The sequence below is a fragment of the Mercenaria mercenaria genome, chromosome 16 (assembly GCF_021730395.1).
Source record: "Mercenaria mercenaria strain notata chromosome 16, MADL_Memer_1, whole genome shotgun sequence".
Taxonomy (NCBI): domain Eukaryota; kingdom Metazoa; phylum Mollusca; class Bivalvia; order Venerida; family Veneridae; genus Mercenaria; species Mercenaria mercenaria.
The window spans coordinates 63,869,994-63,942,082 of NC_069376.1; the positions used below are offsets into that span (position 1 = coordinate 63,869,994).

Here is a 72,089-nt window from a genome sequence, read left to right on the forward strand (position 1 = left end):
TTCAAGGTCACTATTTAAGGTCGGGTAAAAATTGTTTCTGCTTCATAACTTTAATATTTACCGATGGACCATCTTCGTGCTACACACAAATGTTTCCCATGATGAAACCATATCAATTCATTATCTATGTTTATCGGTTAAAAGTCAAGTTCAATGTTCAAGGTCAAGTCAGATTTGTTTCTGCACCATTACTTTTTATTGCATTGAAGGTTGTTCTAGCTCACCTGAGCCAACGGCTCATGGTGAGCTTTTGTGACCGGTCAATGTCCGTCGTGCATCGTGCGTCGCCATACGTCCGTCGTCCGTCGTGTGTCCGTCAACATTTTCTAAAAAAAAATCTTCTTTTTGAAAACCACTGGGCAGAATAACAGCAAACTTCACAGCAATGATCCTTGGGTGGTCCCCTTTAAAAATTGTTTAAAGCATTTCATTCCATGAAGAACTCTGGTTACTATGGCAACCGAAAGGAAAAACTTTAAAAATCTTCTTGTCCAAAACTGCAAGGCCTAGAGCCTTGATATTTGGCTTGTGACACCATCTACAGGTCCTCTATGAAGATTGTTCAAATTGTACCCCTGGGATGAAAAGAGGCCCCGCCCCGGGGGTCCCAAGTTTTGCATATACTTATATAGGAAAATTTTTAAAAATCTTCTTGTCTGAAACTACAAGACCTAGGCCTTTGATATTTTGTATATAGCATTGCCTTGTGGTCCTCTATGAAGATTGTTCAAATTGTGCCCCTAGGGTGAAAAGAGGCCCCGCCCCGGGGGTCCCAAGTTTTACAAAGACTTAATAGGAGAAAACTTTAAAAATCTTCTTGTCTGAAACTGCAAGGCCTATGCTTTTGATATTTGGTATGTAGCATTGCCTAGTGGACCTCTAACAGGATTATTCAAATTATGTCTCTGGGGTGAAAAAATACTTTAAATCATATTTATATATTTATTTATATATATTTGGATCATATTTCCTTGACTGTTTAATTATATTTACCTGATGTACCCAAGTGATTACAGGTCACCTTACTGTGACCCTGACCTACTGACCTACCTCTTGTTTTTAGCTCCACTATTCGGAGAATTGGGGGGCTATAGAACCCTTCTTGGTTTAAGTTTTTCGGCCACCTTTGTTTTTCTGTCATATCTTTGTTACGATTGCTTATATCTTACTGTAACTTCACATAAACATTGTCCAGTATACAAACAATGTATGTGTAGGGGCTGAGCCCATTATACCCAAGGTCAAGGTCACCAGGCTGTTATACTTAGGTTATTTTTAAAGTTAAAGTTTTTCGGCAACCTTTGTTTTTCTGTCATATCTTTGTTACTATTGCTTATATCTTACTGTAACTTTACATAAACATTGTCCAGTATACAAACAAAGTATGTGTAGGGGCTGAGCCCATTATACCCAAGGTCAAGGTCACCAAGGTGTTATACTTCGGTTATTTTTAAGGTTAAAGTTTTTCGGCAACCTTTGTTTTTCTGTCATATCTTTGTTACTATTGCTTATATCTTACTGTAACTTTACATAAACATTGTCCAGCATACAAATAAAGTATGTTTAGGGACTGGGCCCATTATACCCAAGGTCAAGGTCACCAAGGTGTTATACTTGGGTTATTTTTAAGGTTTACGTTTTTCGGCAACCGTTGTTTTTTTGTCATATCTTTGTTACTTTTGCTTATATCATACTGTAAGTTCACATAAACATTGTCCAGCATACAAGCAAAGTATGTGCAGGGGCTGGGCCCATTATACCCAAGGTCAAGGTCACCAAGAAGTTATACTTTGAATTATTTTCATGTTAATTTTTTTCGAGAGCTTCGTTTATAGACATATCTTTGGTACTTTAAAAGATAATGACTTGAAATTAAAAGTATTTGTTTATAATCATCTGCATGTGTGGCTACATACCCCATAACACTTATTGTGTTTTGACAGAATTATGCCTCTTTTGTACTTAATATTTTTTGCAATTTCGCTTTCTGGATATAACTTTAATGCAATATATGTTAAAGACTTGAAGACACCAAGGTGTTATACTTAGGTTATTTTTAAGGTTGAAGTTTTTCGGCAACCTTTGTTTTTCTGTCATATCTTTGTTACTTTTGCTTATATCATACTGTAAGTTCACATAAACATTGTCCAGCATACAAGCAAAGTATGTGCAGGGGCTGGGCCCATTATACCCAAGGTCAAGGTCACCAAGAAGTTATACTTTGAATTATTTTCATGTTAATTTTTTTCGAGAGCTTCGTTTATAGACATATCTTTGGTACTTTAAAAGATGACTTGAAATTAAAAGTATTTGTTTATAATCATCTGCATGTGTGGCTACATACCCCATAACTCTAATTGTGTTTTGACAGAATTATGCCTCTTTTGTACTTAATCCTTTTTGCAATCTTCGCTTTCTGGGTATAACTTTAATGCAATATATGATAAAGACTTGAAACTTAAAAAGTATCTTTGTCATCATCATCTGCATGTGTGGAAACAATCCCCATAACTCTGATTTGTATTTTTGACCGAATTATGCCCCTTTTATACTTAAATTTTTTACAGTTACAAATTTCGTTTTCTGGACATGACTTTGGTACTGTATAAGATAATGACTTGAAACTCAAAATATCTTTATCATCATCATCTGCATGTGTTGTAACAATCCTAATAAGTCAAATTTGTGTATTTGATGGAATTATGCCTCTTGGTGTATCTTCCTTTTGAAGTAGAGGTCTCTTATTCAGACATATATTCATTTTACTGTCAAATCCCCGAATAGTGAAGCGCGCTGCCTTACGGACAGCTCTTGTTTTAAGATACAGTCTTGAAATTTGGATGATATGTACAGTTTTGTATACTGATCTTAAAACTGACTTTCAGTGACCATGAATGTGACCTACTTTCTAATATTTTAGCATCAGTTTGCCTTTTGAAACATGTGGCTCATATTACTCAGGTGAGCTATTCAGGGTCATCATGACCCTCTTGTTTTGTTTTATTTTTTAACCGGGTTTCTCAGGAACTATGCGAATTAATGCTCGTCGCAAGTCTGGATCCTACAATATCGCAAAAATAGCTAGGGTCATAAAACTTGGTATTTGAATAGAGGGCAATGTGTAGATTTTGCGCGTACATGATTTATGCTTTATGCCACTATTGAACATCAAGTAAAAATTGTTTCTGCTTCATAACATTCATATTCATTGATGGATTATCTAAGTGCTACACACAAATGCTTCCCATGATGAAACTTTGTGTCGGAACATGATCCATACATGTCGGTTAAAGGTCAAGGTCACTGTTCAAGGTCAAGTCAAATTTGTTTCTGTTCCATTACTTCTAATTGCATTGAAGGGCATTGAAGTTTTGTTTTGTAACCGGGTTTCTCAGGAACTTTGCGACTGAATGCTTAAAAGCTCGTCACAAAAGATAATAGGTAAGGGTAGATTTCTCGAAAGCACAGAGCACCAAAAACAAAGCCCTAGAGCCACACTTTTACATAGTAGGCCCACAACAAAAAGAAGCTGTAATAGAAAAATATTTCAAACCGTTTCAGACGGGTTGCTTCAAACATCCAACAAGTACATATCACATATCAGTTTATGCTAAATATTGATGGAGGGGAAAGAAATGGTAAGGGACGAAATGTCGGTGGGGGGGGGGGGGGGGGGGGGGGGGGAAGGGGAAAGTTGAACAAGGACGGATATACAAGGGAATGCCATGTTCTTTAAAAACAGTCGCACTACAACGTAAACCACAATAGCGTAGACACTCATGTAATAAAGATAAACACACAACTACGATCAACTGACCGCCTCGGTAGCCTAGTGGTAGAGCGTCCGCTTCGAGTGCGGGAGGTCGTGGGTTCGATCCCCGGCCGCGTCATACCAAAGACGTAAAAAATGGTACTAGTAGCTTCCTCGCTTGGCGCTCAGCATTAAGAGGGTAGTGCTAGGACTGGTCAGCCCGGTGTCAGTATAATGTGACTGGGTGGGGTATCATATCACGTGTCTACGGCGTGATATTCCAGTGAGGCAGCACTATAAAGTTGGGCATTGTGCTCACTGCTACAAGTAGACACCGTCGTTTATATCACTGAAAAACTGTTGAAAAAGACGTTAAACCCGAACACACACAAACACACACACACGATCAACTGAATAACATAAAAAACGAACAAGCAACACATAAGAAAACAGTAGGGCACCGTTATAGACTCACAAACGCACCCACACAAGTAGGAAAAACAATCAAGTACCGTCTTTTCGGCTGCCAAAACAAAGCGGAGCCACGAAAACTTACTAAAAGTAAAGGGGGAGGGGATGCAAAAAGTAGCGTTAATGCAGAGGAAAGGAGAGGGCAATAGGGGGAGTGGGGCGGAGGCAAAACGCTTACAACAAACAAGAAAACATACGCAACAGACAATACAAGACAGACAAAACAGCCAGTTGAAAATAGGGGCACCGCTTTGGAACGGTCAGTAACCTAAATAAAGGGAACTGGTGGTTTAAACGCGTTTAGGGCATGCCAACAAGTCTTTTCCTTGATGAAATAACCACTCTAAGCTAGGTTCCATATATGTTGACTTACATTTTACAAAATAATACCTCTTTTCCAACTTAGAATGTTTTGCTTATAAACTAATATTTGGACAGGTCTTCAGTCTGAAGTAGTCGAGCACGTTGTCATTAAACAGTTCTTGTTGAGAGACGTTTATCAGTTCTATGAGGGTGATATCATATTTTAATAAATAAAAATATTTTACCTGATTCGATTTTATTGACATTGCGATAAATTATTTATAACCTGTTAAGAAATTTGTTTTCAAAACATTGTTAATGAAAGTTTTGAGAGTTTATTTACATAGTTTATTCTCACTTCAATTTGAAGCCTTATAAAGTGAGATAAATTTGAATATTTATGTTTACACTCTAATCCGTACATTCATTTGATAAAATATCAATACGTGCCTAAATCAATTCAAAATGATTATTCTTTTTTATCGATATCAACGGTTGGATCAGAAATACATCCATACCGTTTTGAAAAATGAAACTTTTTATCACTTGTATATTAGAAAATGGTTTTTATAGTGCGGACATTTTGCAACAATAATTCTCGTTTTTTAAACGAACAAAATTTGAATATGTTCATGTGTTGTCACTAAGGAAATTATTTGATAGGATTAAAATATTCATAGCCTTCAAAATTTTGACCATGTGGATTTTATTTTATATAAGTATAGATTTGTTTTTAGGTACGTATGCTTTTAGTTTTATTTGATTGCTTGTTTTGTAATGCCAATTATAAGTTGAAGGTACTTGATATGACATTATTCGAGATTTGGGACTACATATATATAGTTTATCAAAATGCATTGACAACTTCCCCATACGAATCAGTAGAGTAGGACATTAGACAGTGCTCCATTAATCAAGTCCTTACAAAGAATAACTTACCTACGTACATCAATCAAGTTCTCAGGAAGAACATCTTTCTCTGTAACCTTGTATGGAACTCTTTAAATTTGTTCAAATTGAACCGCATGCGGAGCAGCTAGAGTAAAATAAAATTAATTTCTCAAGAGGCATTTGATGGTCTTCACCAAACGTGTGTAGCATACATGTATGGTTCATATATTTGTTCGAATGTAATCTGCTTTGTCCCATTAAAGCGCAATCACAGACAGTAAAGAAACTTGATACGACTCCTCTTGAAACACATGATGGACCTTCAGCAAATTTGGTCAGTGGTTCCATTCGACCCCTTACAGTGCCTCTCTGAGTTAAATCAACAACTTTTCATAAGCATCTCCATCGATCTTCACTGAACCGTTTCTTTATCACAATTGTATAGATCTCATTTATTTTTGTTCAGTTAGTACCGCTTTGTCCTTTTTATGATCCAGCAACCGTAAAATTTGAAAATACATGGCTTTTCCTCATAAACTACTTTTTGAATCTTTATAAATTTTGGTCTTTAACAACACTATTTTGTTCAAATGGTACCGCTTAATTACTTCCATGAGCCACCAGCGCTAATATAGACACTAAACTTTGAACGACTTCTTGAAAACCACTACGTGGTTATTCATGGAACAAAGTCTGTTTTAAGTGGTTCTGCTTGATTGCTCTTAGGCAATTTTTAGCTTCTAAAGGAAAACCTTTTGAAAAACTTCCTACAACCGCTTCGTGCATGAAGTTTGTACCTATGGTTTTCCTTAACTTCCTCATTTTTGCAAGTGTCAATTTATCATATTTCGTGATTAGAATTCTTCACGCTTTACAAAATTATTGTATTTAATGGTGCAGTGTGTCACGGTATATATTTTAAGGGCAAGGGATGTCTGTCAATTAGTTAATTCTATATGAATGCAATCCTTTCATTTGCTGAAGTTTTAAAATCGGACTGCTATTGAAAAAGATTAGGCAGTGTGGAATTTATGAAAATGTCTAATGGAAGCAGCCATTTTAGTGTGTTTACAACGTCATTTACACATTGCCGGGTTCTTTAACTTATATAAGCAAAGTAATAAATAAATTTCATATGTTTCTTCAGTGTAAGATGTTAGACAGGGTAATTTCTTTCATGGCTAAACTGCTGGTTTTGAAATTTCATATTGATCATAAAACCATGTGCGATATAAATTACAAAGAAAAAGTTGATAAAATAAGGAACGTAATTTCGTACTGGAACAAGATTACACCGATTTGCCGGATAACTGTTGTAAAATCTCTTCTTTTACTATTGCTGAAACATTTTTTTATGTCTCTACCAAAACCCGAAACACAGACCTTACAGGAAATAAATAAACTGTTTTTGGACTTTGTTTGGCAAGGGCCGGCAAAAATTAAAAAATCAGAAGTAGTAAGGAATATGCAGAAGGCAGATTGAAAATGGTTGACGTGTACACATCCATGAAAAGTTTAAAACTTACCTGGCTTTAAAGGATGTTAAAGGGTACAAATAACAAATGTTACAGTCTTACTGTTAATTTATTGAAACTGGAAAAAACTATACAATTGTGGAATACATAGACATAATGGTAAACAATGTTACAAAATGCTTTTGGAGAGATGTATTGCGTGCATAGTCTGAACTGATTGAAAAATCTGAGATAGCTACGATGGACAATTTTCTTGAAGTGCCATTATTCTGTAATCACTTTATTCACATTGATAGAAAACCTGTATTTCTGAAGTTACGGTATGATAATGGTATTAGATATGTGGAAGATATTATGAACAAAATTGGGATTTTTATTGACCAACAAGACCTAGAGAGAACTTCGGATTTGAAAATAAATTTTCTTTTCATATGCAGGAAAAAAGCAATCTTACAAGCTTTTAAATCTGTTTGTTTAATGGATAAAACGCGGATTTGAACTGTTTTCCCAGTTATACCTTTTTATGAAGCCTATTTTAAGTACAGATAAAGGAATAAAACAAATGTACAGAATTTTTATAAAAAAAACTCCGACAATCCAACGTCTCAAGAAAAATGGTGTAACATCTTTGATATTGATAACGCTGAATGGAAATGTATATATATATATAGCTGGGTTGATGTGACGTGTAATGATACATATTTACAGTGGTTACAAACTAGAATTGCTCATAGAATATTAGGTACCAATGTTTTGTTATTTTAAATGAACAAGACTATAACCGAATATTGTACATTTTGTAAACGTGAAAAAGAAACTATAGTTCATTTATTTTATGAATGAGCTCATGTAAAACATTAAATTTGGTCACTTCCCAAGACTTCTGATGAAAAGTTTTTTACTCATTGTAAATCCTTTATCTTGGGATACCCAGGAAAAACTGTATGTAATTATAACGTGTTGTGTTTAGAAATTAAAAGATACATATTTCTCTGTAAAAGGAGAGATATTATACAATCTTACATGGACTTAGAGCAAGCTTTAAACCTGCTACCGCAATGATTAATAAAACATGTAGAGTAGATAAACAAAATGGATGGAGTCTTGTAGAACTTCTAAGTCATTAAAAGAAGTATACTGATGCTTTACTAGTATTCGATATTTAACTTGCATTCCTGCGTAAGCATAGAATTATTAGTGCGGAGAAGAAACCTTTTATATGAATAATTATATATCTTGTTGATAAGTTTGTCATGTTGTTCTCGCGTAGTAAATGTGTTTTTGAAAGATATTTTAAATAATGTTGGTGTTCATATTGTAACTGTTTATATTATATGTAACATTCAGAATTATATAGACTTAGAACTGAAATGTAGTTTTTAAAAGAATGTAGTTTTAAAAGCAGATGGGGTAGAATAACAATTTTTTATAATTGATGTATCACAGTTATATTGTTAACTCTGCTTTAAATATTTCTAGGCTATGGAGAAGAATTCTATAAGACTATGAGTCTTTCATTCTTATCCTTTCCTACTTATCTTGTGCAAACTATGATTTATATATTTAATTTGTACATGTATTACTTGGAATAAAATATGTTTGAATTAAATATTTCTGTTTTGTCAAAATGATTTATTTTGTTTAAACTTTATATTACGTAGTGACACCAATGTTAGTATAGTTTTGAAAAAGCCATAGAGCTTGTATGTAATATTTGAATTGAATTTAAAAATAAATTCTTTCATGGCATCTGGAAAAGGTAGAGAAATTAGTTACAGAGAAATATGTAAATACAGTCCAGATATGTAACTAGAAATTCAAAAAGTCTGCCATTTTTTATGTTGCCATGGAAATGAAACAAAACGGCCACCATTTTACCAAAAATTGAAATGCTTGCTCATTCCTATGTCAGTCGCTTCTGTAAAAGATTTAAGAAATCTTAACAGACACAATCAACATATAAGGACAGCATTGTTTGTCCCTTTAAGGTCAAAATGTCATGATTGAATGAGCATCATTGGTGAGGGGTATGGACCCTCTTGTTTGTATATTCAAAATATTCGGAACCAGTTTGTTTTATTTCCTAAAAATTGACGGACTATGTTTATCGATTGACTTGCCCATAATATGCTTTGATTTCTATTCAGTTGATCGTGTAGCGGGACGAGGCTTCAGAAGTTACCGTGGAAATGGGGGATCTGGCACCTCTTCGTAAGTTAACACGCTGGATATGATGTAAATTTGCAGATATAACACTGCGGATTAGTATATCTTTGTTTGAGTAAATAGATATTGTTACTATCATCTGGTAAATAATCTCTTATTAGAACTTAACTTTCTCATGATTAGGGCTAAAACATATATGTCGTATCTCATAATAAGAATTTATATCTCATATTCTGAATCAACACTTTGCTCTAAGTATTGGCCAGTCACAAATGTTGTTCAACAGTCGGAGCGAAGGTTGACATTGCTTTAAGTTGTAAGCTCGCGTAGTGCTCATACGTGAACTGTTGTGATCCTCTGCTGTTTTGTGTCTGATCCTATAAATGAAGTATTATTGATTCGACAACGACAGCTTCATCAGTGGCAGTACCTAAGAAACCAGGTGGTATAAAATGGAAGAACAATAGACCATCTCGATTGCTATACAGCTATATAGTAGCACGGACCCTGATGACAGCGGCTATACCAGCGACAACAAGTAGAAACCCATAGATCTGCACATATCCGTGACGATTTGATAGAAGACACTGTGTCTGAAATCATTCGTCATCCACCTCTGATAATTCATGTAGGGAAGTTGGCAGTTATTTGCGGAGAACAGGTTTGTACTGGTACAGAATCCAGGAACACTGGGTAGGTTAACTGCCCGTCGTTAATTGAATGAAATACTGTTGAAAAACGGCGTTAAATCCAAAACAAACTGCCCATATGCATATCGGGATTATTATCCGGAGATCAAACTCTGGGTAACCCCTCCACCATCAATTACTGAATTGTCCCCGCATGATATAACACGTGCCATCTTAGTTCGACTTTTACTTCCAGCAAACACAGCCATATATTAGAACACACTCGGTATTTACTTCCATTTTTGTATTTCAGTCTTGGTGGTATGATTGCAGGCTTCGTGTTTCTAGGTCTCATGTTTCTGATCGTAATAGCTGTGCTTATATACAGATGCTATTCTATGAAGCAGCAAGGAAGAACGTTTTTCCAGTGTAAGTTTTTATTACTATTAGATATGCCAGTAATTCTTACTAAACTGTCACATTGCGTTATGACCGATTTTACTTTATGTAGTGCCGTAAAATAGATCACCTTCTAAAGTAAATAGACGTATTTCTTTCTGGTAATACACGTATTTTCCCGGGCAAAAAAAGGAGACTGGTCAAACAATAGTACATGAACATGGAATGGAAAGGGGGTAGTTAGTGTGCTCCAAGATAACTTTAAAAAGCTGCGGAAAAATAAGTTTATCAAATTATCTTTTGAGAACAAAAGCTATATATTTTATGGTCATTTCAGCAAACACAAATAGAACACAACCTACAATGCCTTCTTCAGTGGTTGCAAGTGGAAATACAACTTCTCCTCCAAAGGATGCACCACCGCCGTATAGGAACGATTATGTGCCAGAGTATTCTACCTTTCCTCCACCACCAGCGTACACGTGGTCTCAGCAGTCTCAAGACCCAGTTTATCCTCCCCCGCCTCCAGCATCTAATTATTGAGTGATTCGGTATCTGGACATAATGTCTTTCAGTCAGAGTTCTTTCCCCTGCTTAAGTGTGCAAAGATTGTTTTTAGAGCAATTCCAAACAAATGAGAAATAGCTCAGTAGCAGTTTATATAAACATTGCATTCCTGAGAGTGTGACATGAAAAATGATCACCTTCAGATATGTGAATATACGCCTCGGTCTAAATTAATATTTCGAATGGTGAACATTTTTTATTTCACCCTCTCAGGAGTACAATAATCATTTTATTATACCGAAAACATATAAAGGTCAAAACATTTACTAGAAAATCATAATTATGAGTAAAATGATTTATTGAAATAATCATTTAACGTAGATAGTTAACACCCAATAAAATAAAGATAGTAGGAGTCTTTGCTTGAGAGAACACCGAATTGACGGGAAATTTCTGTAAGCAATATAATAGGTTTACTAATAGCCAAGACATTCACATATATTTTATGCGCATATTGCCGACAGCAGTAACATTCGAAAAACGGCGAACTTCCTTTTTTTCTGAACGAAACATATAAGTGTGAGAACTAAGTTTCTGAATCATTTTCTATCCGATGATCATAGTTCTGATTTAAAATTTGATAAAATGTTGTTTCCGAAATCATTTAAAAAAAGGGCAGGATCCACACATGCATGAACACTAGAAAAATCCTATGATATATATAAGCACCTAACTAAAATTGATCGTTAAAGCCCATTCATCAGTGTGAAAGAATCGTATCAACCAACGGGAGATATGAAAAATATTATCACAAGCGCAAAAAACCAAAACATCTGATATTTGATTACGGTTTATATCATATGCACAGAAAAGAAAATAACGGTTTTGAGCAGGAGATATAAATCACCGGGAAATATAATATATCATTCAGTTAAACTAATGGGAAAAACAATAATACACCAAAAGAATATGGATACATACAATAAAAAAACACGAGATAAACAATAACTGTGGTGAGACTTACAATATGAATGACACGATATTGAATAACAACATCAAAGATACAATAACAATAATGAAATATAGAATAACAATAATGACTTTTACCATAACAATGTCGAATATACAATAAGACTAACGACATATACAATAACAATGGTAAGACTTAGAATATGAATGGCACGATATTGAATAGCAATATTAAAGATACATGCAATAACAATAACGAAATACAGAATAACAGTAATGGCATCATCCTTTAGCATTTAGGTTTAAAACCACCAAATGACGTGGACTTGAAAAACAGCCAACAGTGGTTTCTCCTTGAAGTTTTAACTTTGAAATTTGAATTGTTTAGAGATTTGCAACCAAGAATATTTTTTTTGTATTTGCTGTCTGATAGAATGTTTTACCAGACCAACTTTATAAAGAAAGTTAGCAAAATTATGATTCAGTCTAGGTGACTTGGTTTCAAAACCATGGCAAAAAAATCACATTTATTGATATTATCTAGTGTAGGGATGCACTGGGACAATTTTTGATGTTTAATCACTAAAAATTTGTTAATGATAGGCAATTATCATGCATTGTGCAGGTCATGTTGCGGTTATATTACTTTCTGCATGTTACATAACTTGATTTATCCGAAACAGAATCATTAAAGCTGATTATTTCTAACAATATAGCTCGTTTTCTAAGTGCTGAAAAGCAACAAAATATGGTTTAATTGTTGATGGTGTAGAAATAGTTAGGGACAAAACCATTTTGCAAAAGCAAGAATATTAATATCGAACATACAATACAAATAACGACATATACAATAACAACAGCAAAATTTAGAATTGGAATGACACGACAATGAATAATAAAAACAGACATATAGAGGATATTACAGGAGTGTCTTTTCATATTGAATATTCCTGCCGAAACATCAAAAATTCTACTTTTACTGTAGGGATAACCCATGTTTTTTTTTTCGTGTTATAACATCTGCAGAATCTCGACGTCGACGCCAAAGCTTTATTACACTAGTGTATTATCATTTTTAAGCTTAATATTACACTTCCGCGACGTCAAACATGTGATAAACAGGAATAATAATATAACAGATTATATAATTTAGCAACGTTTGGCATGATATAGAAGGTCATTCCGAATTTATGCATGTATTCCTACTGTTGAATGTAAAGTGTTAATGATAAAGTTATTTTATGGATTTGTGTTTACATTTCGAGTTTGTTTAATAAATATTTTAATGAACATGACTATTTGTTTTTTTTTTATAAGAGTAAATTATGGCTTTTAAAGTACTGCTTGTCAAATCAAATAAATCTGTCACAACAGACCTTATTTCAATACATTTCAGTAAGTCTTCGTCTGTCTGGCTTTTCCCTTTCCTGTTAATTATGCGTCAGAAATGTGGTTTCAAATGTGGTGCAAGTAGTTGTATAATGTGTTTAATCCGCGGAAGAGTTTTGAGCCGGTTCTTCTAATAACTTGCATTCTTCACTATACCTCATATTAGCCAAGTTGTCGATTAAAAATATCTTGCAACGTCAAGAAATAAAACGAAAAAAGGAAACTTATGACTAAAGGCTATGTATTCGTCCATTTTGTCACATTCTTTCAAAGACCGTATAACAATGTGTACTCTGAAAACCTCGTCTTTCCATGAAATTAGACTCTGTTTGTGAAGAGTAATGTATTATAGTGAATTGATAGCTGCCCCGTTTCATATCCATGTCCAAAGTCAGTGACCGTGACATTTACCGTTACCTTAATCGACTTAGGTACATGAAGGTCACCTTCATTCTAAATATAGAACGTCCGTGACAGATCACGCAACGACCTAGTGCTTATATAACGTCCTTGATACGTTTTCTGGGTTCCCGAGGTGCCCCCCTTAACACGTGATACATGTCACGATTGAAAACTGTTAGATTGTATTCATGTATTCATATTGACGTAAGTTATTGAGCTTAAACATTTAACGCTAAACCGAGCATAAAGAAGTATATGTAAAGTCTTGATATAAACATGTTAAACTTTAAAAAAAACTTATTTACATCATACTATATTTTGTTCATTATGTTCACTTTGCTAATGGATTTATCTCTACACATGGATATTCGATCTTTCATATGTAGTATGTTTGCTACGTATCGATTATTGACAAGCTTTAAATGCAGAAGTATATCGTGGGAATCCTTCTGAAAGTGTCACAGACCATTTAAAGGAACTGAAGATGAAACCAGAATGTTAAAACGCAGGCTTTTCCATCGTTACCACCGAATCTTTGTATGTGTTATGTCGTTTCAGGGGACTGATGGTTGACCTCCTGCGCCACCATGAGTACCTTCTCGGGGGCGGTGAGGAGGACCTCTGCGAACCCCAGATAAAACGTACAAGGAGCCGATGCTCAGAATCAGCCACGCGTGACATAATCGATTATGCTATACATCTTGTTGATAAAGCGACCTCCCTTTAACTCCTCTTCAAGAGGAGCTACACAATTTGGCAAATGTGGCGTTCCTCAGACACCAGAAACGTTAGAATTACCGGGAGAAAAGCTTAGCATCGAAAAGAAAACATTGTTTGCATTTTATACATAAGTTTATTTCTTTAGACATAGCATGACATAAAACCATAAGCAATAGTGTGATTGTTTAAAGTTCAACGTCGATTTTGATCCCCATTCCATCTCTTTCTCTTGCATTTACGCTTCCTTGCTTCTACTGCCTCTCTCCTTTTACCATGAGTAATATCGTGCCCACCATAATTTTGTCCACCGGCTGTCCTTAGGCGGTGCCTGACTGTTGTTTTTACTGCTTGTGCGTGTGCGTCTGCGTCTGCGCGCGCGCGCGTGTGTATGTTCGTGTGTATCGGTGCGTATTTGTCATGGGCGGTGCCCCACAGTGTTGTTTTTTTCTTACTTATCTGTTTATCTGTGTATGTTAATTGTGTGTGTGTTTGTTTGTCTTTTGTACGTGCGTGTCTGCGATGTTGTAGGGATACTGCGTTTAAGGAACGTTGAATATTCATCCTTGCTCCACCTTCCCCCTACATCCGACCCTTTTAATTACTCCTTACCACCAACCCACCCATTCCATTTTTCTGTATTTTCCATATATTTATAATGTAATTGTTGTTTTACAATATTTTTCCGTTACAGCTTCTTTTTGTTGTGGGCCTACTTTGTGATGCATGGCTCTATGGTTGTGTTTAGGGTGGCCTGTGCTTCCGAGAAATCTACCCCTACCTTACTTAAGTCGGTTAAGGTCACGGTAAATGTCACTGTCACTGACTTTGGACATGGACATGAAACTTCCCAAGTTTGAAGGCTCCGTGTACACCGCCGTACAAATACATCTGTGAGTGTCTCGAAATGATAGTTTGGTACTGGTAGCATGTTGAGCAGGGCTGTGGTAATGCTAATGCTAATGCTAATGCATTTCTAATGCATTATTTTGTTCAAATAATGCCAAGTAATGATTAATGCCACACTTTTAGCATTAAAAATAATGCTAATTTAATGCCAAAGTTAGTAATGCTAATGCTAATGCTTAACATTACTTAGGCATTATTTTCTGTATCACTGGAAATCCCTGGTCCAAATTAACTTTGTGTAAACCGGATCAGATCCAGAGATTTCCACAAACCTCAAACAGAAGGACATAAAACACAGTCCAAATGTTCAGGTATGCACAACATTATACCTTAATACTGATAAAATTTAAATCTTATATGGGCCATCTGGTTATGAAACATTTTTGAACATACAATTTTACTTAAAAACTAGCACTATTTGTCTGCAACCAGTGAAATACATGTATTCAAAAACATTCACAGTGTATCTAATGCAAATTAATACAGAACAGAACAGATACTTTATTATAGACTTGTACGGAGTACATCGTCTCAACACATAAAACTATACATTTAAAACTTGGGGACAGCTCCAAAGTATAAATTCATAATAACCATTAAAGTGTGACATAATTAGTTTTGACAACCAAAATATCAAACAGAATCATTGTTATCTTTTGACACCTTTTTATCAATTAACAGTATGTCATTGATAGCCGTGTTAAAGACCTTAAGGCAGCTAGCTTTTACATGTCATGTCAAAAAGTCTGTTAGGGAGTCATTAAACAGGTACTTGACTTTCAACGTAAATGTTTTTTTTATAAAGTAATGGTAAAAGAAAAATTCAGATATAATACAAGAAAGTCATACACGTATTTAACTATAGATTACCTAGGTAAACCCTGTAATGCAGACTAAACGCTCAAATCTTTGAGCAGCTCATGTTCATAAAATGCAACAGTGATAAACTATAATGCATTAACAATATCAAGCACTGGAGACATAGACAGATACAAAATACTGTAGAGTTTAAATGCTGTGTTTCTTATGGTGCTGTTGGATCATTTCAAGTATTTCATACAAATTATATATAATCCCTACTTGGTAGATTTGATTCATTACGAATGATAAATGTAATAAAGTCATGTGTTGCTGCTACGAAATAAACAACTAAAATGATTAAATGAAAAACAAACAAATAGTGTACGTGATTAGAACATGCAATGATTCACAAAAAGTAATGCTAATGCTAATGCTAATGCACCCTATGTAATGCTAAATTAATGCATTATTTTGAAAAAAAATGAGTAATGCTAATGCTAATCTAATGCTGATTTTTTTCTAGGTAATGCTAATTTAATGCATTACTTTTGCAAGATATTATTAAAAACCCTGATGTTGAGTTCTGGTCAACCCGGGCTAGAGGGCGATAACGGTAGTTTGCATTTCCACTACCGTCCACGAACAGGCTCAGTCAAACCGAACCTGCATCATTTTCATTTATATTGTAAAGGGCGACCTGTGGTTTCATCATCCAGATTTCACAATTTGCCTAAATCAAACCAGTCATCAACCTTTTTGAAGGGTTTTGCTATTGGGAATTGGTTCCTTTTGTAAGTGGGTTCCTTTTTGAAACATGTATTTTCATATTTTCAGAATCAATAGTTATTATTCTGCCTAGTTCTCTTTATAAAAAATATTACAGTTTAGTATTTAATATCTATTAGTAGGATAAGCCTTTCTGCAAGATATTGAGAGTTAAACACTGTAGTGACATACAAATGCCAAATTGAAAAATACCTTTAACTGTTTTTGAGATAATTCATGTAATATCAACAATGGTCAACATCAGACAACGTAATAATACACTTACAACTGGTATACATAGCAAACATTTTTGCATACTATGGCACTATTGTGACTGTGAATTACGATTTAAAGCTTATTACATAAACTACAACGAAGTAAATGTTATAAATATTAATGTAAAACATTATTTATCTACAGAGCCAAAGACCTTAGTGTTTTGTACTTTTAAAAGGAAATGATACTGTTCATTTTTATGATTTATTCTATAAAACTCAGTGGTAATGTTAACGTTAAACAATACAGTACAATGTGATACAGGCGAATAGACAGTACATATGTATTCAGTACACACTACACCGTCAGCGTTCATTTCTATTTCTATTTCTCCGTCATTTAAACATTTGCAGAGCTGAAATTTTGCACACTTTTTCTTTGTATGTAACTAAATAAATCGTACGATTTAGAAATTTCATCACAAGACAACAGGTGATGATACTGGGAGAAATGTGTCCACGGCAGGCATTTATCATATGATAAAGTTGTTATTTTATAATAAATTTTAGCATTTCTACTTCAGATTGGCTTATTTTACGCTTGTCAGAGCACGATACTATGGTGGCTGATTTCTGCCATTTCGTGTGTTCGTGTCGGCGAGGCGAAATGTCGAAGTAACGAAAACACGAAAGGTCGAAATTTGGCTTATTTGTCGTGTGTTCGCCTTTCGGCTTTCGAGGCGAATACACGAAGTAACGAAACATTGAAGGCGTAATAACGAAATTTCAGAGGCGAACAAACGAACTTTTGTATTAATCACTTTTCGTGTTGGCGGGTATTAAAACTTCATGATGTCGCCCTTCTTTTGTTGTGTCTTCGTGTATTCGCCTTGAAAGGCGAAAGGCGAACACACGACAATTGAGCGGTTTTCGACCTTTCGTTATTTCGACACGCCGACACGAACACACGACAGATGTTTTTTTTAGGGTCTGCCTCAATACAGTAATGGAGCAAAATGATGCGCAATGGAAGAGTGACATGTTTTATTGCATATGAAATATTTTCTATCATAAATTGAGAAGATTTTTTCATAAAGGGTAAAAAACATTATCTAGATAGCATTCAAAGCTCAGGTCGGCGTAATGATATGCCCGGTAAGACTGATAGAAGCTTAATGTATGTACAAATTTAATACCAGTGATAAGATGTATTACAATGACATCTTTTATGGAATATAAATCATTATCTTTCATAAATTTAGGACAAATATTATTTTATAAATTGTAAAACACATTTAGATAGCATTCAAAGCTCAGGGCGGCGTAATGATTCCCAGTTAGACTGGTAGAAGCGTAATGTTTGTATAAATTTAATACCAGCTAAAGCAGTATAATTATGTGTAATTGCTATGCGCATGCCTACCGGAAGGCGAATACACGAAAAGACGAAATTGCACATTTGTCGTGTGTTCGTGTCGGCGGGCCGAAGACACGAAAGGTCGAAAACTCCTTATTTGTCGTGTGTTCGCCTTTCGGCTTTCAAAGCGAACACACGAAGACACGACAAAAGAAGGGCGACACCACGAAATTTTAATACCCGCCGACACGAAAAGTGAAATATACAAAAGTTCGTGCGTTCGCCCTTGAATTTTCGTTATTTCGCCTTCAATGTTTCGTGTCGTCGTGTGTTCGCCTCGAAAGTCGAAAGGCGAACACACGACAAATAAGCAGTTTTCGACCTTTCGTGTTTTCGTGTCTTCGACATTTCGACCCGCAGACACGAACAAATAAGCATTATTTCGACCTTTCGTGTTTTCGTTACTTCGACATTTCGCCTCGCCGGCACGAACACACGAAATGGCAGAAATCAGCCACCATATGATACACAGTAGCTGGTCACTAAAAATAAAATCCTTTTTGTCTGTAGTAGTAAAATAGAGTAATAAATTAGATTTTTAATGACCTTGTTGACAATACTAAACCTTATCACAAAATGGCAATATCCGGTATACGCATCCTCACCGTGACTATAAAGTGGATAGATATTTATGTAAAAAGTTAAATTGAATTTTTCTCAATAGAGCATAAATTTTCATACGCCCCAATTAACACTGAAATAGGATGTTAAGATATTTAATGTAAAGAATATTTGCGTGATATCTGATGGTTATTCATAACCGTTAAAAGATGGAATTCAGTGATATTAATAAGAAACATAGTGGTGATATTGAGACGAACAGCTATGAGAATACAAAAACAACCAATGCAACTTTGGAAAGTGCTGAGAGTTCAAAACCTCAACAAACTGGGCAAGGAGAAGGACTGTATGAGCAATTAAGATTAGAAGGAAAAGTAAACGACAGAAAGTCTTTGAGATGCGAAGAAATACCAAAAAGGATCAAGTATATCATCTATATCACTTTTGCGTTGCTTATTGTGTTATATATGATCGTCATTGCCTTGATTGTCTTCGTTGCTGTTCCAAAAGAAAAAGAACAAGGTCAGTTGTTTTGATACAAATTATTTCTGAATTAATGTAGATGATTTTACGAGGGGTGTTCAATAAATACCCGGAAAAGTATTCTCATTTCTTAAAATATCACCATAAAAAGTTGAAGATGTTATAGAATATAGATAAAGGAATCCTTAAATGATATTTAAAATAATATTTTCTTCGGACAAGTAATAAGTAAGTTCTGGTTCCAATGGCAACGTCGTGTGACGTCATCCGTTCCAATTTTGTCCCTTGTTCCTGTTTTGCATTCGCTTAAATATATCTTTCCGCTTAGTTTTCTACCTACGTTTTCTTAAATAGGGTATTTTTCCGTAAAATATGTATTATATGGCATCATTTAAATGCTTAGCGTGCATATTGTGTTGAAACCAGCGTTATAAAAGGAGATAAGCGATTATATTTTGTGTTTCGAGAAAAAAAATCAAGGAAAGAGACAACTGTTTTACTGCAAAAGGTTTAAGGGATATATCCTTAGGGAAAACATTTTATCAGTGGTATTTAAGGTTTAAAAGTGCCCATGATGGTATCGCTGTTCAGATGTCAGCAAAGAATAATGTTTAGTCAGGTTTTAGTAATTAAAGAGTAAAAGACCTTCTTACGGACCGATGCATCACAGTTCAGTGTCCCAATTTAAAAGTACCATAAGAATATTATATGAGCTGGGCTTTTTCGTTCATAGGCTTTTAATGGCACGAAATATTAAAACGAAGGTAATCATTGTCATGGGTTGTATTGATTAACTTTGTTTGTTATGAAAGCGTCATATTGACGTTGGACTGCTTTAGTTGCAGTAAATTTGCCTTATAAATATGGTGGCTGATTTCTGCCATTTCGTGTGTTCGTGTCGGCGAGGCGAAATGTCGAAGTAACGAAAACACGAAAGGTCGAAATAATGCTTATTTGTCGTGTGCGCATTTCGACATTCGAGGCGAATACACGAAGTAACGAAACATTGAAAGCGAAATAACGAAATTTCAGAGGCGAACACACGAACTTTTGTATTAATCTATGAAACTTTTACCAAACTGATCATAAGCAGATAGCTTATTATGCTTAGCAGTAAATAAATGTGGAAAAAGATAAATAATTCGGAATTCTTTGCTGGATTTTCAAATTCACCATGCTGATTCCGATCTCACATATATTTAAGGAGAATAACATATAATTTTCCTCTGTTGTTAAATATTCTAGATTCAAGTCAAAATCACGTAAAGTATAATGATGCTATAAAAGAAGAAATGAACTTGTGCCAAAATAAACCGTTACAGAGAAATGAAAAGCAAAATCCGTTGGTAAACATTGTCTACTAGATAATATACGATATTAAACTAGAATTATTTCGCTGCTAAACAAGCTCGCGATAATCGGGGATAAAATTTAAAAGAACAGGGTCAATGCTCAGATCTGTTATGTAAACTTTTAGAAACTGTCATTTTTACGAATCAAAAGCAAAACTGCTGTGGCTGCGTAATAATTTACAGAGACATATTACGACACTTTACTGCTCTACGCTTTCAGCAAAATAATAACCCTTTGAATATATGTATGTATGAGGTTTTCATACTGATTAAAGACCCACCACAACCTAGTGACCTACTTTTTCCTCCCACAATAACTTCGTGCAAATCATTCTGATATTACTGGTATAATACAGCTATTCTACAAGATGACAGGTGGACAATTTAGGCCCTGTCTGAATAAATGTGTAATAAATACAACTCCATCTGTAAACTTATTCAGTCATTTTCTTTTCAGTATAGTTTTAAAAACATATGGTAAAACGGTTATCAATCATTTTTGATACATTCGGCGTAACTTTCATAATTCACATTTAACGAGCGTTATGTTTTTAAGTGTAACAATATCGGGTAGGAAAAATTAGACTATTATTAACAGTTTTGAATTTAATATGTCATCTTTCTTATTTTTTTATGCACTTATACTATATATTTTCCGTTTGCATAACAATTTGGTTTTTAAAACATCTAAAAACTATTAGAGTAGCCCAATATACATGTAGACGAATTTTCATGATGTTTCGTTTTTGGACGAAGATCCGCATTTTTTGAGTTAGAATTTATAAAATAATAGCTTAAAGCTTACTTGTAATATGAAATATTTACCAACATCAATCGAAATGGGTTGTTTACATTTCATGTAAAACATAAACATTTGATTTTATTGGAACTTAAACACTTTAAATCGCAGATCTGTACAACAAGTATATTCAACCATTCTAACCGGAGATTTGTACGTGGTACTTACCCAACAGCGATCCCTTATTGATGCCCGCTTTCAGAGATAATGATTCAAACTTTGAATTTCTCCGCCTGCAAAACTTAATGTCTTTCTTAGAAAGCAAATGGCAACTTATAACAAAGGGGAAACAACCGTTATCGGAAAAACTTCGGGTATACTGGTTGGGAACCTTTTTTCGAACACATTTTCATATTTTGGCTCCATTATTCCCTAAAAAAATATTTGACATAAATGAAGCCCACACTGCACAAACTTCAGCTCCTTCCGCATCCGATGTTGTAATCAACATCGCGCTGTGACGTAAAACATGGGTTCTATGGGGCCTCAAATGGGGTCACTAAAAGAAGTTATTTTCCCCGTAAGGTAAACCAGTATCCGGACAAATATTTTGACGGTATTTTGCTGTTAATTTGATATCGAAATAAGTAATTAAACTATTTTTACACATTTCTTTATCATTCATCTCTTCAAAAATGCACATGAAACATAAACTTACGTTCAATAGCAGCTACGAAAGCAAACCGAAGTTGACAATAAAAATCTCGAATTTCGTCTAACGCGAATTATTGATAATTCCAATAAACATAGAATAAAATTAGTGCAAAAATTGACAGCCCTGCATTTTATGTAACTATTACCGTGAAATTATAAGTAGCACATGTTATCAGCAGAAATCAATATGAAGTTTTATTATTTCTTCCCCACTTGATACCTCGCCAAGTGTGAACTACTGCGCATGCCCAACGCTATCTTCATGCCCCGTTAAGACAGAAAGTTGTTTTGTAAACACAGGTGAGTTATTATCATAAAAACTAACATAAAACAGTTTTGTAATATAGTGGTTTGTTGTAGACATGAAAAACAAACACCTAAATGATCTAGATGAAACAATATCAGGAATAACGACGAAATAAAGCGGATATTACATGTGTCCGGAAACTGGTCCTGTCCGGAAAATATCTCCCAACCAGTAAGCGGTAAGTGGCTCAGTTACCCGAATTTACCCTAGACGTTAAACACATTGTCTTGACCTTATATATGTAACGAGATACTTGTTATTTCTCTCTTTTTTCATGCAAACCATGTATAATTACCATCATGGAAATAGAAAAGAATACAGTTTTTTTTTTGTGACAGGTCTTTAAGTACCACCTTAATATGTAATTATTATCGTTATTTACACGTGCGTTCTACATCAATATATGATTCAACAACTGCTTAAAGATTGGCAACATATTGCAAAAGAAGATTTACGTAGCTAAATGTATCAAACCATTGCAGTTACTTTCAGGCTTTGTAAAACTGCATGAAAACATTTTATCTTTAATGGGGTTTAACCTATGGAAAGCCATAGAGTATAATCTCTGATAAAGGCACCTATGGGTAGCAAATACCTCGCTATAAAGACAATATTTTCTTTCTTATTTGAAGTAATTCATAGTGAATTAGTTTATACTAATTCTACAACTTATACATATTACTTTCGGCAACTCATTCCTGGTGTAGTCCATCGCCACGAGAGTATGAGAGAAGAGAAGCCAGTTTCCCTTTTAATTCTGAGCGTCAAGCAAGGGTGTTACTGGTACTATTCTTCACGTGTTTGGTATGACGCGGCCGTGGATCAAGCACATGACTTCGCACACGCGAAACGGACGCTCTACCACAAGGCTAAATTAACTTCTCAAGAGCAACAAACTCTGTAAAAAATACATTTCCGTCTCGCTCTGGAAGTTTCTTAGAGCATGCGGTGCAATAAAAGTTATTTTGATAATCATATTTTTCGACTGCATTTTATACATACACGGTGTTAAGTTAACATGAACAGTGCTGCCTGATTCATTACCCGAATACTAACAGTATTAACATATATGTATAGCTGCTACATGACATGATTATAATTGTTATATTCTCTGCATGTAACTGGAAGAAGTTTTCCACATAAATCAGAGTAGCAACGAGTGAGCTTAGACGTGATAGATAAATCACCATGTAGAGAAAATATGTATTGACCAGGATGTCAACCTACAATTTTCCGATTTTAAGTATTTTGTTTTTTCCTGTCCAGCTAAGTAGATGGCAGAAATGTATTGTAAATAAGGAAACATATTTTCCATTCATCATTGTAACAATGAAACATCTTTTTCAGTTCATTTAAACCGAATATGGCATTCTTTTTTTTTTGGGGGGGGTGGGGGGGGGGGGGGGGGGAAAGGTGGTTACATGGTCTCTTACATAAGTGTGAAAGAAAAGAGGAAGAAATGAATATAATGTACGCTGACGTGTTGCAAATGAACGTTCACGATATTGGATATATAAAATAGATATAGAATAAATTACCTTATTGGACGCACGTGCGTACAAAACACCTGCATTTTTTCCGTATGTGGACGGTTCAAAAAGTCCCATGTTAAACATACGATAAAGCCCGAAGCGCATGAAAATGTTCCGAATGCACACACACACAAGCACGCACGCACGCACATAGATATATAAAAATAAACTTTAATGTAATTAGTTTGTTGTTTAGGTGTTACTAAATTATTATTTGAAACCGATCTAAGGCTTTTTGCGTTATTACTGCAAAAGTTGAGCAAATTTTATAATTGGGTGATAGGTTTTCTCAAATTTATACACCAAGACCACCGGGTGATAATGACACCTGTTTCTAAATGACAACCATTTCAGTTCATTAAATAATGCAGAGTTCGGTTGTTGATTTTGCCATTCTTATCTGAAGCTTGTATGTGGAGTTAATGCACTTATTTCCTGACCCATAAATCAACAATAATCTAGCGTCGATAATATAAGATAGGTCTCTGTTTTTGGAATTACAGAATCACATGACCGATTTCAATACATAGTCGCTTAACGTTACAAAAGTCGTATTGAACTTAATAAAATCTACTTTATTATGTGTATGTAAAATCAGGGTATTTTGAACAACCGGTTCTTTTTTTATGACAGTCATTACAATCGGCTTTTTAATGTAACAAAACAGGTGATTCATGTAGATAAACATGTTATAAACGCCCAAAAGAACTTAGAACGTAAGGATGAATAACCAGTAAAAGCCATTTTCCAAGACCGCATTTACCTATGACAGTGTATATTGCACATGCTTGCTTGAAATATCTTTAAACGAACCCACGTTTCCAAACGGAAAACATATGATAACTTCCTGTATATGATATTGTGTTATTGGACAACTTGCAAACAACAAGAATTTACCTATTATTACAAAATGTAAGGGAACAAGAAGCGAGCTCTGTGTAATCAAGCATTACTTGCAATAAGTAAGGTTAGCAAACATGTTTTATTGCTGACCTTGAATGTTATTAGCTAACCAACAAAAGTCAGTACTTTGCACGATTATGCCTCGGGTAACACTATAGATGCGTTAAACACATTTGAGACAAAACGCCCTCTGAGTAAAAATATTTTGATCTGCATTTGATTTTTGTATTTTGCTAGATGTCGGTTGGTCACTGTGGGAAAACTGGGGATCATGCACTAATAGCTGTGGTAGCGGAGTACGTACACGGTCAAGATCATGTACAAATCCCAGTCCTTCTTTGACTGGTCGATCATGTACAGGGGATTATACTGATGTTAGCACATGTAACAGAAAAGCATGTCCTGGTTAGTATATGTGTAGTAATTTTGAAATTAGAATTTACATTATACAGAAAAAGAAATGATATTAAAACAACGACAAAACCTTATCTTTTAGCTAATACTTTCATCAAGGATGATGGTAGTTTTGTAAAATAAATAACAGTTAGAGACAGATAAAACTAACAAAAACAAGTAACAAGGATTTGGATCTATAAGGAATAGACATGTTCCTAGAAAGAACGCTCCCAAAACAAAACCCGACGTATGTATGTTTAACAAATAGACAAATGACATTAAGGAACACAGTGGTGCACCTCCTTGGAAGAGTCAGTGGCATAACACCACTAAGGAGATTATATAAAATCTGTATAAAGATTCTTTGGAAGCATAGAATGCAACCAAGCAGAATAAAAACAGTCTTGGTATTATCGAGTCTGTTTACGTGAGGTAATGAAACGTGCAACACTTCTAAACCCATTAAATGTATTTATTGGGTTTAACGTCACTCCGACACAATTATAGGTTTTTCCAGCTTTGATGGTGGAGGAGGACCCAGGTGCCCCCCCCACCCCCACCCCCTCGCATTTTTTCATCACGAGCTGGCTCCTGGGTAGAACCACCGACCTTCCGTAAGCCGGCTGGATGGCTTCATCACACGAAGAATTCAACGCCCCGACTGAGGCTCGAACCCACATCGATGAAGGGCAAGTGATTTGAAGTCAGAGAACTTAACCATTCGGCCTGGAGGCCCCTCCCATTAAATACGCATACATCATCATACAAGGCATTCATCTTAATCACATATTTTTTGAAAAAAATGTGCTCGCGGTGACGATAGAAGTCCGACACTTAAATTATTAAATCTCTCTGAAATACAGATTTAATCTAATTTTATTTATTTACATTTTTGTTCAACAGAACACAATGTGGCATTCACAGCGTACAATATTCTCCAGAATTCGTCAGGCTTGTCAACCCTTTTGTTCCAGAACACCTACATCAACAATGGAAATGCATATAACACCGCCACAGGAAACTTTACATGTAATGTTCCTGGTGTGTACCATTTTGTTGTGACGTTAACAAAGCGCTATCGAGATACGGAAGAAATAAATGCATATTTAAGAATCAATGGTAGCAGTATGCTTCCCCTGGTCTTTAAACCTAAAGCCGATGACAGCAACGAAGTTGGAGTATACATGTTGACTGGTGCTGGTACCTTCCATCTAGATCGGAATGATGTTGTATATGTTGATAGCTATCCTGAATATTTTTATGAGAGTAATTGGTCTTACTTTACTGGGTTCTTGATAACCCCTGATCAATATTAAAAAAGGGCAAGGACAGATATCAAACAGTCAGTTGCATATTCACATAATAAATAAATTATATTCTATAGAAAGGTCAGATAAAATATATGTGCAAGGTGAATAAAACTTAGTTAAAACTTCTCATTTTACTTGAGCTCAAATGTAGACATGATAGAAAGCTGTTACAGGTATGTTTTGCATCCATATGTAAAATAATCCCACAGCAACGTATGTATGTTTAACATATGGACGAAGAGAACAAGACAATCACATTTAGGAAAAAGTGAGACGCCGCTAGAACGGTTAGGGATCATTGTCGCAGTGGTTAGCAAGTTGGACTTTAATGCCAGCGGTCTTGGTTCACTTCCCGGTCGCGGTTGATATCCCGACTAGTGTTCAGTGCTGGGTGATTTACTTAAATTAGTACTGTTTACAGCAGTATTGGCATAGACTTGATGTTGTACAGGAAATTTTGAGGCCTGCCATGGGCTCGGTTGGAAACAAGTTGTTCTATCCATTTCAGGCAGGGACTTTCGCCGACTACCCAAGTTAAACAAGAAACCTTACCTATTATTATATCTATCCGATAGCCACTAGCAAATGAAGAGTAATGAATAAGTTCATTTTAGTGATAGTTTCACATGAGTTTCGTTTAGAATTTTATATGTTTTTATTATTATTATTATTATTATTATTATTATTGATGAAACATATATTTCCCATATACCTTTTGGAGCGAAACGTGTTACCCGGTGAAAATGTTAAATGACTTAAAGCCACTGTAAAGGTCTGGAATAAGATTTATATTCTCCCCAAATAACATGTGCGTGAAATTAGCCAGAGCAGCCAGAGTAGCCAGAGTTCAGCCAGAGTTTAGCCAGAGTAGCCAGAATTCAGCCAGAGTTTAGCCAGAGTAGCCAGAGTAGCCAGAGAAGTCAGAACTCTGGTTACTCTGGCTAGCCAGAGTAGCCAGAGTTCAGCCAGAGAAGTCATAACTCTGGTTACTCTGGCTGGCCAGAGTAGCCAGAGTTCAGCCAAAGTAACCAAATTTCTGGTTCACAAGACATTTTCCGTCTTAGCTGAGTTTGATTATGAAACTTAATATGTCATTTCTATTTAAATAGCATGTTTAAACTGAATTTCAAGTTAATTACTATTTTCAAGTGGCTATTTAGAGTAGCCAGAGTAGCCAGAACTCTTGTTACTCTGGCTGGCCAGAGTAGCCAGAGTTCAGCCATAGTAGCAAGAGTTTCTAGGATTTTAACATGTTCTGATTACTCTGGTCAGCCAGAGTATCCGGAGTAGCCCGAGTCACCAGGATTTCATTTGCTCTGGTTACTTTGGCTGGCCAGAGTAGCCAGAGTTTCTAGGATTTTAACATGTTTGTGCTACTCTGGTCAGCCAGAGTAGCCAGAGTAACCAGGTCTCATGTTCACAAAAGTTTTTCAGTCTTAGCTGAATTTGATCATGAAATCTAATAATTGAGCCGTGCCATGAGAAAACAAACATAGTGGCTTTGCGACCAGCATGGATCCAGACCAGCCTGCGCATCCGCGCAGTCTGGTCAGGATCCATGCTGGTCACTTTTAAAGCGTATTTGACTTAGAGAATTTGTTAGCGAACAGCACGGATCCTGACCAGCCTGCGCGGATGCGCAGCCTGGTCTGGGTCCATTCTGGTCTCATACCCACTATGTTGGTTTTCTCATGGCGCAACTCATATGTCATTTCTATCTAAATAGCATGTTTAAAACTGAATTTCAAGTTAATAACCATTTTCAAGTGGCTATTTAGAGTAGCCAGAGTAGCCAGAACTCTGGTCACTATGGCTGGCCAGAGTAGCCAGAGTTCAGCCAGAGTAGCCAGCGTATAGCCAGAACTCTGGTTACTCTGGCTAGCCAGAGTAGCCAGTGTTCAGCCAGAGTAGCCAGAATTCTGGTTACTCTGGCTGGCCAGAATAGCCAGAGTTCAGCCAGAGTAGCCGAGTAACAAGGATGTAAATTGCTCTGGCTACTTTGGCTATCAAGAACAGCCAGAATTTCCGAGATGTCCATTGGTTCTAGCTACCCTGGCTAGCCAGAATAGCCAAAGAAAATACTGTAATACTTATTGCAAAATGACCCTTTTGGTACTCTCAGGTTTGATTTTTTAGTGTTTTATATGTATCAAGTGTATCATCGTACCATCGTGCATCGCGGTTTAGTATTAAATAAAAAGTCACGATTGTCCAACGGAACGCCGTACATAACAGTGTGAAAATGGTGAAAAGTCAATTTACATTACTGAACAAAATTGATAGGTAAGGCTAAGTCATATTAAATGATATTTAATAGTTACCATTATATATTGAATGATCCTCATACACTATACTTGAATTTTTTTAGCTCGTGTCACTGTGTGACAAGGTGAGGTTTTGTGATCAACTTTTGTCTTGTCTATCAGATTGGGTCAGGCTCTTTGACTGAACTCAGTACTTATTCCATTTTATATTGTAAAACCTTAAAAATCTTCTCAAGTATCACAAGACCCAGAGCTTAGATATTTTGCAAGAAGCATTGGCAAATACATCTCTTTCAAAATTGTTCAAATCATGGACTCCGGGGTCATATTGGATCTACCTTGGGGCTTTAAGTTCCACATAGAGTAATATATTAAATCCTATAAAAATATTCTTATTTTCCTTTAGGCCCACACTATATATATTTTGTATGTAGCATGGTCTAGTGAATGCCTTTCTTAAAATTGAGCAAATCATGTCCCTTGATGTCAAAATTGCCCTCGCTTGTGCTAATGAGCTTGAAAAGTCTTACAGGAAAATCTTTTAAAATCTTCTCAAAAGAATTGCAATGACAAGAGTTAAGATATTTTACATGTTCAAATCAATACCCCAGAGTCAAAATGGTTTCTACTTAAGTTTTATATAGAAAAGAAAACATGATATACTTACAACATAGCAAAAATCTTTTTCAGAGCCACAATAGTAAGAGCTGAAATAATTTGCATGTAAATTAGCAAAAATTATAATGGAGTTCTTTCAAACTTGATTGAATCACCACCCCCAGGGCAATATTAGTCTCTCTGTGTGGATTATCAATATACTTATAATCTTATACAATATAAGTTTAAAATTTCCAAAATGCCCAGAATTTAGAGTTAACAATTACAAATTGTGAATTTTTAGCATGACTTTCATAACCCACAAGGTCCAGGTAAGCGATTCAGGACCTTATTCAGGACCATATGGGTCCTCTTGTTTATATTGATATCATAAATAATTGCAGTGAATTTCATATAACTTTGAGTGTAAAAATAAAGAATATTTATTTGAAGGCTTCTGGTTTTGTATTTATTTAACTTCAGTGTTTGCCTTGAATTGTACCAAATAAATTAATTTGAAGACATAATATAAAGAAATTGGAGAATAATTTTTGCATACTTGTTAACAGCAACCAGTTCCTGAAAGTTGCATTTTAAAGTTGTGGAACTTGACGAAATATTGACATGTGAACACATACACTTAAAGCGGTTTAATAACGGTATTTCATCTAAACCCTTGGAAAAAGGTAGGTACCTGTGACATGCCAATCAAAACGCAAAATGCCATTCAAAAATTGATTGTGGTCACATTATGCCATCAGACAATTAACATTCCATGTTGTATTAACTCGGTATTACTTGTGTACGTGTATGAAACGATATTGACTGTGTTTGGATTAAACAGTTATAGGACTGCTAACTGATAAGTAAGACAATTCTTTGACACTAAACACTAGGAAACCCCTGAGGATACAAAAAAGGGTCATTTCGCAACATGTTAAAGCCCTAGAAACTCTGGCTACTCTGGCAGAAGTCCGTTTTATGAATCACTAGATATATAAAACAAAAAAATAATCAACATTGAGAGAACCAAAAATGTCAACAATCTTCTAATACCTTTCCAATATAGCTTCCGTTCCAAACATAGCAGTGAGGCTCAACTATTATCCTTTACACAAGAAACTTTTGACAATCTCCAATCTGGAAACAAACAAGTCTCATTGTAATGTATTTCTCGAAAGCTTTCGACAAGATCGATCATCAACTCCTTCTCTATAAAATCGTGAAACCTTGTGTCTACAGAATCTCTCTATCCTGGATTCAATCTTTCCTTAGTAACCTTTCTCAATCTGTAGTTGTTGAAGGCTCACACTGTTTACCAGTTCTATCAGGGGGTTCCTCAAGGTTCAGTGTTGGGTCATTGTCTCTTCTTTTGTTTTATCAATGATCTTCCTGACTCTGGTAAAGGTAGATACGCTTAGTTGTTGATGACACTATCATATACCTCAACATAGACTCGTTAATAGACTCTTACAAAGATTTGCGTGAAATTAGCCAGAGCAGCCAGAGTAGCCACAGTTCAGCCAGAGTTTAGCCAGAGTAGCCAGAGTTCAGCCAGAGTAGCCAGAGTAGCCAGAGTTCAGCTGGAGTAGCCAGTGTTCTGCCGGAGAAGTCATAACTCTGGTTACTCTGGCCGGCCAGAGTAGCCATAGTTCAGCCAGAGTAGCCAGAATTCAATCAGAGTAGGCAGAGCTTCTAGATTTTTAACATGTTCTGGCTACTCTGGTCAGCCAAAGTACCCACAGTAGCCCGAGTCACCAGGATATCATTTGCTCTGGTTACTCTGGCTGTTTCAAACAGAGTAGCCAGAGTAGCCAGAGTTTCTAGGATTTTAACATGTTCTGGCTACTCTGGTCAGCCAGAGCAGCCAGAGTAACCAGGTCCCGTGTTCGCAAAATATTTTCAGTCTTAGCTGAGTTTGATTATGAAACTTAACATGTCACTTCTATGTAAATAGCATATGTTAAACTGAATTTCAAGTTTATAACTATTTTCAAGTGGTTAATTAAAGCAGCTCTGGTTACTCTGGCCAGCCGGAGTAACCAGGTCCCGTGTTCGCAAAACATTTTCAGTCTTAGCTGAATTCGATCTTGAATCTTAATATGTTATTTCTTTCTAGATAGCATGTTTAAAACTGAATTTCAAGTTAATAACTATTTTCATTTGGCTATTTATAGTAGCCATAGTAGCCAGAACTCTGGCTACTCTGGCTGGCCAGAGTAGGCAGAGTTCAGCCAGAGTAGGCAGAGTTCAGCCAGAGTAACAAGACTTTATTAGGATTTTAACATGTTCTGGCTACTCATACCAAAGCAGCGTAACATCAATGTTTGAAACTTAAATGGCAGACACTAGAGCATAGAAGAATACATGCATCCTGAATAATGTCGACAAATAACCATTAATCAAATCATTCAGTTTCAGTTTTAATATTTCATATGCCATGTTTTTGGATGCAATATGGTGTTACAGTATTTAATTGTGGGCGAACGTATGTTTTTAGGCAGTTTCTTTGATATTATTATTATTACATTGTACATATTTTTTTATAAATCTGAGAGTATACTAGCTTTTGAAGATGTAATTTCAATATGTGTTTCCAAGTTACGACATCACTAATAGCAATCCCAAGATATTTAGCATTTCCTGTAGTTTTTAGTTATTGATTAAGTAATTTATATGGAAAGATGATATTTTTTCTCTCTTTTTTTTTTGAGATTCCTATTACTTCGCATTTATCAGGATTGAATTCCATAGACCAATTACGTTCCCATTCTTCTAATTTTGTCAAATCATCTTGAACTTTTTAAGAGTCTATTATCGAGTCTATGTTGAGGTATATGATAGTGTCATCAGCAAATAAGCGTATTCTACCTTTAACAGAGTCAGGAAGGTCATTGATGAAACAAAGGAAGAGACAAGGACCCAACACTGAACCTTGTGGACCCCCTGATAGATCTGGTAAAGAGTGTGAGCCTTCAACTACTACAGATTGAGAACCGTTACTAAGGAAAGATTGAATCCAGGATAGAGAGATTCTATAGACACAAAGTTTCACGATTTTATAGAGAAGGAGTTGATGATCGATCTTGTCGGAAGCTTTAGAGAAATCCATTACAATGAGACATTGGAGATTGTCAAAAGTTTCTTGTGTAAAGGATAATAGTTGAGCCTCACAGCTATGTTTGGAACGGAAGCTATATTGGAAAGGAGTGAGAAAATTGTTGACTATTTTGGTTCTCTCAAGGTTGATTTTTTTTGTGTTTTATGTATCAAGTGATTCATAAAACGGACTTCTGCCAGAGTAGCCATAGTTTCTATGGCTTTAACATGTTGCAAAATGACCCTTTTTGTACTCTCAGGGCTTTTTTAGTGTTCCATGTATCAAGTGATTCATCAAACGGACTTCAAAGAATTGTCTTACTTATCAGTTAGCAGTCCTATTACTGTTTAATCCAAACACAGTCAATATCGTTTCATACACGTACACAAGTAATACCGAGTTAATACAACATGGAATATTGATTGTCTGATGGCATAAGGTGACCACAAACAATTTTTGAATAGCATTTTGCGTTTTAATTGGCATGTCACAGGTACCTACCTTTTTCCAAGGGTTTAGATGAAATACCGTTATTAAGCCGCTTAAAGTGTGTGTTCACATATCAACATTTCGTCAACTTCCACAACTTATAAATGCAAATTTCAGGAATTGGTATTGAAAAATTTATTCTCCAATTTCTTTATATTATGTCTTCAAGTTAATTTATTTGGTACAAATTCAAGGCAAACACTGAAGTTAAATCAATACCAAACCAAAAGCCTTCAAACAAATATTCTTTATTTTTACACTCAACGTTATATGGAATTCACTGCAATTATTTATGATATCAATATAAAAAAGAGGACCCATATGGTCCTGAAGAAGGTCCTGAATCGCTTACCTGGACCTTGTGGGTTATGGCAGTCATAGTAAAATTCACAATCTGTAATTGTTAACTCTAAATTCTGGGCATTCTGGGAAATTTTAAACTTATATTGTGTAAGATTAGAAACATATTGATAATCCACACAGAGAGACTAATATTGCCCTGGGGGTGGTGAACTCCATTATAAACTTTGCTAATTTACATGCAAAATATTTCAGCTCTTACCCTTGTGGCTCTGAAAAAGATTTTTGCCATGTTGTAAGTATATCATGTTTTCTTTTCTATATAAAACTTAAGTAGAAACCATTTTGACTCTGGGGTATTGATTTGAACATGTAAAATATCTTAACTCTTGTCATTGCAATTCTTTTGAGAAGATTTTAAAAGATTTTCCTGTAAGACTTTTCAAGCTCATTGGCACAAGCGAGGGCAATTTTGACATCGGCGGCCATGATTTGCTCAATTTTAAGAGAGGCATTCACTAGGCCATGCTACATACAAAATATATATAGTGTGGGCCTAAAGGAAAATAAAAATATTTTTATAGGATTTAATATATTACTCTATGTGAAATTTAAAGCCCCAAGGTAGATCCACTATGACCCCGGAGTCCATGATTTGAACAATTTTGAAAGAGTTGTACTTGCCAATGCTTCTTGCAAAATATCTAAGCCCTGGGTCTTGTGATACTTGAGAAGATTTTTAAGGTTTTACAATATAAAATGGAATAAGTACTGAGTTCAGTCAAAGAGCCTGACCCAATCTGATAGACAAGACAAAAGTTGATCACAAAACCTCACCTTGTCACACAGTGTCACGAGCTAAAAATCAAGTATAGTGTATGAGGGTCATTCAATATATATAATGGTAACTATTAAATATCATTTAATATGACTTAGTCTTACCTATCAATTTTGTTCAGTAATGTAAATTGACTTTTCACCATTTTCACACTGTTATGTACGGCGTTCCGTTTGGACAAACGTGACTTTTTATTTTATACTAAACCGCGATGCACGATGGTACGATGATACACTTGATACATATAAAACACTAAAAAATCAAACCTGAGAGTACAAAAAGGGTCATTTCGCAATAGGTATTGCAGTATTTTCTCTGGCTATTCTGGCTAGCCAGGGTAGCTAGAACCAATGAGCCTCTCGGAAATCCTGGCTGTTTGCTAGCCAAAGTAGCCAGAGCAATTGACATTCTGGTTACTCGGCTATTCTGGCCAGCCAGAGTAACCAGATTTCTGGCTACTCTGGCTACTCTGGCTAAACTCTGGCTGAACTCTGGCTACTCTGGCCAGCCATAGTGACCAGAGTTCTGGCTACTCTGGCTACATGTTAAAATCCTAGAAACTCTTGCTACTATGGCTGAACTCTGGTTACTCTGGCTGAACTCTGGCTACTCTGCCTGGCTGAACTCTGGCTACTCTGGATGAACTCTGACTGAACTCTGGCTATTCTGGCCAGCCAGAGTAACAAGAGTTCTGGCTACTCTGGCTACTCCAGAGTAACCAGAGTTCTGGCTACTCTGGCTACTCTAAATAGCCACTTGAAAATATGATAGTAATTAACTTGAAATTCAGTTTAAACATGCTATTTAGATAGAAATGACATATTAAGTTTCATAATCAAACTAAGCTAAGACGGAAAATGTTTTGTGAACCAGGTTACTCTGGCTACTCTTAAAATCCTTGAAACTCTGGCTACTCTGGCCAGCCAGACTAACCAGAGCAATGAAATCCAGGTGACTCGGGCTATTCTGGATACTATGGCTGACCAGAGTAGCCAGAACATTTTAACATCCTAGATACGCTGGCTTTTCTTGCTGAACTCTGGCTACTCTGGCTGAACTCTGGCTACTCTGGCCAGCCAGAGTAACCAGAGTTATGACTTCTCTGGCTGAACTCTGGCTACTCTGGCCAGGCAGAGTAAACAGAGTTCTGACTTCTCTGGCTACTCTGGCTAAACTCTGTCTGAACTCTGGCTACTCTGGCTAAACTCTGGCTGAACTCTGGCTACTCTGGCTAATTTCACGCACATTTAATAAATAGACAAAAAGAACAAGATAATAACATTTAGGAACACAGTGGGACACCGCTTGAAATGGTCAGGGATCATTGGCACAGTGGTTAGCATGTTGGACTGCAACGTCAGCGGTCTGAGTTCGTAAAATTTTATATGTTTTTATTTTTTATTTGTTTAAATGATGAAACATGAAATAAGAAATATGCATTTTGTAGCAAAACGTGTTACTCGGTGAAAATGTTAAATGACTTAAAGCCACTGTAAAGGTCTGGAATAAGTTTTATATTCTCCCCAATTCACGTCACGTGTTGTCAAATACATGTGTCAATAAGCCCACCCGCTTAGCTCAATAGGGAGAGCGTTGGTCTACGGATCGCGGGGTCATGAGTTCGATCCCCGGGCGGGGCGTATATTCTCCGTGACGATTTGATAAAAGACATTGTGTCTGAAATCATTCGTCCTCCACCTCTGATAATTCATGTGGGGAAGTTGGCAAATACTTGCGGAGAACAGGTTTGTACTGGTACAGAATCCAGGAACACTGGTTAGGTTAACTGCCCGCCGTTACATGACTGAAATACTGTTGAAAAATGGCGTTAAAGGCGTACGCTAGAATTCCCTGTATATGAGATGGGCGAAAATTTTCCCAATAACAGAATTTCTTTAAACTTCAGATATTGAAGGACAGTCATCTAAGAAACAAAAATATGCAATAAAAAGCATAGGTCACCGGCATCGAAAAAGAGTTATCTGCCCCTGAAAACGTCATTTTTGGGGGAAATGCCGTTTTCAAGGGCAGATAACTCTTTTTCAATACCGGTGACCTATGATTTTTATTGCATTTTTTTTTGTTTCTTAGAAGATTGTCCTTCAATATCCAAAGTTTGAAGCATTTCTGTTATTGGGAAAATTTTCGCACCAAATTCTAGCATACGTCCTTAAACCAACAAACAAACATGTGTCAATAGTTTTTATAATCATTGCTCGAAAGTGTAATGAATTAAATCATTTTAAATTTGAATATACTAATGTCAAATTATTCAGTCTGATGTTTACTTTCAAACGGACCTTCCCCACAAAGGTCATTTACCTGTTAGTAAGAATTTTCTATTAACAAAACTGAGGGGTGCATGATGTTCCTATATTTGTATCAATAAAACGGTTATTTCTATAATCACATGCGGTCTACATATACTTAACTTTTAGCCTGCTGGCGGCAAATTATTCTGCCTTTATGACCAGTGCAGACCATGATCAGCCTGCACGGCTGTGCAGGCTCATCTTGGTCTGCACTGTTCGCTATTCAGTCAGTAAATATTCAGTGAATACCCTTTTGAATCATAAGTGGTACTGTCCATACTGCATGATGGACCCGTCCATTTAAGAAATTTAGCAGGGTAAAGGTGAAATATATCAATCTTGCATAAATATGTGAAGAACATTTGTCACAGGTCATTAAAATGTAAACAGACACTGTTAAATTTACTAGTCGAGAAACTGTGTTGCTTTATTACAAAATATTCTGATAAAAGTTTGAGTGTAAATTGAAAGCCGGAACTGAATTCTATGGAATACTGTTTTGTTCATATCCTACCAACGCCCAAACGCGATGGATTGCAGGATAGAAGGATGGCGATGGTAAGATAGTAGGATAGTAGCTTAGCGATGGTAGAATGGTAGAATAGCGATGGTAGGATAGTAGGATAGCGGTAGTATGATGGTAGGATGATATATCGCCTTCTTACCTACTATCCTACCTTTGCTTTCCTACCATCCTACTTTCCTACTTACCCTACCATCTTATTGTCCTACTATCCTACGATCTTACGATTTTATTATCCTACCATCGTCTTACGTTCTTTTCTATCCGCATATTAGTGCATACTGTGCGCTAGGGTGGACATCCAAAAAAGTGTGTGCGATAATGATTAGCATTGATTCTAATAGCCACCAAGTTTATAACTTCGGAATGAAAGGGCGAAAGGCGGTGGTAGGATAGTAGGAAGGTAAAATAGTGATGGTAGGATTGTAGGATAGTGAAAGTAGGATACCATCCGCTATCCTATCATACTAATATCGCTATCCTATTATCCTTCCATCGCACATCCTACCATCCTACCATCGCACTTCAATAATTAGGCGATGAGCGCTGGTAGAATATGCACACAACTTTTTCCGCAGAATTAAGTGTTAGAATGCACGTTTTCGTCTTTTATATTTTGCACGACCATTTCGTTATCTAAGGTGTCCCGTTAGAGCCATCACGGCATATTTTAATATTACTATGTTGAAAAGTCGAAATAAAGAAACCACGATGTTAAAAATTCTAAAGTAAGATGATGAAAGTATGAAATAAGTTCGACTTTTCACCATTACAGTTTCGTTGTTTCAACTTTTCAACATCGTAGTTTCGTGTTTTTATCATCGTAATTTCGGCTTTTAACCAAAACTTAGATAACTTGTACTTTATAATATGTTGATTCTGGTTCATGTAAATTATTTGACTTGTACTTCATATGACATTGATACTAAATAATATGCTGAAATTACATTATGCTGATCCTATCTATAAATTAATTTGACTTTTTATTATGTTGAAACTTATTATACGGATTTATCTGCTATTGTGACCCCCATTTCTACCACTTACCCCTTCCTCTCCCCTCTTTCTATTTTTTGCATAAAATTTAAAATGTACTTGTTGAATTTTTGAAGCAACCCGTCTGTAATATTTTTCCGTTACAGCTTCTTTTTTGTTGTGAGCCTACATTGCGTGGCTCTGAGGTTTTGTTTGTGGTGCTCTGTGCTTCCGAGAAATCTCCCCTTACCTATTATCTTTTGTACATACTTACGTTATACTACGTTTTAATCGACCTGGCGGGGCGGGGTTTCGCGACAGTCCACTGCATTTTTTGTGCAGGATATGTAGCATATTCGGCAACCTGATTTCTTATTCAGTGGCCATCTACCTTATATTGTAACCATTGTAGCGTTGAATTTTAGTCGTTGGTTACGGAATTAAATAATTATATTGCTCTACCTATTTTGCTCGTTTTTCGCGATTACCATTATTTGCACAAGTCAGAGATTAACTCCGCCCCGCCAGACAATACTTGCACTTTATTTAATGATGATGTTTATCTATTTTGTGATGTTTCTAATACAAATAAATATAGTAACTAAAATATCTAATTTTTCTGATAAGTTATGTGAGCTAAAATGCTTCTATGACCTACTTTAGCTAGGGAGACATATTCAATTTGATGGCTGTACACGAGTCGTCATCACTGTATCAATGTTGGCAAGAGCGTTATTTGATCGATCCATTAGAATCCTGGTGAGAGTGGTATATGAAAGATCAATTAGAATCCTGATGAGTACAGTAAGTGAAAGATCAATTAGGATCCAGGTAAAAGAGAAATGTGACAGATCAATTAGAATCATGTGAAAGATCTATTAGAAAATACTGATTAGAGCGGTATATGCAATATTAATTAGAATCCTGATGACAGCGGAATGGGAAATATTAATTAGAATCATTCAAAATATCAATTAGAACATCCTGATTAGAGCGGTATATGCAAGATTAATTAGAATCCTGATGTCAGCGGAATGTAAAACATCAATTAGAATCCTAATAAGAGCATTATGTGAAAGATCAATCAAAATCTTAATGAGAGCAGTATGTAAAAGATCGATCAGAATCCTGATGAGAACGGAATGTGAAAGATCAATCAGAACCCTTATGAGAGAGTATGTGAAAGATCAATTGGAATCCTGATGAGAGCGGAATGTGAAAGATCAATCACAATCCTGATGAGAGCAGTATGTGAAAGATCAATCGGAATCCTGATGAGAGCGGTATGTGAAAGATTAATCAGAATCCTTATGAGAACGGATTGTGAAAGATTAATCAGAATCCTCATGAGAACGGAATGTGAAAGATCAATCACAATCCTTAAGAGAACGGAATGTGAAAGATTAATTAGAATCCCTATGAAAACAGTATTGGATAGATCTATTAGAATCAGGTGAGAGGGTTTTATATGTAACAGACCAGTTAGAATCTTGGTGAGAACGCTATGTGACAGATCAATTTGAATTCTTGGCGAAAATTCGGGGTAACTAACTAGGCCAAAGTACATTCCACAGTTACAACAGCCGAAGCCTCCTGAGACAAACTTTATAGTGAACCTTTACGATTTTAATCAAATGCCTTGATCGTATAGAAACAAAACTCGACAAAGCTACCGTTAGAGATAATCAGTGTTGAGTAATACGACCTTTTCATTAGTACTGCAGAAGAACATTCTCATCCATCAGAGATGTGTTATAGTCCCGAGACCTCTGGCATGCGAGTATATAGACAGCTAAACCGTTAATTTAATAAAATTAGTTCGGTTGAAGGACTTATCCGACCTTTCTTTTGAAGAAAGACACAATCAAGTTATTACAAATTGTATCAAACAAATGTGATGGCCACAAAAAAGATAACAGTTTTCATGATATAGATATGCATATATATAACATAAAATACATTTTAGAAAGTCATCGGAAACGGCTTGAAGCGCATAAAATTTGCTTATTTTATTTTTATAATATAAACCCAACGATTGTGCTATTTTCCAACAGGAAATCCGAATCCCGAGTCATCGTTGCAGCAATAGAAGATGGCATCATTCTATCCAGTATTGTCACCACCATGTAGTTGTGACTCAATCTTTGTATTTAGACCACAAATAGCGCTGTCTTTATCACAGCTGTCGCTCCACTCGCCCCAGTTTCCCGAACAGTCTTGATCAGGCGGACTGTTCAGTTCTGTTTCAGCATTGTTCCCGTCAAAGTCACGACAGAAGAATTTCACATAGTTTGCGGAAGTGTCGTCATCATCAAAGGATATTTGTACTAGTTTTCTATCACGAGTAACATTTGCTAGAATTTTTCCCTATTAATCGCAAATAAAACATGAAATTTCAGAAAGGTCAAAACAAGTTTACATAATATTCAATAATAACTGTCCATAAATAGCAAAATACATACAGTCAGAATTCTTAATTGTCCTTAAAACGATCATTGAATTACCTCTACAATGGACTTTTGGCCAAAATTGCTCACAATAAAAAATCATAAACTGTGAAGATTTTCGACCCTTCTGTGCCGATATAAAATATCACAATTTTTAAATGAAAAAATGACACATTGAGGATCGAAACCCTTTGTTTCTATTTTTTCGGCGACGCCGTCTAAATTCGTTTTCGTTTACCTATGCCACGTGACTTCAGTTTGCCAATCAAACTACTTGATAACGCATTATAGATAATTTATCAAAATGGAAGATTTATGCAACACTCTGCCTGATTGGACGAGAGTGTCAATTTCTTTCACTCTGTTGATTGTGCTACGCTGAGTGAAATGTAGACAAAGCGTTTATCCTAAACGACGCTGCTCACAGTTTTAAAGCTAACTTTGGCTCAGTATATTTAGCAAGAATATTGATATATCTCAAAATAATAAGTAAGTTTAATAAATATGATAAAATCCTGTTCAAATACCAACATATATCAAATTAAAGAAAGAGCTGAATACGGTCTGCGTATCACATGAATAAGGGTGTGATAAGAGTGTTTTATGTAGAGAAGTGCCTTTTAAAAGATTTTCTTTGTTACAATTGTCGTCTGTATATGAAAAGGTTTCTTGCTTTTGTGACTTATTCAGTTTGCATATTAAAATGAATACCTGTTTGCTTTGATATATTTGTTATAAATTATTTAACTGATTTGTTATAAATGAATATTTTTCTTTAGTATGGTATGCAAATATTGAACTCAGTTGAAATCTGTTTCATACGTTGCATATAGTTTATCTATGTGATATAACTACGGTCAAACTTTGCGCAAACAGAAATATTGAAATTTCAATTGTATGTTTTGCTTGACCTTCACTTTTAATAGGTGCGACGTCATTGTCCAAAGATTCACGAATAGCGAATATGCATTTGTTAAAGCGGGATCAGTTGGCCTATTTTAGAAATAAATAAAAATAATAAATAAAAAAAATCCTTTTATTGATTTTTTCTCATGTATTCTAATCAAACTTGATTTGTAGCATCTTTATTAGGCCCGCAGCCAACTTTGTTCAGCTAGGACATTTGACCCCTTTTAGAGCTAAAACTAGAAATGCCTTTATACAGCGTCTCATGAACAGCTTGGTGGATCTTTGTCATACTTGGTCTGAAGCATCAGTATAAGGTCCTCTTCCAAATTTATTTATATAGGAACTTGGGCCCTATTAGGGACCACTATAGCTAAAAGTAGATATGCCTTTCTTCGCATTAACCACTAAAATGTAATGGATTTTTATCAAACTCGATGTGTAACAATATCGTAAGGTCTCCTGCTATTTTGTTACAAATGGGGATAGGGACCAATTTAGCTAAAAATATAAACGCGTTTAATGACCTCTTCTCATGAACCGCTTCATGAATCTTCATCAAACTACAAAATTGCAACCCTACGAAACCTTTGCGAAAAATTAAAAGAGAACCATTTAAATTGTTAAAGTGCGGTGTTTAGTTTTGCAATTTGAAAAATGTTAGATGAAAGATGAATGTTAGATGAAAACTTCATAAACTTTTTTCCTTATTACAATTCGCCGACCATCATTTTTAAAGATATTTCTTGTTGTTGACTACATTTAGCTACGATTTGCAAAACTAGCTGCAGTTATCATGATAAACGATGATTCTAGCAGACGAATGTGCACTGTAATAGGGCAATGGGCACCAAATATTATGACACGGGAAGGAAAGGACAAAAGACGATTATTCTCCGCGCCCACAGGCGCGGAATATTTGTGATGGCCTTTTGTGAGTACAGTGTATCTGTATGTCGTAAATGACGATTTTTTCCTTTCGATTTGCAAAATTTCAATTTTTTATTTTTAATGTCTGATCTGGCCCATAATAATGGCATCAGATTTAACAACACAAATGAGAAAATTAAGTTTCACTAGAAAAAAGCAGGAAAGAAATCAAAGAACAGAAAAGAAAGCAATTTGTGTCGGACATTACGTGGAAAATTCCTTTCGTTTGAGTTTGACGAATGCGTCAGAAAGAAGGTTACCTTTTTCGTGTGTAATAATTATATTTTTATTTCATTTTAAATATTGATTCATTATAGTGTAGGCATTGTTATTTGCCACATTTATGTCATATGGTAGAGGGTATAGGCCTTTTATTCCAACTGAAATTCCGGATACATGCACGTAAAGTTAATTTATGCTATTTTTTAAACCCACTTTATTGTGTTACTTTTATTTGATTGTATATAAGTAAGTTTTATACTACTACTTCTGTATAAGCATTTGTTAAGGATTGTTGTGCATTTGTTAAGGATTGTGTATCGCGTTGTTATTATGTCGTTGTTTCTATGTATTAAGTTTGTAACTCAAAATACAAAGCTCTAGGCAAGACTATGCCTATTCCTCTTTCCCTCTTTCGGTAATCAACACCAAACTTATTACACAGTACGTACGTCTGGAACAAACATCCATAAACACAGTGTCTTATATTTTTAGTTTTATACTTTGATTATTTTATTCCTTTTTAAGAATTTATGTGTTTAATGTTTGATATGCATAATTATAGTCAAACATTTTACAAATGTCATCTAAACATAGGGCAAAAACTGGCCTTTGAACCGAGCGACTTGCATTTTAAAGTATCCTTGCTCTATTATCTCAATGTAGGTTTCTTACAGGGTGACCTTTAGCAATATCAGAACAATGGTCTTTCTTGTGAGGTGGCTGATTGCACAACATTGACTGTTTGTCCTTCCAAAATACCAGTTGATCAGTATATGACTGTATAGTGTTTAGTCAATATTCATTGCTGCGTATTCAGAAGCTGTTCTCCTAAGGAGGAGGTGAAGAAAACAACAACAACAATACCCTCTAAGTAAATACACGAATGTAATCGTCAACATATAACACTTGGGTTATAATTTTATTGTTCCTTTTAAACTGTGAGTTTCACGAGCCTAGGAGGGATAAAATGATGTTTGTTGTGTTTCATTCATTTTACATCATAGTCCTTCCTCATCATTTAACTTGAGCCCACATTCCTGATTAGATATTTATGATAACATCTGAGCTTGAAACTCAGTCATTTCGGATTGAACAACTACGTAAGTCTGAATTTAAGTACAACCTTGTGTATGCAATACATTTCATTCCATATACCGAAACTTAGAAGTCGATTTCGCATATGGGTCATGATCAGTCAATAATTAGGTCACTAAATACAACAATAAAAATCCTGCTCACACTACAAAGGCAATGTTTATTCTCCAACATTCATGAAACCCCATCAGACTGTCTGTTTACCTAGGGTTTACAACAAAGACACAAGTATCGTTATATCATCTCCTGTTCTATCAGTAAGACATACACTGTTTTGTTTGGCACGGAGTTTCCTTTTGCTGCATCTTGCAGCAACTTTCATACTTGTATGATAGTAGGATCATCATATCATCCTACCGTTGCCATCCTATCATATTACCGCTGTGCTTTGATAATTTGGCAATGGGCAGTAGAATATGAACATAACAGTATTCCGACGAATTGTGTTAAAAATTTAATATCTGTATCTCATTTAGTGTTTTGTCGTTGCATAGAATCATTGTTTGGAGTGCAGATGCGAAAGAATTATATCACGTGGGTGCATAACAATCATAATTTAAATATCAAATTGTCAACAATCAGGTATCAAGCTAACATGTAATGAGAGTTTCATCTCTTAAGCAAAGATAAGTTAAACAATAAATTCTTTTCATTAAAAACGTGTTTTTTATTGTTTGAAACGATTGATGAACACTTTATGTGAGAGTCGTGTAACTTTATAGTATGCTGATACTGATTTATGTAATTTACGTGGCCTGTACTTCATATTATATTGATACTATTATTGTGTTGCAACTTTGAATCGTAGAGACATCTTGTCTGACATATACATGTATCTGGTCTTCTCTTAGCGAGTGGTTGATTTTGTGGGTTTTGCCTCGCCTGCTTTGTACAGCGATGGGATTAAAATTCTAGTTGGGATGTTGAATTGTTTTCTCGTAAGGAAGTTATCAAGCAAGTTTACGGGAGCTTATTAATCTCATAACATAAAAATGTGCGGTTTTACTTAAATCAAAATAAATCTCCTAAGAAAACCTCGAAGAAACAAGCAAAAGCAATGCTACCGCAAGATCCAGTTTCTACACTTTTCCAACTAAACGGACGTAGGATGGCAAATAATCAAAGCAAGTATGTCATCTTGAAACTGTGAATGAGGGCCAGGGCTAGTGATGATACCCGCTCATCTGTCCCTTTACTTGTATCTTGTATCGAAGTGGGAGAATTTTCTCAGACGACTTGCTTATCACTCTGAGCTGAGTTATTCTGAGCAAGAAATTTATAATTTGGTAGATAACCCAGTTACACAGCTTTTCCGTAAAAGGGCGGCGGCATGTCATTGCCATGCACGACAGTATATCATTTTTGGAGTGACATGCATTTATCGGCATGTATTATATTGTCGTAAGCAACCAATCTTCAAACGTATACCGTATGTCTTCAGAAAAGCAACAACTGTTTTGTAGATAGTATGCCAATTTGCATAGACAATTATTAAAATATGCAAATCTACACGCTGAGACAGTCGGAAAATAAAATAAACATATAGAAATGGCATTAAATGTATGTTTCGCAGTCTGTTGTATGATTACGGTGTTGTGACCTACGTTTCACCCACTGGTTAATTATGCCTTTGAAAATATGACATAAGGATTTTCTTATTCAAAATGCGTTTTTGGAAATGAAATTATAGAAAAATATACATTTTTAAAATTCCAAAAACTTCTACTTACACGCTCGGATAAAATGCTATAGCCTATGCATAATTTGTATTTGGTTTTGGAAAGCTTCGGCAGAAGCACTCTGTTGCAAAACTGTTCAAACAAACAGTAGAAATTCCTTTACTTAATGTGTACGTGGTATATCAGGGTAGAGGAATGTCAGCTGTATGTGCTTCTAAATATGTAATTAAGAATGGATTTATCATGATTATAGAACCAATTACGTCAGAACATTACTCAGTAAGCTAATCAAAAGAGATTAAGACGCATTTCATTCTGTACATAACAAAAATAAGGGTTGTATAATAAGACACGAGCTCCCTCACTTCGTTTTTTTTTATGATTGTGCTGTGGAAATTACGTCATAGCTTCATCTTGCTTTCGTTAATTCTCCTTATGAAACAGAGTTTAATTTCTGAAGCACACACTGTCATTGAAATATAGTTATATAATATATGCTTTCATCGTATATAACTTACTGTAGCGGTTCTCGTATCGGGTGGCCTCTGTAGCTCAATTGGTAGAGCGTTGGCACGGTAAGCCGAAGGTCCGAGGTTCGAATCCCGGTCGAGGCTGCACATTTTTCCTGAGACTGTTACATTTGGGGGCTCGTCCGGGATGCTCACCCTTGGAGCCCATGCTGGGCGAAGCAGTTAGGCTGGGTGTGCATCTGAATTCGGTTAACAGTCTGCGGCAGACATTGGCCAGGAGTGCCAATGTCTCGCAATAAGAGGGAAGGTGTGTAGCGGTTCTCGTATCGGGTGGCCTCTGTAGCTCAATTGGTAGAGCGTTGGCACGGTAAGCCGAAGGTCCGAGGTTCGAATCCCGGTCGAGGCTGCACATTTTTCCTGAGACTGTTACATTACATATCATAGTGATACATGCAGATAAACTAAAATTTCATCCAATTCTTTTTATTTATTTATCATATTATTTAAACACGCACGTGTCTTTCTATAAAAACTTGCGAATATTTATATGTAGTCGTTAATTGAATATTAGAAAGTAGTAAAACCAAACTATTAAAGGTATAAAGAATCTGAAACGTAATTATAAGCTACTCGCTCGAACCAGAGTACTAACAAAAAGACGATTGTTTCAAAAACAGCTACAAAACAATCCACATTTAAATAAGACACCTATTTTCAAACGCAAATTGATAATCCGTTGGATGATATATTGATTTAAAATGTTTGTAATTAGAAATAATAGTAAGATAGGAAACACATGCCATTCCGATCGCACGGCCTTATAGCCAGAAGGCAGGAGTTTATTTAGGATTTTATTCTTTGAGATCTTTTAGAACTTTTAAACAGCCCTTGCTTATATGAAATCAGTACATAGTTAAGTACGTGCATAATTCAGACGCAGAAACTGGCTTTCAGCATCAACAATCAAGATGTTCCAGAAAATATTATTTCTTTTTCAATTTCTTCTTATTTGTGTGAATTCAGGTGAGCCACATTGTTCAAAGTATGACTTTGAAGAAAAAGTGCTAGAGAAAATGGTGCGTGTAGAATTTCAAATGGAGAGAATAAAATCTGAAGTGGAAGATTCTGTAAAAACAGTTGGAAACACCAAGAATGTCATAGATGCTGCAAGTAAACTAACCGATCAAAAACTAAAACTACTCGATGACAATTTGGATAAAATAAAATCGTTGCAAAACGAACTTTCTGACACACTGAATGAAAAAAAACAGGAGTTTTGGAACAAAGCAGAGAAGAAATTTGCAACACTCCAAAATCAGCTGTTAGAAAAGATAGATGGAAAGCTTCAAGAAATCGGAGAAGTGAAAGGTGAGTTATTTGTAAATATTTACTATGTTGGTCAATAGCTGTTCATAGCTACTCTTAATACCGGACTATAAATTAAAAAAATGTATATTGTATTTGTATCTTTTGTTTCTTTTCATGGCGATGTTAAAAAATCGAAGAGTAGAATGCACAGTGAATGTGAAGCAAGTCTGATCAAATTCACCAAGAAATAACAAATTAAAATACAAATGTTTTTAACTTCTTCATTTTTAAATTATTTATTACTTCTATCCGTTTGAATATTAAATATGTCCTTCTTTAGTTCTAAAGATTACTGAAACACGTTTTAGCAATAGAAACTGTAATTATGTTTGACTGGGTTCTATATCCTTTAAAATATCTGGAATAACATGTGTGATCTACAAATGTGGCTGCAAAGAAACAAATAGCCTGGCTCCCTGGCTGCATGCTTATTTTTTATATAAATACTGCAAGCAAAATTAGAAAATCTAAAATCGCACATTTTATCTGATGGCTGAACCATACAGGGGCAATAAAAATGTCGATGTAGAAATAACCTGCTGGAGTTACTTCCCTCTTAATGAATGAACTTGTATATATGTAAATAAGAACAAACATAGGGACGGGAGCCAGTCTAAGAAACAAATACAAGTGTACTGTTCAACTTTTATTCAGAGGACTGATGTTGGCGGGCAATGATCATGTAATGGAACTTTACTGGGAGTTAATGAAACATGATATCATTACAAACTGAACAGAAGTTTAACTTCCTTATACTGTGGTTGGTGAAATTAGACGCTGCTTATCTAGCGGAAAAATAGTGCCGGTTTCAGTTCTTTTTGTAGAAAATTTTCGGTACTTACAAGTATTTTAAGAGTGACGGGTCGCTCCAACTAGAAAATTTCAAAACGCAAGATTTACATACATACATATAATACAACGATGTATTACCCGCTTTAAGCCGCCACCGGAATTTTAGTGTCATCCTGTTTGTGATACAAACAAATACCTTTTAGATCGAGTTGGTACATGCACTCACACCCTATAAACGACTGTATTCCCCCTCTTCCTCTTGCGAGTGATCAAAACAATAAACAAACAAGCAAAAGGTATGAATCGTCTTCACATTTATTATTTGGCTTTACACTGTATGTGATTCAGGTTAAACGATAAGTCTAACATAAATATGTGTATATGGTGATATAACAGATGAAACTGACAGGTAATGTTTAAAAAATGTTGACTGATCACACTGACTGCATGAAAATTCACTCGGCCAAGTCACGAAACTGATGAAAATCACGCCAGATTGATTCGTAATCCAATCATCCATGATGTTTTCTGTAATAAGTATGCATACTCCATAAATATAAGTAAATAAAATGTTTCATTTCTGTTGCGTTTTTGAATGAAATTAATTTTTACCTAGTCGGTGAAAAAACATTTATTGAATGCCGACTTGCCAATTTTGATATTTGATCTGAATGCGTAATTGCGAGTGATACTGTATTCCATCTTGCGAGTACAATAGGCGATTTATGTCCTTAAAAGGCGTAAATGAAATAAAAAAAATGCATACAAAATTGTTTCTTTTGATCATTGGTCATGTTTATAATGTCATTTAATGTCAAACCCCCATGCGATGCTTGTACTAATCCATTGAGGGTGGGGTGGAGTGTCTGCGACTCGCTATCCTACTTAATTAAATAATTAATTGAATGCTTCAGCGTCGTTTACATGCAAGTATTCAGTGTTTGTTTTACACACATATACTATCATAAAATACGAATTAGAAACTGAATGTATACACAGGGTCCCTACTATGTCTTGCAAGAAATTAACCGTCGATTGCCTATGGAAATTACACGAAGAAATGTTACCTTACGATTTCAAAATATCGATGAGATGAGACAGGAGAGGACTATAGGTTGAACCCGTCTGTCTGTCCGTCTGCAACAAAATGATCCTCTGATTTAAAAAAAACATCTATTTCACCCGCAAGTATCCTGCGAATGGACGTATAAATAGAAAAGGATAACGAAAACATTATCGGAAAAGTCGATTAAGTCCTAATTAGTAATTCAGAGTTTACTTCATGGTAAATCAGTCAACAAGATTCAAAAGTAGTACAAAATAGCTGAATGGCCTAATGGTTTAACTACCCGATTCCCTCTTCCTCAATAATATACTAAACATGTTATCGTTACAAATACAGCCGTCGTGTTACTACCTGTCAAGATTTACCGCTATTTCTCATGTTAGAAATAATTTACATTTGATAGTGATAACGCACACACGCCGGGAATCTGTCCTTGCGGAGTTGGTCTTTTTCATTGCTAGGCCTTGCTCAATCCACTTCCGTTGTTTTAAAAACGGCGTGAGTTGTACCACATCTTTGTTTCAGTATGATCGGCAAATTCCGACATTTATATTGAAAGCTGTATGTTATTTGGTGAGTATAAATGTAATTAGAAATGATTATCAAATCACAGCGGGTAGTCGTGGGTAGGCATTACAGATATTGCCATATTTATTGCTGCTAGAGAGTTAACGGGCTTTTCCTTTGATTTTATCCGGTGACCTAGTTTTTGATCCCACTTGACTCAGATTTAAAGTCACCTATAGATTATCAAGATAAATATTAAGTTTCATTACGATATGGTCATAGATGTGGCCTCTAGAGTGTTAACTTGCTTTTCCTTTGATTTGACTTGGTGACCATGTTTTTGACCCATCTGACCCAGATTTGAACTCTACCTAAATATCACCAAAACACATTTTGAAAAAAAAGTTTTATTAATAAATGGTCATAAATGTGGCCTCTAGTGTGTTAACTAGGTTTTCCTTTGATTTGACCCGGTGACCTAGTTTTTGAACCCAGATGACCCAATGTCGAACTGGTCCAAGATTTTATTGAGGGTAATATTCAGACCAAGTTACATTAAAATTGAACCAAACTGTGATCTCTAAACTGTTAACAACCTTTTCCTTTGATTTGATCTGGTGACCTAGATTTTTGAGCCCAGATGACCCAAGATTCTATTAAGGGTAACATTCTGACCAAATTTCATTAAGATTGGACTAAAAGTGTGACCACTCTGTGTTAACAGTCAAATTGTTGACGACGGACGAAAACAACGAACGACGGGCACAGGGTGATCACAAAAGCTCACCTTGAGCACTTCTTGCTCAGGTGAGGTAATAAACCCTCATTTTTACCTCTAATGGCACTTCTGCTTGTAAAATGGGGACTTATTTCATTCGCAGAATGTATTTTCAGTAAAATAAGACAAGTTTCATGTTAAAGTTCATGTGTTTATGGCAAATACAAAGACAAAACTAAAATAGAGCTGTCTACTGTGCGACGCTGTCAAGCAAGCGATCCACAAAGGATTAGTGGATTCAATCTGGCGCCGTTTCACTTCAAATCACCCCATTTACTGTTCATATTTTCACACCTTATTAATTGCAGTTGCGCTTATATACAGGTTTCAATGGTTTGAAATTCTAGAAAATACAGTCTTGTATGCGACACATCGTCACATTACGGTCTCATGATGGGGAACATTTGTGCCAAGTTATTTCAAAATCCCTTAATGCATAAAGAAGTTATGACACTGACACGAAAAACAGACCATGTTTCACCTTTAGGTGTCACTTTAAAAAGAAAAAGGAAAATAATAAGATGGACATTAACTACATATGGCCGATGTTTGTATGTAAACTTTGAGAAAGGTAGGTCCAATAGCATTGAAGTAATTGCACGACCAAATATAATGAGGACACATATGCAAACAGACCGAACAGACAGACCGCATGGTGACTGCTTTATACCACCCTCCTTCAAACATTGTTTGCGGGTTCGAAATATGAAGAAATACTACAGGAGCATAGGAAACGTCGAAATTTTATGAAGAAGTCACCCACAAACAGGCATACAGTCTTTTTACCAAACTCGCAAGCACTTGTACAGTAATTAAGCAAGAGTGCATACAGTCGGAAATAACACCGAATCTTCTTCATTACGGTTATAAACCAATTTGAGAATTATCAATGATTTTATTTCATTATACCAAACTAGTATTGTTTCTTTATCCATGAAACAATGGAATTTACATGTAGGTCATTCTTCAAGCAAGAAAATAAGTACTTTTGACGTCGACAATGTACAATTTCTGGACAAAATCAGTGATCAATCGAGTTCTTTTGCTATAATTCTACCTGCCATCAGATTAACACATTATATACAGAAACAAATCATGTTTAGCTTCCAATAAAATGTAAAAATATATACCTTCAAAGCAAATCAGTCACTTTAAAATGCTGTTTTTCAACTGTTAGCTGTCAGTTTATTGTTTTGATCACTCGCAAGAGGAAGAGGGGCAATACAGTCGTTTATAGGGTGTGGCACTAGGCCTGCCTTTCACGGTTATGGAAATACCGTTTTTCCACGTAGTTATTGTGCGCGATCTGGCGGGGCGGTGTTTCGCGACGGTCCACTGCATTATTGTGCAGGATATGTAGTATATTCGCCATCTACCTTACATTGTTACCAATGTAGCGTTGGTTATCGAAAGATTACGGAATTAAACAATTATATTGCTCTACCTATTTCGCTCGTTTTTTTTAGATTACCATTATTTGCATAAGTCAGAGATTAACTCCGCCCCGCCAGACAATACTTGCACTTTATTTAATGATGATGTTTATCTATTTTGTGATGTTTCTAATACAAATAAATATAGTACAGCCTGTTTAAATGGGTCAACCGTGTTGTTGTACTTATAAAATAGACTGGCCCGGTTTATAGGTTGGTCAGGGCTACGATATGTATTGTACTTTGCCATCGAAATATTTCTATAAAATGCTTCTTCCCCTTCCGTTTGGATCCGTCCATGTTTACAATTTACAAAAAAATGTTTATTTTATGGACTGTAACTAAATATACGACGTCTAATTTTTTTGATAAGTTATGTGAGCTAAAATGCTTCTATGACCTTCTTTAGCTAGGAAGACATATTCAATTTTATGGCTGTAGATATACACGAGTTCGAAGAAAACGCACAATAGAACAACACAGGCTTAATGAGGCATTTATCCGGACTGTCACGTTTTAATTTGCTGAGAACATCGTAACATTAAAATTATTCATGACTTGTAATAAATTTGTTAGAGCGGGAGGTCGAAGTGTCTGTAATATCTATAAATCATCTACAGCATCTGGACGACGTGTAATTAATAAGAGTAATTAAATCTCCAGGATATCGTTTGAAACCATGAAATTCAACCAGGAGAAAAATAGCAGATTTGGATTGGACGGTCGTTCGTGAGAGATAACGAAGGGGAGGCCATTTGATACACTTCTTTTTTTCTCAGAATGAAGTCGTGTAACACTGTGAAGTATTTGAAGTGATTAAGTTCCTTTATTTATGAGGGAAACTGCATAAGATTTAATATTGGCAGTCTGTTTCTTTGAAGGGTAAACGTGCATATAGCACAGTTCCCTAATAGATCCCTCATCTTAAATTTTTTAATTTAGCGTGGAAGGAAATGGATACCCAACAACAATAAATGCGGGTTTATCTCCGTTATCTGATAATGTAGGTAAAAAAATGTTATATTTTGGCAGCACTCCTACTCTGAACACAAAATTTGGCTCATCGGAAATATTTGTGAGAGAGCTAATTTTATTTAATTACAACAAAATAGTGAAACATTTTTTGTCATCTCAAAAGAAACTTGCTAAGTAGATTATAAAAGTCGTTCTTCTTTATTTTGGCATGCAGCATAGTGTGGCAAATTTTGAGAAAAATCATGTTAAAACAAGGCATCCTGCCACTGCTTAGTGTCCTTAAATCTTACATTCACGTGTTAGTCATTTCAAATTTCGGTGGGTTGATTTATTAATGCTTCTTACATGGTTTAAATCTTTCAGTTCAACTCAAATTACCTTCCTTTAACAGTTTACGATGTACGCATTGCAGTATATAAAAAAACCCGATGTTGACCATTGTGTCCTTTTTAAAGTAGTGTGTGTGCGAGGCCAGCTGTCACCCATACGGGCGACTCCTGCAGAAGACTGTTTGTAATTTTAGCGGGAGGTTAGAGCAAGATATAGAAGACGCTCCAATTACAGAAACTTCCCTGGTTCTTTAGCGAGACCAGACACGGTACACCTTATCCAAACAAGAGCTGTGCGTAAGACAGCACGCTCGACTTTTCTCAATGCTTGACTCTGAATTAGAGCTTTGCCAGTAAAAACTTTATAAAACTTTAATCAAAAAAGTCTAAGTTAAAAAGGGGCATAACTCTGTCAAAATTCAAATCAGAGTTATGGGGATTGTTTCTTCTGGTGTAGACTTTGATAGTAAATAACTGTTTTATGTTTCAAGTCAAAAGGTGACACCGACGCCGAGGCGCGTGCAATAGCTCTACTTTTTTTTCCGAAAAGTCGAGCTAAAAATGTATAAAGCAGTTCGAAAATGATTAATCATGCGACAAAATAGGTCATCTAACAGACATGCTCGTCGCTCCTGCTGCACAGTCTCAGTGTATAATTTTTTAACTGTTTATAACGATCATGCTCGCTGTTTTATCTGTGAAAAAACAATTTTAAACTAAAATTATTTTACTTACTTTTAACTTGTCCATGGACAATTTAGGCCGAAATTTAAGATCACAGTTTGGCATAAAATCTACTAAGATATATGAATACGCCCCTTACATGAACATCCATTAGCCAAATGTGTATGGTGCAATAAAATGCAGTTGGCATGGTTTCAGGATTTCCTCGAATTTTCCCATTCTTTTGGTTTGCTCTGAAGACTATATTAATGTCTGTTCTATTCTATAATATTCCTACTAACGAGAAGGAAAAAGCATCTTTAGTATTTCAACTTTGATAGTACCTCTACAAGCAAACAGTTTTGTATCTATTCATATTTAACTAGAGTAAAAGCATTAATTTTCATCTGTTTCAGATGAAGTCATTACACCAACATTTGCCTTCAAGGCAAGGCTAGATACTAGCACCACTGTGGCAACAGGGAAAACCATGATATTTCCACATGTTCTGTTTAACGTGGGAGATGCCTACAACTCCAAGAATGGCGTGTTCACAGCTCCTGTCAACGGAACATACATGTTTACTTTTGCGTGTTGTGTCCCTAGTAGTAAAAGTTTTGTTGCTGGTATAATGGTAGATGGGATAAAGTATACTGTGACACATATTTATGGGATTTCAGGCACTGACTGTAACACTGCTGATACAACAGCAGTTTTGACTGCTGGACAGAGGGTGTGGCTGGAAGTACTATCGGGCTCAAGCTCTTCTGTTACTTTAAATCAAGGTATATACCGATGGAATACATTTGCCGGAACAATCATACATAAATAAATGTATACACTGATTTTGGAAGGCTAAATTAATCTCATTATAATATGATGAGAATGACTGCTTGACAAATGTAATATTCGAATCACATTATTTCAAACTGAGAGTTTAACCTCACTTTAACATAATGACAAAAGTAATGCCATAGCCATATTATTTTTAACTGTGTGGCGCTAATTTTAACCTCATTTTAACGTAATGGCACATGATGGAAAAGAGTGACATCCAAATCACATTGCTTAAAATGGGAGCTGCTATTACTTCAACCTTGTTTTGACGTAATGACAACTGCTGGATCAAAGTAATATCTCAACTATGCCACTATACAGTGACTCGCTGGTATCTTTTATACAGAAATAAATTGTAAACAAAAGCTGTCTGTTGACAGCGCGCTCGACTATTCGAAGAATTGATGTAAGTATTGGGTCAAAATATTATTAAAGAGTTTCAGACATAAGAAGAAAAATAGATAAGACAATGTACCTGCATTTGTGGAACTAGATTAGTCTTGCTCTATATGGCAATGTGTGACCATGATGGAAAGCAAGTGTTCAAAGTTTCAAAGCCACATATGAAACAGTGTAGACCAAATATGGAATGGTATGCGAAACTTAATTAATTTCCATGTCAAGAAAGGGGCGTAAATGAGCTATATTCCTTGTCCTAGTGATGTAGTCCTGCTTTCATATGCAGATATGTTTGTAAACAAGTGGTCAAAGTTTTAGAGCCATATGACAAAAGGTTAGACAAAATATGGAGTGATACGAAAACATTTTTAACAGACTTCCAAGTCCAAAAAGGACCATGATTCAGCAAAAATAGTTAATAGAGTTATGTACTCTTGCCTACAGATGGAGATCATGATGATAAGTGTTCAAACTTTTAAAGCCACATGTGAAATAGTTTTGACAAAACATGGATTTGTACGGAACTGCACCAATTTCCATAATTCAGCTGAAATACAGCCGAGTTTCGTACTCTTACTTACAGATGGAAATCGTGATGATAAACAAGAGTTCAAAGTCACATGTCAAATAATTTTGACAAAACGTGGATTTGTACGAAAACTGAATCAATTTCCATGTCCAAAAAGGACCATAATTCAGTCAAAATAGTTGACTGAGTTATGTACTCTTGCTTACAGATAGAAACTGTTATCATAAACAAGTGATAAAAGTGTCAAAGCCATAAATTATGTCAAACAGTTTAAACAAAATATGAACTGGTAGGAAAAATTAACCAAGATTTTAAAATTAAAATGGGGCCATAATTCAGAAAAAATTCTGGATGGAGTTACGTTCTTGCCTAAAGCTGGACATTGTGATGGTACACAAGTGTTGAAAGTTTCACAGCTTTTTCTCAAAAGGTTTTGTCAAACTGTGGACTGGTACGAAAAACTTAACCATTGGCACCGTGCTTCGAATAGTCCAGCTAAGAAGGCTTCTTTTGTTATTAATCTTTTGTCATGTATGAGTTTCTTTTCATTTTATACCTATAAAATGCAAGAAGTATAATTCATATTCAAACTGATGAATAAAATCAGTAGTCAAGTATGTAAAACTAGATTTAATTTCTGTCTCATTTAAGAAATTATAGATCTGAAAGAGGGATTTGTCACAAAGTAAAATCACTGTTTGATGTTCAGAAGGAATTATATCAAGAGAGCGAAGCCTGAGTGATGTAATGAGACACATCGGAATGACAATGATATCATTAAAGAGAAAATCACTTGTTTGACATCTTTTATTTCAATTCTAACATGATATTAAGGATTATTTATCCCTAATGACATCTACAAAATATTTGCAAGTGTATGTTGTTTTCATTTCAAATGTGCTGCAATGACGTTTGATGTAACTGTGACAAACAGTGTTTTTGTTGCATAGCAACACACAGATTACGTCTTCATTGTTTAAGGTATTGAAGAGAAACTGAAACTGAATAATTTGATTAAACGCCTATTTTTATACAATGATATATTCAATGGCGTTGTACATAATAATAATAATTATTATTATAACAATATTAATAATGACAATAATAATAATAACAGCATTATTGTAACAAACAGTCATGACCACACCCCTCCCGTTGAGATCATTTTACCCCTATTGCGAATACCAGTGCTTAAAGCATCACATGGTAAGCCCAGACGAGCTGCATATAGTGGTTCAAACCCCCCGGTTAATGGTGCCATCATATACTATTTAAGAAAGAAATACTACACACTACCCTACCCATAGAGCCTTACCAACAAGTGCGTTTGATTAAACAAACCTTGGACATATAAATGTTGAAATGTAAAACCTTTTACAAAACTTTAAGAACTATCACCTGCTGTTTTCGCATAATAAACAGTAATGAAAAAATTTAAAACAATGCCGCGAAATCTCTGAAATACAGTGTCTAAAGATTTTTTATGTGTCAAGTGATTTACTTTTGCGTTGTTCTAACGGCAGTTCATTCCAAAGTTTTGGACCAATAGTACAGAAACTTCTATCATTGAATGTTTTGCACTTGTTGTATGGAACAACATAACGACATTTAGAATTTTCAGACGATCTCAAGCCTTGTCTACTAGGAATATACTCTGTAAGGAATTCTGTTAAATACAGAGGTGCTCTATGATAAGCAGTTTTTAAATCCTACCAGGACTGAACTGTTTTGATATCTGTCTTCTGGCCTGTTTCGTCGGGCCCTTAAGGGTGTTTCTCTTGTTGCTCTGTCTTCTGAAAAGGCATGGAGTACATACGTTTTTGGTTCTAAAGGTTTGCTTTTTATATATTTATACACGAGCATTTTTGTGTTTTACATGTCATACCTTTTTGTTTCCATTACGTGTGTTAGAGATTTACCTGGAGGGGATTACTTTTATTTACACTGTCCCGTGTCTTTGGAACATGGTGGGGGTAAGAGTGAGGTTGGGTGCGCACCAAAAACCGGTTTAAGCTCCCCAGTGGTGTTTTTGCCACTGACCGTTCCAAGGCGGTGCCCCACTGTGTTCCTTTGTTCGTTTTGTCCTCATGTGTTGGCTTTGTGTGTGTACGCGTGTATGTGGTGTGCACGTCTGCGTGCTGTGGGTTTCGTTTTGGGAAGGCTGCGTGGCATTCCCTGTTTGATATTTGTCTTTGTTTTTTTTCTCTGCCAGTGTGACAGCTATACATGAAAGAAAGTATCTTGAACTCAATTCTTGCTGTCACCGGCAACCAATGTAAGTGATACAATGCTTGTTTAGAACTGTCAAATTTCCTCCTGTTAAGGACAAGTTTTGCGCACATGTTTTGAATACGTTGCATCTTACGCACCTCACAGTTAGCTACACCATACAGTATGACATTGCAATAATCCAGATGTGAAATAACTAGAGACAAAACTAAAATTTCAGTGGCTGCTTTTGTTAAGTATTTTCGGAGATGTTCTTAATTCGTAGGTAATTCAACATGGCTGTACGACATTTGCGATTTACATGATCTTTAAAGTTCAAGGTTTCGTCAAGAAATGCACCGAGATATCTAATCGTGCTATAACGTTTGACATCATCACCGGCAATGTTAATGGAATTTGTAAAACATTTGTTCAATTGAGGTCTGCTACCAAACATAACGAATTCAGTTTTGGAAGTGTTCATTTTCAGTTTGTTTCTGTTCATCCAGTCACTGATTATAACTGCGCACTTTTCAAGGTCTCCGATCGCTTGTGATTCTACGGAAACAGATGTAGGACGAAAGCCTTTATTTGCTATATGATCATCAGTAAAACCGTAGACTGATATGGATTTTGGAATGACATCAAAAAGAGTTCCAGCATAGGTGAGATACAGCCACGGACCAAGGCAACTGCCCTGGGGCACACTGTACTGTAAATCACTTTATATTCGCGTGATCTTTATTTCGCGAATTCCCGCACCCTGAATTATTTCGCTGATTTATGAAATCGCGAGGGGAGGGTCAAAAATTTAAATTCGCGAAGGTTCTTACCTTATATTAGTGAAATTCCAATTCTAGAAGTCGTGATTACATTAATGTCCATTATTCCGTACCGTAACGAATTTATGCACGCTAAAGACTCGTTAAATGCATGGTCCGTAACGGCTATTTCGTATTAGAAAGCTATTTCGTATTAGAAATCGACAAATTGCTTTTGTTCGACTGAAATTGAGAGAGAGCCTTTTAACCCTTTATTCAATTTACGGGCGATTATTCTTATTACATTTAATAGCTGATAAAATGTTCAAAGTTTGTTACAGTCATTTCATAAATAATTGTACGGTACAAAGTATATAATACAATGGCGTGACACATTGTTGCTAATCCCAATTGTTATCTAAACAATCCCTATTGTTATCTAAACAGTATGTGAAAAATCACGCGCTCTGTTTGTTTGACACATACAAAGTGCATCAAGGAGATACTCTCCGTAACCTGTTAAAAACAGTTATTATTATTATTATTATATCAGATTTATGTAGCGCCTTTTTCATGATAAACACGTTCAAAGGCGCTTTACATATAGCAAACGCAGCCACACAGGGCGCGAAATTCATCCTCTACTAGTACAGACACGAACGATCTGACCAGAGAGACAAAATGAGATAAAGCCCCCCAGAACAGATAGAGAGAAATCCTTTTAGATACAAGCCGTCCGGCTAACTTAGCCTAGCTCTTTGCGAATAGACAGCCTGGTTCTTTAACGTGCCCGGTGTATAGCACCGATACACGCGAAGCTGTCTTTCCTGGAAAGAACCAGTACAGGCCTCTTGGAGAGCATATCAGAAATTTCCAGTGCCTTGACCAGGATATTATGTTATATATATATCCCTGCCAGCTGCATGTAAATCCAACCTCTAGACCTTAGCGTTAATTCTGTCTTTGAGCAGTATATTCTACATAAAATGTAATTTCGATGATTTTTATTATATTTTTTCATAACATATTGAAATAAATTGAAGTTCTTTTAATAAACATCGTGTACAGGTGGCTAGTATTCATTGCTGAAACTGACCATATTTCGGACATTTTCTTTCGGATATGTCTGTATGTAATGGAAGGAAATCTTCGCGGATTTATGAATTCGCGATGCACCCATTTCGCAAAAAATAGCGGAAATTAAAACACCGCGAACAATACCGGATTTACAGTATTCAAGATGGCGGTCTGATTTGATTTGATTTTGGGTTTTACGGCGCACCAACACAGTATAGGTTATATGGCGCCAAACACGACTACAAATTTTGGTTTCATATCTCATTTACATCGAAATAAAAACATGAGGTTTGGAAGATGGCGGTCTGATGAATATACATTGTTAATATTAATCTTAAAAGTACGAGGCCTTAAATACGAGTCTACCCATTGAAGAGCTGTTTCACAGACGCCAAATTGTGCTTTTATGACATCTAGAAGAATGTCGTGGTCGACAGTGTCAAATGCCGCACTTAAGTCAATCGCAATAAGGGCCGTGACTTTTTTTCTCCATACCACTTAAGATCATTGACCAACCAAAGTAGCGCAGATTCACGGGAGTGGTATTTCCTATATGCAGACTGGTTCTTAGGCAAAATACAGTTTTGATTAACATGTTTGTTTAATCTGTAAAGAACAGCTTTCTCAATAAGTTTTGATAGAAATGATAAATTACTCACAGGACGATAACTGGAAAGCTCTAGTTCAAGACCTGCTTTTTAGCAGAGGTCTAACAACTGCTTGTTTGTATTTCACAGGGAAAACATCTTGTTGTAATGAGAGATTCACCAATTTAGTGATACTAGAGAGAAGTTCATCTACATGTGATTTCAGAATACGTGTTGGCAAAATATCTAACTCTGAAGACGTAGTATTCAATTCGTTGATGAGATTTTTCACTTCATCTTGAGTCAATTCAGTAAATTTGTTTAAATTTTGTATATCCTTTACTTGAGGTTCAAAGTTGTGGTATGCACTTAGGGATTGGCGTATTTTTTAGATTTTTGCCATGAAAAAGTCAGCAAAATTTTCAGCCAATGAATTATTAGACTCTACTTGAGGCAGTGTGTTTTCAGATTTGGTACCAGTTAGTTCAGATACCAATCCATACAGAGTTTTGGAATCATCTTTAGCGTTCTCTATCTTTTCAATGAGCGTGTTTCTCTTTTGACGTTTGATTTCAAAATTGTATTAATTTCTTACTTGTTTATACGACTCAAACTGATCTGTTTTACCATAACGCCTCCATGTACGCTCGGACTTTCTAACTTGTTGTTTCAGATGTTGCAATTTTTTATTGAACCACGGTTTGGGTGCTCTTTGAATTATAGTTTTTTTCTTTTAGGGGGGCGTGCTTATTCAGGACATCCTCTATTTCCGATTCAAACTCTTTCACAAACTTGTCTATATTCTGTGAATCAACGTTTATTGCACTTAGTTCGCTGGAAAATTCTGATTCGTTCAAATTTTTAAAGTTTCTAAATGACACTCTCCTACTAGTAATAGTCTCTTTTTTAACATCTAAGAGAACCTAAACAAGTGATCAGATAAAAATGGTCCAGGCTCACATTTCTCTACATGATCACCATTAAGTGACTCAGTTATGACTAGATCCAAGCTATGTCCTCCTGTATGAGTACTGAAATCAACGTGTTGTTCCAGGCCCATAGCTACTAGGGAGTCCTTGAAGTTTGTAATAGAACTGTTGTCATCGTTTATATGCAAGTTGAAATCTCCCATTATAAGTAAATTGTCATAATGTGTTAAAATATTTTCGATGAAATAAAAAAATTCAGCAGCAAACTGGTTACCAGTCAATAGAGCCGGGGGTCTATACACACCCACTACGTGTATGGTTAAATTTTTGAAAACGAGTTTCCAAATACCATATTCAAAGCTTCGAACAGTGCCGTGAGTTACCCTTCGCATATTGATCGTGTTTCTACAAGTGATCGCAACACCACCGCCTTTTTTATTTTTTCTATTAGTTACGCTTAATTTATATCCATTCTGGTTCAAGTCAGAAGTTTCAAACTGATGCTGTTTCTCATCCGAGTACCAAGTTTCTGTCAAAAGAGCGAAATCTTTCTCTCATCCCCGAGGTATTGGCCCACACAATCATCTTTGTTCACAACAGATCTACAGTTCAGAGTAATGCAAGATATATGTTCGCGTATATTTTTGTACTGATTGCATTTCTTAGGGTATATCAAATTTTTAAAGTTGACACCGTTTTGCTTAGGAATTACTTTACTTTTACCACCTCGTTTACTTCTATGCGTTTTCTTTTTACAGGATAAATTGTGTAAGTTTATAATCCTATATGCCGCAGGGTCTAGTTTTCCTAATCCGCTATTGTTCGATACCGTAGATCCAATATCCAATAATTGATCTCTAGTGTAGGTATACTTTAAAGGTGAACGACAGGTAATGTCTGATGTAAATTCATGAAGAAAATTATCAAAAATTTCACTGGATGCAATCCACTGAATCACTGAAGCTACCGCAACATAGAAGCACACACAGATGCAAAGTACATTCATATCCATTATATCCAATTTTCAGCACAATCTCAACACAAATAACAACATTATTATGGTAAGATTCAAGAGCAAATAAAACACGTCTGCCTCATACGGCGACAGTGTATACAGTTGGAAAGAGTATTCAATTCCTACCATTGACTGAAATTGTTCAGGTGGGCATAGGTTCAAGTGACACTGGGCCGTCTGGGACCAAAATTGTTTTTCCTTATATTCCTTTTTTCTAGTAAGTTTTTACTTATTTCAAGACTTATTATTGATTTATTGTATAAAAGTGGAAATTTTTTATTTGATAAGTGATTTCTTGCTGTTCAAAGTGAATTTACCTCTGAAACAGAAGAGGGCAGAGTTAGACATCTTTAAAAGATATTGAGTTACATGTGGTAAAAGTTCTCTATTTTGACTTTACTCTTTAGATTATATTCTGTGGAAGAAATTTAGGTAGGTTTCACTTCTGCCCCAAGGTTGAGCAAAATGTAAAGCAGTCCCACAGGACTAGACCTAAATGTTTCGATATTGGAGTTAGAATTCTGTCTCATTGAAATTTTTTACTTGAGGCACCCTAGAAAACAAGAGCACCGCCTTGCGGGTGCAGACGCTCATCTGATATTTTTGTCTCTGTGTAATATTTTCTACGTCCAAAAGGGGTCATAATTCTTGCAAAAAGCAGGATGGAGTTATGTTTCTTGCAGTATAAAGTCAGCTTTTGATGTTTTACAAGTGTTGCAAGTTTCAAAGCAATAGCTTTGATAGTTTAGAAGAAAAACTGACCTAAAAACAAAACTTAAACAAGAAATCTGATTTTCTAAGTCCAAAAGAGGCCATAAGTCCAAAAGGGGCCATAATTCTTGTAAAAAGCAGGATGGAGTTATGTTTCTTGCTGTACATAGTCAGCCACTGATGGTGAACAAGTGTTGCAAGTTTTAAAGAAATAGCTTTGATAGTTTAGTAGAAAAGCTGACCTAAACACAAAACTTAACCAGGCAACACCAACACCGATCAAGTAATGACAATAACTCATCATTTTTCCCCCTAAAAAATTAGATGAGCTAACAAGAGCTGTCACAGGAGACAGCGCGTTCGACTATTTCGATGCTGGATAGTGAAACTGGGCACATCTGGGGAAACTAGAGCTGTCACTGGAGTGTTTAATGACTCCAACTGCGGATGAAGATATTGCACAATAGCCTGAGTCTATGTCAAAAATATCAACTTAAAGTAATAAGAGAGGTAAAGATAAAATGTATCAAAACACTATATAAGTATATCCTAAGCAAAAAGGGGCATAATTCATTAAATATTGGTGCCAGAGTTATGCACTTTGTGTCATATGGTGTGGGTGATGACGTTGAACAACTATTTTAAGTTTGAATCAAATCCATTCAGTAATAACAGAGACAAAGTGCAAGTGCATCAAAACTTTAACCTAAAATTCTAAGTAAAAAAGGGGAATAATTAACAAAAAATTGGTGCCAGAGTTATGCACCTTGCGTCATATGGTGTGGGTGATGATGTTGAACAACTATTTTAAGTTTGAATCAAATCCATTCAGTCATAACAGAGACAGAGTGAAAGTGCATCAAAACTTTAACCTAAAATTCTAAGTAAAAAGGGGAAATCATTCATGAAAAATTGGTCCCAGAGTTATGCACCTTGTGTCATATGATAAGGGTAATGATGTTGAACAATTTTTTTGTTTGTTTAAGTTTGAATCAGATCCATTCAGTCATAACAGAGACAGAGTGAAAGTGCATCAAAACTTTAACCTAAAATTCTAAGTAAAAAGGGGAAATCATTCATGAAAAATTGGTCCCAGAGTTATGCACCTTGTGTCATATGATAAGGGTAATGATGTTGAACAATTTTTTTGTTTGTTTAAGTTTGAATCAGATCCATTCAGTAATAACAGAGATAGGGTGAAAGTGCAAAGAACTTTAACCTGAAATTCTAAGTAAACAGGGGAATAATTCATGAAAAATTGTGCCAGAGTTATGCATCTTGTGTCATATGATGTGGGTGATGATGCTGAACAACTATTTTAAGTTTGAATCAAATCCATTCAGTAATAACAGAGGTAGAGTGAAAGTGCACCAAAACTTTAACCTGAAATTCTAAGTAAAAAGGGGGAATAATTCATGAAAAAATGGTGCCAGAGTTATGCACCTTGTGTCATATGATGTGGGTGATGATGTTGAACAACTATTTTAAGTTTGAATCAAATCCATTCAGTAACAAGAGCCATGTTACACATGGCTAATCCCCCCGCCAGGCTTAATATAATTGAAGGCTAAAGTTCATGGCAAGTTAGTGTCTGAAAGTATTAATTTTGGGGAAAGCTTTGAAGAACCGTTTAGTTGTGGTCTGGGGTTTTAAAATGTGGAAGAAAGAATAAGTCAGTAGTGAGGTGGTTTACTGCTAAAATTTATTAATTTTCATGAACAGTATGGCTATGATGTTTTTCTATATGGCTACTGTAACAAGAGGACCATGATGGTCCTGAATCGCTCACCTCTTCCCACATGACCCAGTTTTGAGTATGCCGTCGTTTTTTCTATTATTTGACATAGTGACCTAGTTTTTGAGCTCATGTGACCCAGTTTTGAATTTGACCTATATATTCTCAAGATAAAAATTCTGACTAATGTTCATGAAGATCCATTGAAAAATATGGTCTCTACAGAGGTCACAAGGTTTTTCTATTATTTGACCTATTGACCTAGTTTTCAAAGGTACATGACCCTGTTTTGAACTTTACCTAGATATCATCAAGGTGAACATTCTCACTAATTTTCATGAAGATCTCATGAAATATATGGCCTCTAGAGAGGTCAGAAGGTTTTTCTATTTTTATACCTACAGGCCTAGTTTTTGACCGCACGTGACCCAGTTTCAAAACTGACCTAGATATCATCAAGGTGAACATTTAGATTAATTTTCATGAAGATCCATTGAAAAATATGGCCTCTAGAGAGGTCACAAGGTTTTTCTATTTTTAGACCTACTGGCCTAGTTTTTTTTTTTTTTTTTGACCGCACATGACCCTGTTTCGAACTTGACCTAGATATCATCAAGAAGAACATTCAGACCAATATTCATACAGATCCCATGAAAAATATGGCCTTTAGAGAGGTCACAAGTTTTTTCTATTATTTGACCTACTGACCTAGTTTTTGAGGGCACGCGACCCACTTTCGAACTTGACCTAGAAATCATCAAGATAAAAATTCAGACTAACTTTCATACAGATCCCATGAAAAATATGGCCTCTAGAGAGGTCACAAGGTTTTTCTATTATTTGACCTACTGACCTAGTTTTTGACAGCAAGTGACCCACTTTCGAACCTGACATAGATATCATCAAGATAAACGTTCTTACCAATTTTCATGAAGATCTTGTGAAATATATGGCCTCTAGAGAGGTCACAAGGTTTTTCTATTTTTAGACCTACTGACCTAGTTTTTGATGGCACGTGACCCAGTTTCAAATATGACCTAGATATCATCAAGATGAACATTCAGACCAACTTTCATACAGATCCCATGAAAAATATGGCCTTTAGAGAGGTCACAAGGTTTTTCTATTTTAAGACCTACTGACCTAGTTTTTGCGAGCACTTGACCCACTTTCGAACTTGACCTAGATATCATCAAGATGAACATTCAGACTAACTTTCATACAGATCCCATGAAAAATATGGCCTCTAGAGAGGTTACAAGGTTTTTCTATTATTTGACCTGCTGACCTAGTTTTTGATGGCACGTGACCCACTTTCGAACTTGACCTAGATATCATCAAGATGAACATTCTGACCAATTTTCATGAAGATCTCATGAAATATATGGCCTCTAGAGAGGTCACAAGGTTTTTCTATTTTTAGACCTACTGACCTAGTTTTTGACCGCACATGACCCAGTTTCGATCTTGACCTAGATATCATCAAGATGAACTTTCAAACCAACTTTCATACAGATCCCATGAAAAATATGGCCTCTAGAGAGGTCACAAGGTTTTTCTATTATTTGACCTACTGACCTAGTTTTTGAAGGCACGTGACCCAGTTTCGAACTTGACCTAGATATCATCAAGATGAATGTTCTGACCAATTTTCATGAAGACCTTTTAAAATATATGGCCTCTAGAGAGGTCACAAGGTTTTTCTATTTTTAGACCTACTGACCTAGTTTTTGACGGCACGTGACCCACTTTCGAACTTGACCTAAATATCATCAAGATAAAAATTCTGACCAATTTTCATGAAGATCTCATGAAATATATGGCCTCTAGAGAGGTCACAAGGTTTTTCTATTTTTAGACCTACTGACCTAGTTTTTGACCGCATGTGACCCAGTTTAGATCTTGACCTAGATATCATCAAGATGAACTTTCAAACCAACTTTCATATAGATCCCATGAAAAATATGGCCTTTAGAGAGGTCACAAGGTTTTTCTATTATTTGACCTACTGACCTAGTTTTTGAAGGCACGTGACCCAGTTTCGAACTTGACCTAGATATCATCAAGATGAATGTTCTGACCAATTTTCATGAAGACCTTTTAAAATATATGGCCTCTAGAGAGGTCACAACGTTTTTCTATTTTTAGACCTACTGACCTAGTTTTTGATTGCACGTGACCCACTTTCGAACTTGACCTAATATCATCAAGTTAAAATTCTGACCAAATTTCATGAAGATCTATGTAATATATGGCCTCTGGAGAGGTCACAAGGTTTTTCTATTTTTAGACCTACTGACCTAGTTTTTGACCGCATGTGACCCAGTTTAGATCTTGACCTAGATATCATCAAGATGAACTTTCAAACCAATTTTCATATAGATCCCATGAAAAATATGGCCTTTAGAGAGGTCACAAGGGTTTTCTATTATTTGACCTACTGACCTAGTTTTTGAAGGCACGTGACCCAGTTTCGAACTTGACCTAGATATCATCAAGATGAATGTTCTGACCAATTTTCATGAAGACCTTTTAAAATATATGGCCTCTAGAGAGGTCACAACGTTTTTCTATTTTTAGACCTACTGACCTAGTTTTTGATTGCACGTGACCCACTTTCGAACTTGACCTAGATATCATCAAGATGAACATTCTGACCAATTTTCATGAAGATCTCATGAAATATATGGCCTCTAGAGAGGTCACAAGGTTTTTCTATTTTAAGACCTACTGACCTAGTTTTTGACCGCACATGACCCAGTTTCGATCTTGACCTAGATATCATCAAGATGAACTTTCAAACCAACTTTCATACAGATCCCATGAAAAATATGGCCTTTAGAGAGGTCACAAGGTTTTTCTATTATTTGACCTACTGACCTAGTTTTTGAAGGCACGTGACCCAGTTTCGAACTTGACCTAGATATCATCAAGATGAATGTTCTGACCAATTTTCATGAAGACCTTTTAAAATATATGGCCTCTAGAGAGGTCACAAGGTTTTTCTATTTTTAGACCTACTGACCTAGTTTTTGATGGAACGTGACCCAGTTTCGAACTTGACCTAGATATCATCAAGTTGAACATTCTGACCAATTTTCATGAAGATCTTATGTAATATATGGCCTCTGGAGAGGTCACAAGGTTTTTCTATTTTTAGACCTACTGACCTAGTTTTTGAAGGCACGTGACCCAGTTTCAAACTTGACCTAGATATCATCAAGATGAACATTCTGACCAACTTTCATAAAGATCCCAAGAAAAATGTGACCTCTAGAGTGGTCACAAGCAAAAGTTTACGGACGCACGGACGGACGGACGACGGACGACGGACACCGCACGATCACAAAAGCTCACCTTGTCACTTTGTGACAGGTGAGCTAAAAAGAAGGAATGGAAAGCTAACAGGGAACAAGGGTGCCAGAATGTCACAATATATGCCCGTCAAAGCAAATTTCTTTACTCTAGCAGCTGTATTTGCAAATGAAATGTTAATTTTGTGGTTGTTTAATAATCATTGTAAGTCTTTTGTTTTTTAAAGTCCACAAAAAAACTCCTTACCAGGTAGAGATACCTTATATATAATAAAATACACCTAAAACTGGAGAGTAACATCTATGTTGTACCACAGAAAAGTGGTCTTGTTTTTTCCCTAGGGTCAATTATAAAAATGTTACAATATAAGTTATTTATAGTAACAACTAAGGGAAGTTAATCTTTAAAAAAAAAAAAAATTGCAAGTCCACACAAAAATCTTTATCAGGTAGAGATTGGTCAAAATACACCTCAAAATTGGATTTGGCATGCTTGTTGTACTACAGAAAAGTGGTCTCGATTTTTCCCTACGACTAGTAATGAAAAAGTTACAATAAAAGCTATTTAAAGTAACAACAAAGGGAAGTAATTCTAAAGAAGGGAACTGCGCATGACACTTCGTCTCATGATGATGTATAATTGTGCCAAGTCACATCAAAATCCCTCCATGCATGAAGAAGAAATGCTTCGGACAAAGTCATTCTTGTATCTGACGTTTGGCCTCTAAGTGTGACCTTGACCTTAGGCCTAGTGACTCAGTCTCGTGGTGGTGAACATTTGTGCCAAGTTATATCAAAATCCCTCTATGCATGAAGAAATGCTCCAGACAAGGTTTTTATTCTTGTATCCTAAACCTCTAAGTGTGACCTTGACCTTAGACCTAGGGACCTGGTTCTTGCGCAGGACACTCCACCTTGTGGTGGTAAACATTTGTGCCAAGATATATCAAAATCCCTCCATGCATGAAGAAGATATGCTCCGGACAAATTTTTTTAAGAAAATATGATAAAGGGGAATAACTCAAAAAATAGGCAAGGTAGAGTTATTGTTCTTGCACACTGCACTTCCTCCCAATGTGTTCTATCAGTGTATGAAGTTTGAAGAAAATCCCTCCAGTACTTTTGGGGTTATGCTCCAGACAAAATGTTTTAAGAAAATATGATAAAGGGGAATAACTCAAAAAATAGGCAAGGTAGAGTTATTGTTCTTGCACACTGCACTTCCTCCCAATGTGTTCTATCAGTGTATGAAGTTTGAAGAAAATCCCTCCAGTACTTTTGGAGTTATGCTCCGGACAAAAATGTTTAAGAAAATATGATAAAGGGGAATAACTCAAAAAATAGGCAAGGTAGAGTTATTGTTCTTGCACACTGCACTTCCTCCCAATGTGTTCTATCAGTATATGAAGTTTGCAGAAAATCCCTCCAGTACTTTTGGAGATATGCTCCGGACAAAGATCGCTGCGGACGGACGGACGGAGAGCATTTCTAATATCCCCTTCGCCTTCGGCCGGGGGATAAATAACAGAGATAGAGTGAAAGTGCATCAAAACTTTAACCTGAAAATCTAAGTGAAAAGGGGGGATAATTCATGAAATATTGGTGCCAGAGTAATGGCCCTTATGTCAGATGATGTAGATGATGATGAGGAATAAGTATTTCAAGTTTGAATCAAATCCATCAAGTAGTTACTGAGATAAGTTGAAAAAAGAGAAAGTGTAAAAAAACTTTAACCAAGGTGGGGATGCGGAAAGACGCCGAAGCCGGGTCGAGTAGGATAGCTCTCCTTATACTTCGTATAGTCGAGCTAAAAATGATATTGACTTTTTTTGTGTGTTTTATAATCGTTTACCAATAGCTTGATGCCTCTTTTATTAAAATTAATGGTATAATGAATTCTCTGCAAACGTTTTGGACAGTGGTCATCACTTTGAAATTTGTCTCTACTAGAGCTTGAGGAAATATAAATTATACAAAATTTATGATAAAAAAAACAGCACGGTATGTTATTGCACAGTGTAAAACAAGGTCAACTTTAATAATAAACCAAGCAAATGCCATTTTTTAAACATTACAATTACGGGTGTAATACCTTAAAAGGAGAACAAATCTGGTTGTTACACAATGTCAGATATAAGTACATGTATCTGTATATTTATTAACTATGAAACTCTGAGACCAAAAGTCTTAAACACTGATAGAAACATCTTTGTATTCTGAACAACACCCTGGTGAGAATACACTATTGAATAATATCTGTGTATAATAAAATATGACAAAAAAGTCCAACGTACATGATGCATATAATATCACTAATGATTAATAAATATATCACATAATATATAATTTGTAATCAGTTTCTGAACAAGGAGAGGAAATATCTCAACATATTTTTTCTAAACTTCAGTTTTGGTATCTGAAGAAAATCATGTAAGAATTTTGTCAGATCTATTAAATCACCACACAGATCCATATAACCTCCACAAAATCAGCTGTTGTAGGCTCCAGTTCTTTTTCCTAGCAAACACTACAAGGCTACTTTTACAGTCAGGCAAACTTTTTTTTTTGCAAAAACCTGAATAAAGTACAGCAATTTTATAAAAGTTACAGACTTCTTTCTGTAAATATGTGCAACTTTCCATTTAAGGAAACAAAATATAAATAAACTGAACTGAAATTATTTGACAAACAAGAGTGCCAGACTGTCACAAAATACGTCCTTCTAAATATTCAGTTACATATCATAAAAAGATTTCGAGTAATTCAAGGGCCATAATCCAAGAATGCCTAGGGCGATTTTGGTGGTTATCGAACTTGGCCGAGATATTATGCCCACAAACATTGTCACCAAGTTTGGTGATGATTGGATGAAAATTGTTCAACTTAAAGGGCTGACAGCTGGATGAAAACTGTTCGACTTACAGCGGACATGCTTTTGGACGCTGCCCGCCGCCACGGGTGTTCACATAATAGGCCCTGCTCTTTCAGAGACGGGCATATAAAAACAAATACATTTGTTTGATAATGCTGACAAAAATTTACAGGCAAAAAAACTGCTTCCTTTTTCCTTCTGAAATCAGTTTTGTCAAAATGACAAACCTGTGAATACTTCTGCTGTCTAAGTAATACTTGAACGCATCCAATGTTTCTTTCTGTAATATTCAAAAATATCAAAAAAAGGTATTCAAGACAAAGTAGATACCTTGAACAAGAGCTGTCCAGAAGACAGCCAATGCTTGTCTATTCGAATTGTTGTCCCAGAAGCAGGAAAACTACCCTAAATATTAAAATATCTATAGTGTTTCAATCCAGTATCAGCATTAGTTTAGGAGATAGTAACTTGTATGCAAAAGGGGGCATAATTTTGCCAAAATACATGCAAGAAATATGGGACTTGATGTCATCACTTAGTCTTATAACCCCAAAGATACAAGCAAAGTTTCAAATCAATATCTGCATTAGTTTTGGAGATATTAACTTGCATGCAAAACTTTAACCAGGATTTTCTAAATCCAAAAGGGGACATAATTTGTCTAAAATACGTGTCAGAGTTATGAACTTGATCCTGTGAGGTTGGTAAATGACTTCTTTGAATAGTCAAGCAGCTAAAAATGGGAATTAAGAAATAGGATAATTGGGAAATATAAAGTCAATCTCCAAAATACTCTACAAGGCTAAAATTCCTCTTATGCATAAAGTATAATTTAATCTGATTAACATAAGCTTCAAATAAGGTAGTGAATATGCTTGACCTAGTTTGCATTAATAATTCAAGTATTTTCATTTCAGGCAAAACAAGAGCTCCGCCAAGCGGGGCAATATACGCCCGAAGGGTTATATCAGAGGATGGGAGCAAACTTAAAAGAGCTTGACTGTTGAAGCCCAAAGGACAGGAACAACAAAGGGAAAAAATTCCAAAAAAAATTCTAAGTCCACAATATACAGAGCAATATACACACAAAACAAAGTCATATGACCTTTGACCCCTAAGCGTGACCTTGACCTTGAAGTGAGTCATCCGAAACATGCACTCTGCACATCGTTTTGATGAGGTGAACATTTGTGTCAGGTTTCTTTGAAATCCTTCAAGGGGTTCAAGAGTTACAGAGCGGAAGGGAAATTGCCAACCGACAGACAGACAGACGGACACCGAGGCGATAACATAACACATCCCTTCGGGCATATAAAAAGGAATCGAGATCTTATGGTGATACAAGTTGTGTGCAAGTTTGGTTAAAATCAAATCATAAATGAAGCTGCTATTGTGCAGACAAGGTCAAAATAGCTAATTTTGGACCTTTCAGGGGCCATAACTCTAACCCAAATTATGGGATCTGGCCGGTTCAAGAAAGGAACCAAGATCTTATGGTGATACAAGTTTTGTGCAAGTTTGATTAAATTCAATCATAAATGAAGCTGCTATTGTGCAGACAAGGTCAAAATAGCTAATTTTGGC

At 35.7% G+C, this 72,089-nt stretch overlaps 3 protein-coding genes across 4 annotated transcripts in view; 2 read left to right on the forward strand and 1 right to left on the reverse strand.

Annotated features, from left to right (window-relative positions):
• The first annotated feature begins 3,709 nt into the window (after positions 1-3,709).
• On the forward strand, positions 3,710-12,851 carry LOC123541110 (cysteine and tyrosine-rich protein 1-like). Its single transcript, XM_045326507.2, has 4 exons — positions 3,710-5,262; positions 9,039-9,102; positions 10,000-10,115; positions 10,423-12,851. The coding sequence occupies exons 1-4, from the start codon at positions 5,223-5,225 to the stop codon at positions 10,626-10,628; spliced, it is 426 nt and encodes a 141-aa protein (XP_045182442.2). The 5' UTR covers positions 3,710-5,222; the 3' UTR covers positions 10,629-12,851.
• A 5,858-nt stretch (positions 12,852-18,709) lies between these two features.
• LOC123540580 (uncharacterized) lies at positions 18,710-54,718 on the forward strand. 2 transcript variants are annotated; one of them, XM_045325711.2, is made up of 3 exons: positions 18,710-19,259; positions 46,644-46,988; positions 53,948-54,718. In XM_045325711.2, exons 1-3 carry the CDS (start codon positions 18,947-18,949, stop codon positions 54,361-54,363), a joined length of 1,074 nt encoding a protein of 357 aa, XP_045181646.2. In that variant the 5' UTR covers positions 18,710-18,946; the 3' UTR covers positions 54,364-54,718. The 2 variants fall into 2 exon arrangements, with proteins under 2 accessions (XP_045181646.2, XP_045181648.2); XM_045325713.2 differs by lacking the exons at positions 46,644-46,988; positions 53,948-54,718 and adding exons at positions 25,005-25,172; positions 26,067-27,103 and having other exon boundaries at positions 18,728-19,259.
• A 15,147-nt stretch (positions 54,719-69,865) lies between these two features.
• The window catches only part of LOC123540993 (dentin sialophosphoprotein-like), a 21,231-nt gene continuing 19,007 nt past the window's right edge, over positions 69,866-72,089 (reverse strand). The window contains exon 6 of the mRNA XM_045326334.2: positions 69,866-72,089. This exon is cut by the window's right edge and continues 1,887 nt beyond it. The gene's annotated coding sequence lies outside the window, so the exon portion shown is untranslated.

Excerpts from the sequence above, each read along its gene's own strand:
- LOC123541110 (XM_045326507.2), top strand. The coding sequence starts at position 5,223 with ATGTGGATTTTATTTTATATAAGTATAGATTTGTTTTTAG. Across the intron at positions 9,103-9,999 it reads GGGGGATCTGGCACCTCTTC|TCTTGGTGGTATGATTGCAG; the intron begins GTAAGTTAACAC and ends TTTGTATTTCAG. Across the intron at positions 10,116-10,422 it reads AGGAAGAACGTTTTTCCAGT|CAAACACAAATAGAACACAA; the intron begins GTAAGTTTTTAT and ends TGGTCATTTCAG.
- LOC123540580 (XM_045325711.2), top strand. The coding sequence starts at position 18,947 with ATGGAATTCAGTGATATTAATAAGAAACATAGTGGTGATATTGAGACG. Across the intron at positions 19,260-46,643 it reads TCCAAAAGAAAAAGAACAAG|GTGAGCCACATTGTTCAAAG; the intron begins GTCAGTTGTTTT and ends GTGTGAATTCAG. Across the intron at positions 46,989-53,947 it reads AGAAATCGGAGAAGTGAAAG|ATGAAGTCATTACACCAACA; the intron begins GTGAGTTATTTG and ends CATCTGTTTCAG.